The sequence below is a fragment of the Coregonus clupeaformis genome, unplaced genomic scaffold, assembly GCF_020615455.1.
Source record: "Coregonus clupeaformis isolate EN_2021a unplaced genomic scaffold, ASM2061545v1 scaf0248, whole genome shotgun sequence".
NCBI classification, from domain to species: Eukaryota; Metazoa; Chordata; class Actinopteri; order Salmoniformes; family Salmonidae; genus Coregonus; species Coregonus clupeaformis.
The window spans coordinates 111492-172439 of NW_025533703.1; the positions used below are offsets into that span (position 1 = coordinate 111492).

General features: G+C 45.5%; 1 long non-coding RNA gene across 1 annotated transcript; it reads right to left on the minus strand.

Moving 5' to 3' along the window:
- Window positions 1–51785: 51785 nt before the first annotated feature.
- On the minus strand, window positions 51786–52828 carry LOC123484259. Its single transcript, XR_006658462.1, has 3 exons — window positions 52750–52828; window positions 52027–52492; window positions 51786–51866 (listed from the first exon to the last, which is right to left on the minus strand). It is a non-coding gene; the product is annotated as an uncharacterized LOC123484259 (long non-coding RNA).
- Window positions 52829–60948: the final 8120 nt, after the last annotated feature.

Sequence of the window (60948 nt, forward strand, 5' to 3'; positions counted from 1 at the left end):
GCCTGGTGAGTCAGCTGAAATTGTAAGAGACATTGAAGTACTAAATAAAAAAGCAGGACAGCCATGTTAAGTACTTGTGGTGTAAGCAAACAAACAATGAAGTCTTACCTAGGGCTACCACACAGTCTTTGGTTCGCAGATGGTCAATGATCACCACGGTCAGACACACACATGCTCCCTCACCTTTTCTCCATCCACACAGTATTGAGTCCACACAGCAGGAGTCTTTAATGTTGAAAAAAGTGCCACTGGAAACCATCCCCATGTTCATGAATTTGAAAAGGAGGCACATTTTTGAGTAATTATTCCCAGATAGCAAAATGTTGTGGCCAACATAAAGTCACCTGCCAATATCCCATGCTTCACTGTGGCCTGAGACTTCCATTTCCAGACGCAGTGACCTTTGGGGCAGATCTGTAAGATAAAGACATATTTTGTTACGTAACAGCCCGCTTGGAGTTTACCAAAAGGCACCTAAAGACTGTCAGACCATGAAAAACAAGATTCTCTGGTCTGATGAAAACAAGATTTTACTCTTTGGCCTGAATGCCAAGCGTCACGTCTGGAGGAAACCTGGCACCATCCCTACGGTGAAGCATGGTGGTGGCAGCATCATGCTGTGGGGATGTTTTTCAGCGGAAGGGACTGGAAGACTAGTCAGGATCGAGGGAAAGATGATCGGAGCAAAGTACAGAGAGATCCTTGATGAAAACCTGTTCCAGAGCGCTCAGGACCTCAGACTGGGGCAAAGGTTGACCTTCCACCAGGACAATGACATTTACATTACATTTACATTTACGTCATTTAGCAGACGCTCTTATCCAGAGCGACTTACAAATAGGTGCATTCACCTTATAACAAGTGGGATAACCTGTGACGATCCCGGCTGTCTGAGTCGGGTCCTGTCTGGTGACTAGTGTTCCTGCTCGTAATCTCCAGTTTCCCGAGGGTTCGGGAACGCTCCGGGGAGCGCTCTGGTTTTCCGCACCTGCATCCCATCAGCAATCTGCACACCTGGTCCTGATCATCACCCTTCTTAGGCTCTGGCCCAACATCCAGTTCCTGCCGGATCGTTAGCCATGAACAGTATGTTTGTCAGCGTATCAGTCTCTGAGCCAGTAGTGTTAGTTTTGTTGTTTTGCACCTTTTGACTTGCTGTGTACTGACCTCCGTTTTGTTCTGTCTGCAGTCTCTCACCCGGAACCTTCACCCAACCTCTGCCTGATGGTCGGCGGCTGCCGAGCCAGTACCGGACCAACCACTGCACCCTCAACAACCCATCCACGCCACCCGCTCTGTTCCCTGGATTATTCAGCCTCACTCGGAATCTATTAATAAACACTCACCTTTGTCTCAACGTACCTTGTCCTGGTCTGCTTCTGGGTTCTGGCTTAGTTAACCGTGACAGAACGATCCGGCCAGTAATGAACCCAGCGGACCTGGACTCTGTTCGCCATGCTATTACCCAGCAGGAGAAGATGTTGGGCCATCATAGCACGGTACTACAGGAGATCGCGTTGTCAGTTCGAACCTTTCTACCGGTCTGACGGAGGTCCAGAACCAACGCAAGTGTCCGGTGGAGGATCCACTACCGTTTTCACCCATCTCGCCTGCCGCTTCTGAAGCTGTGTCCATCCGTGAGCCCAAGGTTCCGACGCCGGATAAGTATGAGGGAGAGCTGGGAAGATGCCGTTCCTTCCTTATGCAGTGTGGACTAGTGTTCGATCTACAGCCCTACTCTTATGCCACAGACAAGGCTAGGATAGCCTTTGTGATTGAGTTGCTGCGTGGTCGAGCGCTGGAGTGGGCTTCAGCCGTTTGGGAACGACAGGATCCCTGCATGGCTTCATACCAGGGGTTCACGGCCGAGATGAGGAAGCTCTTCGACCATTCCGTCCGAGGGAGGGACGCAGCTAGGCGCCTGTTTTCGCTTCGCCAAGGAACTCGCAGCGTGGCCGACTTCGTGATCGAGTTCAAGACGTTGGCTGTGGAGAGTGGGTGGAACGAGGAGTCTCTGCAAGCGGCCTTTTACCAGGGTCTGTCGGAGCAGCTCAAGGATGAGTTGATCTCCTATCCGGAGCCTAGTGACCTGGACAGCTTGGTAGCTTTGTCTATTCGGGTGGATAATCGAGTCCGAGAGCGAAGGAGGGAGAAGCAATGGGGTCCGTCCAATCGATCAGCTTCTCAGTTCCCAGTCGGGTCGGGTGGTGGACCAGAACACGTCGATCATTCTCCACCACAATGGATTAGTGGAGAGGTCCTCTCTCCCGATTCTGAACCCATGCAAGTGGGGGCGGCACGGGTTAACCAAGGAGGAGCGTCAACATAGACGTAAGACCAACTGCTGCCTCTACTGTGGTAGCTCGGGACATTACATCTCCACTTGTTCCCGGCGGTCGTCAAACTGCCCGGCTCGCTAAAGTTGGGAGGACTTTTAGCGAGCCAGTTTCAACCTCTCAGTACCTCTGTCAGACCCCGTTTCCGGCTACCCTTGTGAACAGGAATCAGAGCTTAGCGCTTAACGCTTTATCGATTCAGGTGCCGGTGGAAGCTTTCTTGATGCCGAGTTGGTGGAACAGCTGGGGCTTTCCAAGGAGCAATTGCCGGAAGCCATTGAAGGCGACCACTCTGAACGGCAGTAGTCTGGCACGTATCACGATGAGGACTGAACCGGTTAAGATGCGGTTGTCGGGGAATCATTCTGAGATGATTTCATTCTTCATTCTGCCGTCTTCCCATGTTCCTCTGGTCCTTGGATACCCCTGGCTGAAGGGAACACAATCCCACGTTCGATTGGGTGACGGGCAAGGTAACGAGTTGGAGCCTTGATTGTCATGCTAACTGTCTCAAGACTGCCTGCCCCCATTCGGTTCCCAGTCAGGTGATTGAGGCTAAACCCCCAGATTTGTCCCTGGTTCCCGAGACATATCACGATTTGGGGGAAGTTTTCAGTAAGCAGAAGGCTCTGTCACTCCCTCCCCACCGACCATATGATTGTGCCATCAACCTGGTCCCTGGAGCTGTCTACCCCAAGGGAAGGTTATACAGTATCTCCCGACCTGAACGTGAGGCGTTGGAGACCTACATCAAGGAGTCCCTAGCTGCTGGTCTCGTTCGTCCTCGTCATCACCCCTGGGGGCAGGATTCTTCTTTGTGGGTAAGAAGGATGGCCTCTTCGACCGTGTATTGATTATCGGGGGTTGAATGACATCACGGTCAAGAACAAGTATCCCCTGCCCTTGATGAGTTCTGCCTTCGACTCCTTACAGGGTGCTACGGTGTTCACCAAGCTAGACCTACGCAATGCGTATCACCTGGTCCGGATCAGAGAGGGGGACGAGTGGTTGACGGGTTTCAATACACCGATGGGTCACTTCGAGTATCAGGTGATGCCGTTTGGACTGACCAATGCTCCAGCGGTATTCCAGAGTATGGTGAACGACGTCCTGAGAGATATGATCGGTCTCTTTGTGTTTGTTTACCTGGATGACATTCTGATCTTCTCGAAGGAACCTTCCGACCACGTCCAGCATGTCCGGCAGGTTCTGCAGCGATTGTTGGAGAATCGCCTGTTTGTGAAGGGGCCGAGAAGTGCGAGTTTCACGCCCACACGACATCCTTTCTCGGGTACATAATCTCCAGGGGAGAGATTAGGATGGACCAGGAGAAGGTTAGAGCGGTTCTGGAATGGGCCCAGCCCGGTACGAGATTGCAGCTCCAGAGATTTTTGGGGTTTGCGAATTTCTACCGCAGATTCATCCGGGATTACAGCCGTGTGGCCGCTCCGTTAACTGCCTTGACTTCCAGCATCAGGACCTTCAAGTGGAATCCGGAGGCGGATCGAGCGTTTCTGGATTTGAAGAGGCGATTCACCAACGCACCGATTCTCTCTCAACCGGACACGGCCCGTCAGTTCGTCGTTGAAGTGGGACGCGTCTGATGTGGGAGTTGGCGCCATCCTGTCGCAGCGATGCTCCACGGACAGTAAACTCCATCCCTGCGCCTACTACTCTCGTCGCCTTTCGCCTGCGGAGAGGAATTACGATGTGGGTAACCGGGAGCTTCTCGCGGTGAAACTTGCCTTGGAGGAGTGGCGCCACTGGTTGGAGGGGGCGGAGCAACCGTTTATTGTCTGGACTGACCACAAGAATCTTGCTTACGTGCAATCGGCTAAACGTCTCAACTCCCGTCAGGCCAGGTGGGCGTTGTTTTTCGGACGATTCAAGTTTGCCCTGACGTTCCGACCTGGATCTAAGAACGGCAAGGCGGACGCCTTGTCCCGGATGTTCTCCAAGACGGAGGAGAGTGGGTCCAAGACCGAGACAATCCTTCCCCGGAACTGCGTCGTGGGAGCAGTTATGTGGAAGATTGAGGAGGAGGTGCTGGCGGCCCTTCGGACTCAGCCCGGTCCCGGTAACGGTCCACCCGGTCGGTTGTTTGTGCCTGAGTCGGTTCGTCCTGCTGTCCTCAAATGGTCCCACGCCAGCAAGATGGCTTGTCACCCTGGCGTGGCTCGGACAATGGCGTTTCTTCGCAGACGTTTTGGTGGCCTGCCGTGGCCGAGGATACTCGGGGTTTTGTTGCTGCCTGTCCAGTGTGTGCGCAGAATAAGAGTACCAATCGGCCCAGCTCTGGACTACTTCACCCCTTCCTATTCCCCGGCGACCATGGTCGCATCTGGCCCTGGACTTCGTCACGGGGTTGCCCGCTTCTGAGGGGAACACGGTCGTTCTGACTATCGTGGACAGATTCAGCAAGTTCGCCCACTTTGTGCCAATTGCCAAGCTTCCCTCTGCCTCGGAGACGTCCGAGATCCTGGTTAGGAGGTTTTCAGGGTCCACGGTTTGCCCAGTGATATCGTTTCCGACCGTGGCCCTCAGTTTACCTCTGCTGTCTGGAAGTCCTTCTGTTTGGCCATTGGAGCTACTGTCAGTCTCACATCTGGTTTTCACCCCCAATCCAATGGTCAGGCGGAGAGAGCCAACCAGAAGATGGAATCAACGCTACGCTGTCTGGTCTCTTCCAACCCCACCTCCTGGGTCTCTCAGTTGCCTTGGGTTGAGTATGCCCACAATACTCTTCCTACATCTGCCACTGGGATGTCTCCCTTCCAGTGCCTGTATGGCTACCAACCTCCCCTGTTTCCTTCTCAGGAGAAGGAGCTCTCAGTGCCTTCTGTTCAGGCCCATATTCGGCGTTGCCACCGGACCTGGCATCGGGCCAGAAAGGCACTCCCTAGAGTTTCGGACCGGTATCAGCTCCAGGCGAATCGTCGCCGGATTCCCGCTCCCACCTATACCATCGGAGATAGGGTTTGGTTGGCCACACGGGATCTTCCGTTACGGACTGAGTCTAGCAAGTTGTTACCGAAGTTCATTGGTCCGTTTGTGGTGGAGAAGGTGATCAATCCAGTGGCAGTTCGACTCAAACTACCGAGGACGCTCAGAGTCCATCCCACCTTTCATGTCTCCTGCCTCAAGCCTGTCTTCCTCAGTCCTCTGTTGCCTCCTCCGCCTCCTCCTCCTCCTCCTCGGATGATCGGAGGTGGTCCTGCCCTACACGGTGCGTCGCATCATGGATTCCAGACGGCGGGGCCGGGGTTTCCAGTATCTCGTGGACTGGGAGGGGTATGGCCCTGAAGAGAGGAGTTGGATTCCGCGGCGACAGGTCCTAGATGCAGACCTCATCAGTGACTTCTACCGCCTCCATCCTGGCGCTCCGGGGAGTCCGCCCGGTGGCGTTCGTCGGAGGGGGGGTACTGTGACGATCCCGGCTGTCTGAGTCGGGTCCTGTCTGGTGACTAGTGTTCCTGCTCGTAATCTCCAGTTTCCCGAGGGTTCGGGAACGCTCCGGGGAGCGCTCTGGTTTTCCGCACCTGCATCCCATCAGCAATCTGCACACCTGGTCCTGATCATCACCCTTCTTAGGCTCTGGCCCAACATCCAGTTCCTGCCGGATCGTTAGCCATGAACAGTATGTTTGTCAGCGTATCAGTCTCTGAGCCAGTAGTGTTAGTTTTGTTGTTTTGCACCTTTTTGACTTGCTGTGTACTGACCTCCGTTTTGTTCTGTCTGCAGTCTCTCACCCGAACCTTCACCCAACCTCTGCCTGATGGTCGGCGGCTGCCGAGCCAGTACCGGACCAACCACTGCACCCTCAACAACCCATCCACGCCACCCGCTCTGTTCCCTGGATTATTCAGCCTCACTCGGAATCTATTAATAAACACTCACCTTTGTCTCAACGTACCTTGTCCTGGTCTGCTTCTGGGTTCTGGCTTAGTTAACCGTGACATAACCACTTTACAATATATATATATATTTTTATATATATATATATATATACTTTTTTTTTTTAAGGGGGGTAGAAGGACCCTAAGCACATAGCCAAGACAACGCAGGAGTGGCTTCGGGACAAGTCTCTGAATTTCCTTGAGTTGCCCAACCAGAGCCCGAATTTAAACCTGGTCAATCACTGCCAAAGGTGCATCAACAAAGTACTGAGTAAAGGGTCTGAATACTTATGTAAATGTGATATTTCGGGTAAATTTGCAAACATTTCTAAAAATCTGTTTTTGCTTTGTCATTATGGGGTATTGTGTGTAGATTGCTGAGTAAAAGAAAAAAATAATTCAATGAATTTTAGAATAAGGCAGTAATGTAACAAAATGTGGAAAAAGTCAAGGGGTCTGAATACTTTCCGAATTCACTGTAGATAATATAATATACACCCTCTCTTGGTCTTGAACCAGGTCTCTCTTGGTCTTGAACCAGGTCTCTCTTGGTCTTGAACCAGGTCTCTCTTGGAAGAGAGATTTTATCTCAATGAGACACAACCTGGATTAAAAAAAACAAATACTATTACCAAGTTACAGCTTTTCTTGCACAAATATATTTGCGCAAGCGTGCTTACTTGGGTGGATGCCAACCAATATCTAAATAGCATAGGAAGTTCAAAGTCTGTGACATCCTTCATTGCATGCATGTAGAGAAGTACAACAAACCCATTTTAGAATTGTATTAACTCAACCATTCAATGATGCTTGCTGTGCCTCTCGAACTGATGTGGACCTCAAAGGGTGAAAGGACACGGCATTCCTCACCTGTTCCCTGCTTGGGGAACGGCCACTGATCCACAGGTAGCACAAAAAAGTTTGTTAAGATGTATTAAACTGTCTTCATAAGTGATGGATGCATGCTTGCCAATTATGTCATCCTCGCAAATCACTTGATGTGGATGGAGGCGTGTCTGTGGATGGAGGCGTGTTGTCGTATCGAGTAAATGCTGGCAATTATTGCTGATAAACAAAGGAGTCCGCTCATACTGAACCTTTGATCATAAGTTTTATTCATATCACAAGCTTTCAGCATGAGTTACAGGAGTCAAGATCCCCCGGAGAGCAGTGTCCTCGAATTGTAATGGCTGCTCTGCTTTCCTGTGCCTCCAGCATATACTTATAAACAATGTAAAAATATGGGTTGCTCCCTCTGCGGTCCAATCACCTGTCTCCCTGGGGCGTCACCCTACAACTGGCTACTTTTGACCTAACATAAACAACATTCCATTTCTTCATGAAAAACATTAACAAAGACATAATCCTAATACACTACATTCCCCCCTTCGAGACGAACTAAAAGTCTCGAAACCAAACAGAATAGGATTATGACAAGTAACAATTTATCTTATTGAGTATCTTTAACATTAAACCAAAAAACATTATTCTCTAGAGTGTATATACCTTTCTATGAAATATGAATAACTGTTTATGAAGTGTGAATACATTACTATGACATATGAACAAATCTTTATGGAGTGTGAGAGCGAAAAACTGTCTGGCAACCTTCGTTCCAAATCCATCCATCAATCAAGACAGTAAAATTCTCTCACGGTCCCTCTGCCCCAGGCAACCACCTAGGTACTCCCGATGAATCCATAAATCTTTATAAATGCATTTGAAACTATGATGCAATTAAATACACATGAAAGCCCCAGCAAACAAAATACTATCCAAAAAATGTCCACACCAAGGCTGGTCAACCCATCGGACCCTATAGTGGACCTCTCCCTGCCTAGACTCCCTGTCCCTAAGCATTCACGAAATAAACAAAAACATCTAAGTTCCCCACATGTTTTCAATAACATCAAATATCATTCTACAAAAATTAATACCTAAGAATATGACACAAATTATGTATTACACATGCAAATATGTCTATATTTCATTGCAGACACTGGAATGTAGTCCACTACACTTCATCTCCTCCGTAGTCTCCTCTTCCAATGTATTGTTGATGATGGAATCGGAATCTTTCCACACCCTCCTTGCTCCATCTCCTCCAGTCATTGTCCTTTCATATCGTCCCTTCATATTGTCCTTGTTTGAGTATTTCAATCTCCACATATTCCCCCAAATGCTTCTGGAAGAAAAGAAAAGACCAAACAGTATATTTTGCAAAACAACACTTTCAAATTAAACATCAATATCAACTAAGAATATAAAAATTATATATAAATGATGTATGAATCAATATAAATGATAGAATAATGAAATAGGATAATGTGATTCATTCATACACTTCCCCCCTTTGATTCATAAAATCATACTAAAATCACCCTAATATTGATAGAATTTTTTTTTGGAAAAATGATCAAATATTCAAAAAGGATATTTATCATCCAGTTCCACTTGTCCATCTTCATCCAGATCAGGAACAGTCAACAACGGCATCTGAGTGTTGTCTCCAGGCATCACTACTCCAACCTATCTCAATATCATAGCTTTCTCAAAGGTCAGTAACACATTACAAACATCACACACAGTGCTACCAAAGCTGCCATTAAAATTCATCACTGCTCCTACTGGGCCTAACTGATCTTGCAACCAAGTCTTCGCTGACCATCCAGCTCCTTCAGATCTACCAAACGCATCCCTTATATTCTTCAACGCATAGTGATACTATCTGAACTATCTGGAATCAAAGTATAGCTAATATTATCAATATGATCTGCCAAAAATGTTACACCATACCATGGAAAAAGTCCCCCCTTCTCTCTTAGAATTATCCTCCAATGATAGGCTTCCCAGACTATGAAATGTCGCCATGTCCCTTTTCACCCTATTTCCAAACCTAGATTCAGATTTATCTGTGTCTGGTGCTACCCCTCTTTTAATGGTAAAAAGTTGTTGTCGGTGTCGGTGTCATACTTCCTACATTTGTTATTGCCGTCGCATCATTAATCCCTTCCAAAGTTACCATTAAAGTAGTTGATTTAGTTGATGTATTAACACCCTTAACTACTTCTAGTGGGAAAGTTCCCGATATCCTCTGTGTATTATCTACTGTTGGAGTGGCTACTATAATATACTCCTCCTGAACTCCTTCGGTGACTGTGGAAGCTTCAACAGACTTCAAATCTTCCATTATAAGCGTCACTTTACGAATTACATAGCCTTTTAACCAATAATTCTTAACCGGAACAAATTTTAATGCTTGCACTAGATAAGTACACATATATTCTCCCTGATCTTTCTCTGTAACATTAAGCAAAATAAATGAACAATCACTCATAACCCTCTTCCACTTCATATTGTTGTACAAAATATACTTCCTTTGACTAGGTTCAACAGCTTCTACTTCTGGTCCTGATAACAATACTTCTTCTCCATAATTATCTCTCCATGTGGGAGGAACGTCCCCATCCTAACCCTAATAACAGTATTTTTCCCCCTAAAATTGGTGCTGGAGCTATTGGTTCCCTATTGGTTCCCTCAAATGCGATATATTTATGGCTTTAATAACTATCAATGTTGAAAGAGTTAAATTGCTTCTCACTGTTGTTTTAATAGACTGACGTGTTAATGTCCTTATTGTTACTTCATCTAGTTTCCCCAAAGCTTTGAACTCTTTGCTTGTACTTCCATCTATCACCACTAGTGTCAAATGACGTAAATGTAACTTACATTCACTCTCTCTTCCTACTCTAAACCCTCACTTTCAAACTTTTGATTATAAAAAATACACCCACAATTACCTTGATCTTCCTGCTGGGAATTGTAAATATAGATACTCAATCACCCTCAATCTTCTCTTATCATTCAGCAACGCATACTTTCTCAATGCATCTGCTCCTAACAGATCTAAACTCCTACCATATCTATCTTCCCACTAAACTCTAAAATGTCCTTCACCACTGTTCTCTCTCTCTTACTACTAACTTTGAAACTTAGCTTACTGTCTTAGAGTTCCTTCAACCCTAGTTCTCCTAACTTTTTTTAATCTAATCTTTTCTCCTAACTTTTAAAACCCCTTTTCCACTGATTTATTCACAAAATCCCTTTACCACCAAATTTTTAGAATATGTGATTGGGAAGTCCCCACCTGCTTCTGACTTCTTCACACACAGACTTGGCAAACGACTAAACACCTTTTAGCCTAGTTTGAAATCTCTTGGTGTAGGAATGTAACCCAGAATAACAGTCACCCCTTTTAACTTTATTTTCCAGACAGATTGTCTAATAGGCAGTCTAATAGATTATTATCCTTCCTATGATATTATCTTTTTAAGCAAATATGATTCCCAAAAACCCTATTCTTTTTTTAAAAAATCCTCTACCAGACAGTCGTCTAGTGTACATCTTATTGTACAGTTCAATTTACACCATGCATCTCTTTCCCACAATGCAATAGGTATATGTTTTAATATTAGTATGTCTATTTTAATTTCTCTTTGATTTTTATAGCAGAGCTCAATTGGTTCCTTAAGAGTAATTAGCTGTTTTACTACCTCAAATCCCTATCCTAATTAGTTAATTTTACATAGTGAGATGTTTAACCTCTTTAGGCTCAACACAGATAAAAGTTTTTCCACTATTCACTATCACTTCTCATAGTCCTCTGTTTTTACTTCAATTGTTAGCTATTTTCTCTTCTTCTCTAATCGATGCTACCAGCTGACACCCCCCTTCGTATCTTCTAGACACCTCTAGAATCCTTGCTCCGGCCCCCTGTAGGGGTTCACCGGTCCTCCAGATGATCTTGACTGGCTTCTGTATCTTCCTCTGATGTTTCCCTCTGATGTTTCCTCCTGACTTATTGCACTCACAGGTAAAGTAACCAATCTGTCCACAATTATAACACTCTTCTGAAAGTTGCTGGAAGTGTAGCTGAAATCTTCCTCCTCCTTCTAAGCCTTCTCGTCCTCTTCCTCTCCAATTCTGTGTCTGTCCCGAAACTGGCTGTGGATATGAAACACCTGGTACCGCCCTTGGTGGCTGGTACAATTGCGGTTGGCCTTGTTCAGTTGAAGCTGTAGCAGTGATTGTTGATTTGGTTCACTCTGATTCTTCCTAACCAAAGCTTCTCTTCTCCACCAGTTGTATGATTGAGTTTTCTGAGAGTTTCTTGATCCTGTTCTTTCTTGCTGTTGACATATCAGGATTCTTCAAAAGCTTATATTCTAAGTTCTGTCCTCGAAATATCATCTTCCATCATCTTCTTACTATTGGCCTTTCCTTGACCTCAATGTATTCTTCTCCTCCAATTCTTGGGATTCTTTTCTCAGCAGGTTTTCTTCTGTATCTTCCCTTCTTGAGTTGTTCATCCAGTTGTGTTACTTCTTCTAAACTATTCGCTTTATCCAGGCATGATAAGCATCGGTCTATATCTCCTTCTATTTCTTCTGTGCCAGTCCTTGTAGGATAAACTCCTTTTGAATACACAGCACCTTTAGTCTCCTCTTTATCGCTGTCTTCATCTGAACTCGAATCTCTTGTATCCTTCTTCCTTCAACTTCCATCAGAGATCAAATCTCTAGTATCCTTCTTTCCTCTCTTGCCAACTTCCTTCTGATCACAGAGTCATATCCACCCATGATCTCTTCTCAATCACTCTGATCTTCATCTTCATCATCTTCTTCAAGTTCCATCTTCCTTAACCTCACTCTTCTCTTCCAGACATCTCATTTTCTTCCTTCTGGAGGTTTGAATTCACCTTTATCGTCGTTTCTGCTTGTCCTCTCTCTATTATTCGTTCATCTTCATCTCTGATGCAATAATCACCCTGCTGGAGGATCACTGGAAGCTGAGGATAAACATCCCTAAGCTCTACTTCCTTCTCGTAAGGTGGGTGTCTTTTTGCTGAATCCATATGTGAGAAAGGTGTACTAACTTCTGCCATTAGTTTTTCTGTCGCCTTTTCTTCCTTTAGCATTTTCCTCTATACCTTTGTTTATCTTATCGCTGGAATCTTTTATCAGTTTTTGTTTGAGAATGAAGGGCAACTTTTGTTTCATTTGCCGGATAACCTAGCAATACTTTAGTTAAAGGATTACTATTTTCTTTCTCCCCATTGTAACTACTCTTTTATATTCCTTTATTGTGACTTATTTTATTTTAGACTATATAGCCTATGGCTTCCCCCCTTTAATTATTAATATAAACCTTTTTATTTTTTTTTATTAATCAACAAAAATATGAAAATTAAAAAAATTAAATTAAATTTTTTATTCAAAAAATATGTTTGATTAAAATAAAAAAATCAATTAAAAAATCAATTAAAAATTATGAATAATTAAAACCAATTTTTATTTCTATATCCTATCTTACCAATTTATCAATTAGTGGCTATCTTACCAATCCTAAAAACAAAGCCCTCTACCCCTACAATCACTACAATTCCCATAAACCCCCTTGCTCTATAAGCACCTAATTATCTTAATTTTACAGAATAATGTCAGTACTTAATTTCCAACACAACTGAAATCAAACCCAAGTGATGCCAGAGACTCTAAAATGCAAATTTTATTCAAATGATCAGTCTGTTGCCAAGCCTCTGTGAAATTGTCATAACATCAAATATCCTGTAGGGGAAGATTTTGCAAACAGACCAGTACCAAAACCTTTTTGACTCGATCCTCCCCCTGTCACGTGATGTCACGTCAGCACCTCTCTTTCTTTCTCTCTCTCTCTCCTCTCGTCTCGTCCTATCGTTCCTCTCATATGACAAAAGAGCATAGAAACAGAAAAAGAATTTAGCAGTCATGCAATCACTGAGTTATCCACATTCAATATTCCCCCACTCATATTCGCTCTAAGACTTAACTCAGGACTAAATAGCTCAATAACATTTGTATTTATTTTAATCCGTCATTTAATTTAATTTATTATAATCCGTCAACATATATCTAATTTATAAATTCACTACATCTCAACAAATAGTTTCATTTTCAAACAACAGCCGCTTTAAAACTAGAAGATTCGTGTTAAAATCTCTCCTCTTTGTTCCCTCGTCTGTGTCTCTGTCTCCCCCTGCAGCCCAGTCTAACAGAAATATGACCCATTTACCCACAATCCCGTGTTGTAGTTTTAGCAACCAACGTGTTGTATTCTAGTAAAATCCCACGCATGTGCGATACATTCAAAAATACTTTCTCAAACAATAGAACGCCAGCATTCTACCACAGCCTCTCTTTTTTACACTTATAGTCAAACAATAACACTTAACAGAGCTCACAATTGCATAGAACTCTGAATTCTACACACAAACATAATTTAAGAGGCTTATTCAATCGCAATGGCCCCCCTAAGGTCACCCGTTAGCATGTAGCACGCAACACAATTAGCATTTAGCATTTAGCCTTTATGTACAATGTGGCATGAAACACAACCAGCATTTAGCATCAGCATTAGCATTAGCCTTTAGCTAACCTGTGGCTTGCACCACGCAACAGGTACCTTTCACTGCCCTTTTCTTTGTCTATTCTCTACCGTTTGCGATGCCGTGGGTTCAATGACCATCCACTGAGAGATTACCCCCAAGCAGACACCCCGTCGGATGAACGATGAGCAATAATCACAATCAGATAAATCTCATCAACCCGAGTTTTTTAGAACAAACCGAATGCACATTCTATCGCGCAAACGGATTTTCGGCCCATCATTAGATGGCCCACCCCAGGGTCTTAAATGGTGCAGTGCCCTAATGTATAAGTATCTCTGCCTTGTACATCTGCCAATATCTGCCTTAATCCCTACCATCGATTGCTCTAAAATTCCAAGCCTACTCTCCCCCCTTTTGCCCTGTCTACCAGTGCAACAATTGATAATGATTAGCCAGACCCCCAGTTCTCAGCAATAACGCCACACGAGGCACATTTCGGTCGTAATGGTACATTTCTCCAGTGCACACTCACATAGCATCCAAACTAACAACCTCCAAAGCGGTAAGAAAAACTCACCCTTGTCTGGCCATGACTTCAGAACGAGTTAGCTTGGCGGCAACGAATGAAACAAAGAAGATTTGCAGACCAGCCCCACGTTGGTCACCATTTGTCGTATCGAGTAAATGCTGGCAATTATTGCTGATAAACAAAGGAGTCCGCTCATACTGAACCTTTGATCATAAGTTTTATTCATATCACAAGCTTTCAGCATGAGTTACAGGAGTCAAGATCCCCCGGAGAGCAGTGTCCTCGAATTGTAATGGCTGCTCTGCTTTCCTGTGCCTCCAGCATATACTTATAAACAATGTAAAAATATGGGTTGCTCCCTCTGCGGTCCAATCACCTGTCTCCCCTGGGGCGTCACCCTACAACTGGCTACTTTTGACCTAACATAAACAACATTCCATTTCTTCATGAAAAACATTAACAAAGACATAATCCTAATACACTACAGTGTCTGTGGATGGAGGCATGTCTGTGGATGGAGGCGTGTCTGTAGATGGAGGCGTGTCTGTGGATGGAGGCGTGTCTGTAGATGACAATAGGTTATGTCTCATTAATAATAACATAATGGTAAATTGTAAATAAAAACATAAAAAGTAAGCACACTAGCACATCACAAATACTAAGAACAATCTTCCACACTATTCATTAGGTCATTGACCTCATCTTCATTTACTTCATTGTAGACGCTTATACTCATCAGGCTAAATAGAACTGATAGAACGTAACAAAAAAACTACATTTACTGAATAAGATATGTACAACATCGACAATACACATATAGGGGGATAATGTCTGAGAATTGTCAACGGGAAAAAAACGGTTTGTGTAGCCTGTTTTGGCCTTCTGTTGCCTCCATGGTGCTCCCACCTAGCTCAACCACTCCAGGCTCCTCCATGGTGCTCCCACCTAGCTCAACCACTCCAGGCTCCTCCATGGTGCTCCCACCTAGCTCAACCACTCCAGGCTCCTCCATGGTGCTCCCACCTAGCTCAACCACTCCAGGCTCCTTCAGAAACTCATCGCGCCTTTCAAAAAAGACAGTTGGTTATACTTCAAGCATATAGTGTCTACATTACAGGGAAACATTTTGAATACTAGAGAGGGAGACATGACAGTACCAGAGAGATACACCCCCACATCTGTAGCTCAGCTGGTAGAGCACGGCGCTTGTAACGCCAAGGTAGTGGGTTCGAACCCCGGGACCACCCATACACAAAAAAATGTATGCACGCACGACTGTAAGTCGCTTTGGATAAAAGCGTCTGCTAAATGGCATATTATTACTATTATTATTACTCAAAGAAGCACAAAGAAAGGTACACAAAAACACAGAAACCAAACATAGATGATGCACACACAAGAAAGATCACACCACCCAATAGCCATCATTGAATGGAATAGGAGAAAGTTATCTAGCTATTCTCCTATTGAAATCAAGCATGTGTTCTCACCTATATGACAGCGTGTTGATGGATGCCACTCCAATGCTTGATAAAGCAACTTTCCTTGGAGTGGATTGTCCCATTATTATATCAGATTATATCTAGCTAGCTAGCTTGCTAATGTATGTCACGAAACCTAGCTAGTGAACTTGATTGTCAACTCTCTCTCAAGCTATATAATGTTAGCTAGCTAGCTAGCTTGCTAATGTATGTCACGAAACCTAGCTAGTGAACTTGCTTGTCAACTCTCTCTCAAGCTACATAATGTTAGCTAGCTAGCTAGCTTGCTAATGTATGTCACGAAACCTAGCTAGTGAACTTGCTTGTCAACTCTCTCTCAAGCTACATAATGTTAGCTAGCTAGCTAACATTGTTTCAGTAATGTTCTGTAATAACGTTGGTCACTTGGAAGTCTCAAAAAGGCAAGGCAACTATACTGCCGAGCACCATTACAGCTGCTAACGTTACAGCCGAGCGCCGTTCTGTCACTCTCAAACAGAGAAATGCACATGAAACGTTAGCTAGCCACCAATGCAGAAATTAATGTAAGTAGGTTCTAAATGATCATGACTCTCAAAAACACACATGCTTATGTCAATATCCTGACTGGTTTAGATCGTAAATACCATGTACACCTTAGTTATTTATCAGGACAGCCATATAATTTAGATAGCATAAAGCTAACCCTGATTCTCCATTCACAAACATCACAGCTAACATTAGCTAGCTAGCTACTGTAGCTGGTGCATTGTCTTGGTAACGTTACCTGTCAAGCAGAAAACAGGCCATCTCTACATCAGACTTTAGCACCTTTTATGGACATAACTTCTCTCCAGCGATTAAAATTGTTACCTATATTTACTCACTTTTTTCCCAGAGCCTTATCATTTATCCACAACCAATGGGGTTGGACGCTTGCATAAGAAATCTGCCATTGTTGATTGCGCTCGGAAGAAAATGACCACGCCGCAGAGGGATGCTAGTCAAAGAGGGAGGGTGCAACCCTCCAATTAGAAAACAAGAGACACACTGGCTTTTGTTGACCAATAGGAAAACAGAAATTCTGAAGGCAATTTTGTAAGGGCCTAAAGCATAAAAAAACCCACAAAAAAAACATTGTGAAACACTATCATTCCACCATTACTGCAGATATATTATGGACATTTTATGACATTATAATTCAACATATTCTACATAATGCTCCTTAAATGAGTGTTGAGGTCACAGAGAAAAACAACCAGTCCACCTGTCTTCTCAAAACTGTCCAGCAGATAGAGACAAAGGCTCCCTATGTCTCCATGCCTTTCTCAAAATACCTCTTATTACAGACCAGTGGGAACAATTGTACTACATTTGCTAATCTAAAAATGCTCCTTAGTCTGTCTCTGTGTTAGCGACCACCCTAAATTGGATTACAACCCTGCTATTCTGTGTTATTGTATGAGTTCTAAAATGTGTGTAGTGTGGTTCTGCTATACTCGTTCCTTGTATGATACAGGTATTAGGTTGTGCCAGACTCTTCCCTGTATGATACAGGTGTTGGGTTGTGCCAGACTCCTTCCCTGTATGATACAGGTGTTGGGTTGTGCCAGACTCTTTCCCTGTATGATACAGGTGTTGGGTTGTGCCAGACTCTTTCCAAGGAGTTCCTGGTTTCTCCAATATAGTGTGCCACATTATAGGCATTCAATAGAATATACAATGTTGGTACTCTTCAGTTGAAAAGTCTTCCATACTGGATCCCCTGAATCTGACAATTTGTTCTGAATAGACTTAGCCTAGCGGTTAAGTGCATTGGGCCAGTAACTGAAAGGGCGCTGTTTTGAATCCCTGAGCTGACTAGGTGAAAAAAATCTGTTGATGTGCCCTTGAGCAAGGCACTTAACTCTAATTGTTCTGGGTAAGATTGTCTGCTAAAATGTGACCCACTCTGTACTGGCTTATCCTTGAATCCAGACTGTACAGGATATCTTTTAAGTTTTTGTTTAGCTGATATTACTCTGAATTGTTGGAGAACCACCTCATCATCCTCTGTTTGCTGTTAATCACCCTTCACTGCAGAGTTAAACTGTATAGAACCCGGAAATTACCCTTCACTTTAGAGTTAGACTTTATAGAAGCTGGAAATGACCCTTCACTATAGAGTTAAACTGTATAGAACCTGGAAAAGACCCTTCACTACAGAGTTAAACTGTATAGAACCTGGAAATGACCCTTCACTTCAGAGTTAAACTTTATAGAAGACTGAGTAATGGTGACTAAAGGGATGATATTTGCATCATTAGTGGTCCCCTCAGGCAAAGGTTCTGTTCCAAACATAGTGTCTACCTCTGCACTCATGGTACGGCAGAAATGTTTGGAAAAGCCTCTGGGCCAAACAGCTTTCAAAATAAATCCTGTAGCCTCCTTCACATGATTTTCCTGTGTACACATCCTGTGAAATACGATAAGCTGTGATTATTCTCTGTTTGCGTTTTGGATGAAAGCTAGATTTGATAGGGCATGATGAGTGTCCGTAGTTTTATGGATTTTAGGTAGTAAATACAATTGTCTAGGGCATGGGGTGTCTGGCACGTATAAGTAAAACATTTGTTTGTCAGTAATGTAGTTGTTTCTCAGGAAGTTCCATATGATCTGTCTCATCTTTCTCTGGGTCTCCTGCTGCAGTGAGTCAGGGGTCTACAATGTTTTTGAATTACTCAGTTGGTCTTTGAGGTACTGAGTTTTATCCAATATAAAAAAATGTTTGATCCTCTGTGCTGGTTTTATAACTATGTTGAATTCTTACTTAATGACTTTAAAGCTGTACGCTCCTGTTTTCTCTGATTATACATTTACATTTACATTTTAGTCATTTAGCAGACGCTCTTATCCAGAGCGACTTACAGGAGCAATTAGGGTTAAGTGCCTTGCTCAAGGGCACATTTACGTCATTTAGCAGACGCTCTTATCCAGAGCGACTTACAAATTGGTGCATTCACCCTATAGCCAGTGGGATAACCACTTTACAATTATTATTTTTATTTTTATTTAAAAAAAAAAAATTGGGGGGGGGAGGGTAGAAGGATGACTTTATCCTATCCCAGGTGTTCCTTAAAGAGGTGGGGTTTCAAATGTCTCCGGAAGGTGGTGAGTGACTCCGCTGTCCTGGCGTCGTGAGGGAGCTTGTTCCACCATTGGGGTGCCAGAAGAGCGAACAGTTTTGACTGGGCTGAGCGGGAACTATGCTTCCGCAGAGGAAGGGGAGCCAGCAGGCCAGAGGTGGATGAACGCAATGCCCTCGTTTGGGTGTAGGGACTGATCAGAGCCTGAAGGTACGGAGGTGCCGTTCCCCTCACTGCTCCATAGGCAAGCACCATGGTCTTGTAACGGATGCGAGCTTCAACTGGAAGCCAGTGGAGTGTGCGGAGGAGGGGGGGTGACGTGAGAGAACTTGGGAAGGTTGAACACCAGACGGGCTGCGGCATTCTGGATGAGTTGTAGGGGTTTAATGGCACAGGCAGGGAGCCCAGCCAACAGCGAGTTGCAGTAATCCAGACGGGGAGATGACAAGTGCCTGGATTAGGACCTGTGCCGCTTCCTGTGTAAGGCAGGGTCGTACTCTCCGAATGTTGTAGAGCATGAACCTGCAGGATCGGGTCACCGCCTTGATGTTAGCGGAGAACGACAGGGTGTTGTCCAGGGTCACGCCAAGGCTCTTCGCACTCTGGGAGGAGGACACAACGGAGTTGTCAACCGTGATGACGAGATCATGGAACGGGCAGTCCTTCCCCGGGAGGAAGAGCAGCTCCGTCTTGCCAGGGTTCAGCTTGAGGTGGTGATCCGTCATCCATACTGATATGTCGGCCAGACATGCAGAGATGCGATTCGCCACCTGGTTATCAGAAGGGGGAAAGGAGAAGATTAGTTGTGTATCGTCAGCGTAGCAATGATAGGAGAGGCCATGTGAGGATATGACAGAGCCAAGTGACTTGGTGTATAGGGAGAAAAGGAGAGGGCCTAGAACTGAGCCCTGGGGACACCAGTGGTGAGAGCACGTGGTGCGGAGACAGCTTCTCGCCACGCCACTTGGTAGGAGCGACCGGTCAGGTAGGACGCAATCCAGGAGTGAGCCGCGCCGGGAGATGCCCAGCTCGGAGAGGGTGGAGAGGAGGATCTGATGGTTCACAGTATCAAAGGCAGCAGACAGGTCTAGAAGGACAAGAGCAGAGGAGAGAGAGTTAGCTTTAGCAGTGCGGAGAGCCTCCGTGATACAGAGAAGAGCAGTCTCAGTTGAATGACCAGTCCTGAAACCTGACTGGTTTGGATCAAGAAGGTCATTCTGAGAGAGATAGCAAGAGAGTTGGCTAAAGACGGCACGCTCAATAGTTTTGGAAAGAAAAGAAAGAAGGGATACTGGTCTGTAGTTGTTGACATCAGTGGGATCGAGTGTTGGTTTTTTGAGAAGGGGTGCAACTCTCGCTCTCTTGAAGACGGAAGGGACATGGCCAGCGGTCAAGGATGAGTTGATCAGCGAGGTGAGGTAGGGGAGAAGGTCACCGGAGATGGTCTGGAGAAGAGAGGAGGGGATGGGGTCAAGCGGGCAGGTTGTTGGGCGGCCTGCAGTCACTAGTCGCAAGATTTTAGTGACTGCAGAGAGAGGGGAGAGAGAGGGGAGAAAGAAGTCAAAGCATAGGGTAGGGCAGTGTGAGCAGGACCAGCAGTGACATTAGACTTAACAAACGAGGATCGGATGTCGTCAACCTTCTTTTCAAAGTGGTTGCGAAGTCATCCACAGAGAGGGAGGAGGGGGGGAGGATTCAGCAGTGAGGAGAATATGGCAAAGAGCTTCCTAGTGTTAGAGGCAGATGCTTGGAATTTAGAGTGGTAGAAAGTGGCCTTAGCAGCAGAAACAGATGAAGAAAATGTAGAGAGGAGGGAGTGAAAAGATGCCAGGTCGGCAGGGAGTTTAGTTTTCTTCCATTTCCGCTCAGCTGCCCGGAGCTCTGTTCTGTGAGCTCGCAATGAGTCATCAAGCCACGGAGCTGGAGGGGAGGACCGAGGCCGGCCGGGAGGATAGGGGGACACAGGGAGTCAAAGGATGCAGAAAGGGAGGAGAGGAGGGTTGAGGAGGCAGAATCAGGAGATTGGAGGGAGAAGGATTGAGCAGAGGGAAGAGATGATAGGATGGAAGAGGAGAGAGTAGTGGGAGAGAGAGAGTGAAGGTTGCGGCGGCGCGTTACCATCTGTGTAGGGGCAGAGTGAGTAGTGTTGGAGGAGAGCGATAGAGAAAAGGATACAAAGTAGTGGTCGGAAACATGGAGGGGAGTTGCAGTGAGATAAGTAGAAGAGCAAGATCTAGTAAAGATGAAGTCAAGCGTATTGCCTGCCTTGTGAGTAGGGGGGGACGGTGAGAGGGTGAGGTCAAAAGAGGAGAGGAGTGGAAAGAAGGAGGCAGAGAGAAATGAGTCAAATGTAGACGTAGGGAGGTTGAAATCCCCCAAAACTGTGAAGGGTGAGCCATCCTCAGAAAAGGAACTTATCAAGGCGTCAAGCTCATTGATGAACTCTCCAAGGGAACCTGGAGGGCGATAGATGACAAGGATATTAAGCTTAAATGGGCTAGTGACTGTGACAGCGTGGAATTCAAATGAGGAGATAGACAGATGGGTTAGGGTGTCACGAGTTACAAAGCCAGAACCCAGAAGCAGACCAGGACAAGGTAAGTTGAAACGAAGGTGAGTGTTTATTACAAAGTCAAGAGTGATGCTGAATAATCCAGGGAACAGAGCGGGCGGCGTTGATTAGTTGTTGGGGGTGCAGTGGTTGATCCAATCATGGCTCGGCAGCCGCCGACCACCAGGCAGAGGTTGGATGAAGGTTCCGGACGAGTGACTGCAGATGGAACAAAACGGAGGTAAGTAAACAACGAACCAACAAGGTGCAAAACAACAAAACTAACGCTAGAAGCTCTAAGACTGATACTCTGGTAAACCTACTGTTCATGGCTAACGATCCGGCAGGGAATGGATGTTAGGCCAGAGCCTAAGAAGGGTGATGATCAGGACCAGGTGTGCAGATTGCTGATGGGATGCAGGTGCGGAAATCAAGAGAGCTCCCCGGAGCGTTCCAGAACCCTCGGGAAACTGGAGATCACGAGCAGAAAAACTAGTCCACAGACAGGACCCGACTCAGACTGCCGGGATCGTTACATAGGGGAAAAATTGAGAATGACCACTTGGGAGAGATGAGGATTCCTGTGCCACCACCCCTCTGACCAGATGCTCTCGGGGTATGCGAGAACACATGGTCAGACGAGGAGAGAGCAGTAGGAGTAGCAGTGTTTTCAGTGGTAATCCATGTTTCCGTCAGCGCCAGGAAGTCGAGGGACTGGAGGGTAGCATAGGCTGGGATGAAGTCAGCCTTGTTGGCGGCAGAACGGCAGTTCCAGAGGCTGCCTGAGACCTGGAACTCCAGGTGTGTGGTGCGTGCAGGGACCACCAGGTTAGAGAGGCAGCAGCCACGCGGTGTGAGGCGTTTGTGTAGCCTGTGCGGAGAGGAGAGAACAGGGATAGGCAGAGGCATAGTTGACAGGCTGCAGCGGATGGCTACAATAATGCAGAGGAGATCGGAATGAAATGAACTAAACATCTGGGAAAGGAGAGAGCAGGCCTCCCTCACCAAAAAAATATATATATATATATATATATATATATATATATATATAACTCTCCCAACTTCCACCTCAGAAACTATAATTGTTTCGCTGAACCACCCGAATAAAACTCTCCCAACTTCCACTTTAGAAATTAGAATTGTTGTAAACTACAGCAGACTGTTATCAGTAGCTGTAATTAAGTACAGCAGCTACCAACCACCTAACGTTAATGCCTCGGATAATGAGGTTAGAAAAACAGCTGAATGGTGCGGGTAGCTGGCTCAATCACAGGTACTCTTAAGCATGAAATAACATTGGAAACAACTAACCACAGTTGCTAAAAGTTACCAGTAGCTACCCGCTAGCTAGCTAGCTAGCTTTGTTGGTCCAAGTAGTGGGTAAGCTAGCCTCGTGCTTCGCCGGGGTCCGCCGAATACAGTCCTTACCTACAATAATTACCTACAGTAACCTACAATAACTACCTGAGTAAGCTACCTATAATACCAAACTACAATACCTACCTACAATCTAAATACATGGTTTAAGCTTTACTCAACACCATATAAGAAGCCAAGCTTACCTTTCATAACGCAGCAATGATTAAACGTTGGGTAGCTAGCACAAAGATATTGTATTTAGCTACTACAGTACAGCCAGCTGGTAGTGTTGGCTAGCTAGCAATGGCTGCTGTGTTGACTTTGTTTGAAAAACGGCGTCGCTGCGAACGAATGTAGCTGGCTAAAAGGATATTGTTTTTAGTTGCTACCGTTGCTAATAGCTACTCGCCAGCTAATCCAGGAGGTGAGTTAGCTAGCTAGCTTCGTGCTACACCCGGCACCGCCGAATACAAAAGTAACCTACAATAACTACACAACAACTACCCACAACAGCCCACGATGCCTACCTATAATACCTAACTACAATCTAAATACATAGTTTAAGCCTTACTCGACAAAGCCCAAGCTATGTATAAAGCCAAACTGGCAGACTGCAATCAGTAGCCGTAATTAAGTACAGCAGCTACCAACCACCTAACGTTAATGATAATGAGGTTAGAAAAACAGCTGAATGGTGCGGGTAGCTGGCTCAATCACAGGTACTCTTAAGCGTGAAATAACATTGGAAACAACTAACCACAGTTGCTAAAAGTTACCAGTAGCTACCCGCTAGCTAGCTAGCTAGCTTTGTTGGTCCAAGTAGTGGGTAAGCTAGCCTCGTGCTTCGCCGGGGTCCGCCGAATACAGTCCTTACCTACAATAATTACCTACAATAACCTACAATAACTACCTGAGTAAACTACCTATAATACCTAACTACAATACCTTGACGTTTGTTTGTTGATTTCCGTTGGTACTTGCAAAATGTAACCTAAATATTTTGCCACACGAAACCTAAATGTAGTAAAGGAAATGGAGTCCTTTTGAGTTGACGTCTGCATCGTATGAGACTGACTGCTGCTTGGGTTCCCAACAGGATGAACTAATAAATGGTCATCTTTGATTATCGGTATTGTAGTTAAAATGATTAAGTCGTTTTCATTCCCTGTGATAAGTATGTTGTAGACTATTTGACTTGAGCCCGTTTTTAGTAGCATAACGAGTTTATAATTGCATAATTCGCTTATTAGTAGTAATAGCTTGTTATTGGTTAGGATGTTGGCGCTGGAGAGTTATTGCAGCAGCAACAACGGGAAGTCCAGAACGTGTCTATGTCCAGATATGTTACTGCTGTATATTCATATTTCAAAAGGAAGCAGGTAAAGAGCCACGGTCGAGTCTCAGTTCCTGGTAAGGTCAGGCTAGTTACTGTGGAACTACGCAGGGAGGGACATGGAGTTCAACACTGAGATGAGGACACCAGTTGAAGAGAGACAAAACCTCTGGGAGAGGGGGGCTAGAAGGGCATATCCCAACAACACTCTAACTGTTGTCTTATCTTACACACACGTCCCTGCCCAAACGAAGGTTCTGGACTCAGGCTGGGCCACGATGACAGGAACATGAGGATCAGACTCAGTTCCTGCCCAGAAACAGAGACTGATTGTTCATCCTAGACATAGAAGGAGGTGACTCCTAGTCGGAAGGCATACATCTATTCTGTGTGACCTGAATGTGTTTCCGTGGAGCTGTATCATCCAGTTTGGGTGTAATACATTTAGTCTGAGCTTCCTTTTGGTGTACAACTGGATTTGTACCAGAACATAGAATCTAACAAGTATGAAGATCACTCCTGAGCTCCAGAACATAGAATCTAACAAGTATGAAGATCACTCCTGAGCTCCAGAACCTAACATAGAACCTAACAAGTATGAAAATCACTCCTGAGCTCCATAACATAGAATCTAACAAGTATGAAGATCCCTCCTGAGCTCCAGAACCTAGAACCTAACAAGTATGAAGACCACTCCTGAGCTCCATAACATAGAATCTAACAAGTATGAAGATCACTCCTGAGCTCCAGAACATAGAATCTAACAAGTATGAAGATCACTCCTGAGCTCCAGAACATAGAACCTAACAAGTATGAAAATCACTCCTGAGCTCCATAACATAGAATCTAACAAGTATGAAGATCCCTCCTGAGCTCCAGAACCTAGAACCTAACAAGTATGAAGATCCCTCCTGAGCTCCAGAACCTAGAACCTAACAAGTATGAAGATCACTCCTGAGCTCCATGCAATTTATCTTAGTGGGTGTAGGTATGAACATGAGGCCCTTCTCCAGAAGTTGCTGTTCTGCCGCTGTAAGCCTAAAAGTAACTGATCGGTTAAGGACATTGGAGTGTTGGGGAGCGACACTAGTACACTCTTCCCCTCTTAATAGATTAATTTGTCTAGCCAGTAGTTCAAAATCTTTACAGCTGTATCGGGTCTCCAATGCACTGGATCGTCCTGTACTGTGTGGATCGTTCTGTACTGTGTGGATCGTCCTGCGTTGTGTGGATCGTTCTGCACTGTGTGGATCGTTCTGTACTGTGTGGATCGTCCTGCACTGTGTGGATCGTTCTGTACTGTGTGGATCGTTCTGCACTGTGTGGATCGTTCTGTACTGTGTGGATCGTTCTGTACTGTGTGGATCGTTCTGTACTGTGTGGATCGTTCTGTACTGTGTGGATCGTTCTGTACTGTGTCGATCGTTCTGCGTTGTGTGGATCGTTCTGTACTGTGTGGATCGTTCTGTACTGTGTGGATCGTTCTGTACTGTGTGGATCGTTCTGCACTGTGTGGATCGTTCTGTACTGTGTGGATCGTTCTGCACTGTGTGGATCGTTCTGTACTGTGTGGATCGTCCTGCACTGTGTGGATCGTCCTGTACTGTGTGGATCGTTCTGTACTGTGTGGATCGTCCTGCGTTGTGTGGATCGTTCTGCACTGTGTGGATCGTTCTGTACTGTGTGGATCGTCCTGCACTGTGTGGATCGTTCTGTACTGTGTGGATCGTTCTGCACTGTGTGGATCGTTCTGTACTGTGTGGATCGTTCTGTACTGTGTGGATCGTTCTGTACTGTGTGGATCGTTCTGTACTGTGTCGATCGTTCTGTACTGTGTCGATCGTTCTGCGTTGTGTGGATCGTTCTGTACTGTGTGGATCGTTCTGTACTGTGTGGATCGTTCTGTACTGTGTGGATCGTTCTGCACTGTGTGGATCGTTCTGTACTGTGTGGATCGTTCTGCACTGTGTGGATCGTTCTGTACTGTGTGGATCGTCCTGCACTGTGTGGATCGTCCTGTACTGTGTGGATTGTTCTGTACTGTGTGGATCGTCCTGCGTCGTGTGGATCGTTCTGCACTGTGTGGATCGTTCAGTACTGTGTGGATCATCCTGCACTGTGTGGATCGTTCTGCACTGTGTGGATCGTTCTGCACTGTGTGGATCGTTCTGTACTGTGTGGATCGTCCTGCACTGTGTGGATCGTCCTGTACTGTGTGGATTGTTCTGTACTGTGTGGATCGTCCTGCGTCGTGTGGATTGTTCTGCACTGTGTGGATCGTTCAGTACTGTGTGGATCATCCTGCACTGTGTGGATCGTTCTGCACTGTGTGGATCGTTCTGCACTGTGTGGATCATCCTGTACTGTGTGGATCGTTTTGTACTGTGTGGATCGTCCTGCACTGTGTGGATCGTTCTGTACTGTGTGGATCGTTCTGTACTGTGTGGATCGTTCTGCGTTGTGTGGATCGTTCTGCGTTGTGTGGATCGTTCTGTACTGTGTAGATCGTTCTGTACTGTGTGGATCGTTCTGCGTTGTGTGGATCGTCCTGCGCTGTGTGGATCGTTCTGCACTGTGTGGATCGTTCTGCACTGTGTGGATCGTTCTGCACTGTGTGGATCGTTCTGTACTGTGTGGATCGTCCTGTACTGTGTGGTTCGTTCTGTACTGTGTGGATCGTTCTGCGTTGTGTGGATCGTTCTGCACTGTGTGGATCGTTCTGCACTGTGTGGATCGTCCTGCACTGTGTGGATCGTCCTGCACTGTGTGTATCGTCCTGTACTGTGTGGATCGTTCTGTACTGTGTGGATCGTTCTGCGTTGTGTGGATCGTTCTGCACTGTGTGGATTGTTCTGCAATGTGTGTATCGTCCTGCGTTGTGTGGATCGTTCTGCGTTGTGTGGATTGTTCTGTACTGTGTAGATCATTCTGTACTGTGTAGATCGTTTTGCGTTGTGTGGATCGTCTTGCGCTGTGTGGATCGTTCTGCACTGTGTGGATCGTTCTGCACTGTGTGGATCGTTCTGTACTGTGTGGATCGTTCTGTACTGTGTGGATCGTTCTGTACTGTGTGGATCGTTCTGCATTGTGTGGATCGTTCTGCACTGTGTGAATCGTTCTGCACTGTGTGGATCGTCCTGCACTGTGTGGATCGTTCTGTACTGTGTGGATCGTCCTGCACTGTGTGTATCGTCCTGTACTGTGTGGATCGTTCTGTACTGTGTGGATCATTCTGTGTTGTGTGGATCATTCTGCACTGTGTGGATCGTTCTGAAATCTGTGTATCGTCCTGCGTTGTGTGGATTGTTCTGTACTGAGTGGATCGTTTTGTACTGTGTGGATTGTCCTGCACTGTGTGGATCGTTCTGCACTGTGTGGATCGTTCTGTACTGTGTGGATCGTCCTGCACTGTGTGGATCGTTCTGCACTGTGTGGATCGTTCTGTACTGTGTGGATCGTTCTGTACTGTGTGGATCGTCCTGCACTGTGTGTATCGTTCTGCACTGTTTGGATCGTTCTGCGTTGTGTGAATCGTTCTGCACTGTGTGGATCGTTCTGTACTGTGTGGATCGTTCTGTACTGTGTGGATCGTTCTGCGTTGTGTGGATCGTTCTGCACTGTGTGGATCATTCTGTACTGTGTGGATCGTCCTGCGTTGTGTGGATCGTTCTGCACTGTGTGGATCGTTCTGTACTGTGTGGATCGTTCTGCGTTGTGTGGATCGTTCTGTACTGTGTGGATTGTTCTGCGTTGTGTGGATCGTCCTGCGTTGTGTGGATCGTTCTGTACTGTGTGGATCGTTCTGTGTTGTGTGGATCGTTCTGCACTGTATGGATCGTTCTGCGTTGTCTGGATCGTCCTGCACTGTGTGGATCGTTCTGTACTGTGTGGATCGTCCTGCACTGTGTGGATCGTCCTGCACTGTGTGGATTGTTCTGTACTGTGTGGATTATCCTGCTTTGTGTGGATCGTCCTGTACTGTGTGGATCGTTCTGCACTGTGTGGATCGTTCTGTACTGTGTGGATCGTTCTATACTGTGTGGATCGTTCTCTACTTTGTGGATCGTTCTGCACTGTGTGGATCGTCCTGCAATGTGTGGATCGTTCTGCACTGTGTGGATCGTTCTGTACTGTGTGGATCGTTCTGTACTGTGTGGATCGTTCTGTACTGTCTGGATCGTTCTGTACTGTGTGGATCGTCCTGCACTGTGTGGATCGCTCTGCGTTGTGTGAATCGTTCTGCACTGTGTGGATCGTTCTGTACTGCATGGATCGTTCTGTACTGTGTGGATCATTCTGCACTGTGTGGATCGTCCTGCACTGTGTGGATCGTTCTGCACTGTGTGGATCGTTCTGTGTTGTGTGGATCGTTCTGCGTTGTGTGGATCGTTCTGTACTGTGTGGATCGTCCTGTACTGTGTGGATCGTCCTGCACTGTGTGGATTGTTCTGCACTGTGTGGATCTTTCTGTACTGTGTGGATCGTTCTGTACTGTGTGGATCGTTCTGTACTGTGTGGATCGTTCTGTACTGTGTGGATCGTCCTGTACTGTATGGATCGTCCTGCACTGTGTGGATCGTTCTGCACTGTTTGGATCTTTCTGTACTGTGTGGATCGTTCTGTACTGTGTGGATTGTTCTGCACTGTGTGGATTGTTCTGTACTGTTTGGATCGTTCTGCACTGTGTGGATCGTTCTGCGTTGTGTGAATCGTTCTGCACTGTATGGATCGTTCTGTACTGTGTGGATCATTCTGCACTGTGTGGATCGTCCTGCACTGTGTGGATCGTTCTGCACTGTGTGGATCGTTCTGCGTTGTGTGGATCGTTCTGCGTTGTGTGGATCGTTCTGTACTGTGTGGATCGTCCTGTACTGTGTGGATCGTCCTGCACTGTGTGGATCGTTCTGCACTGTGTGGATCTTTCTGTACTGTGTGGATCGTCCTGTACTGTGTGGATCGTCCTGCACTGTGTGGATCGTTCTGCACTGTGTGGATCTTTCTGTACTGTGTGGATCGTTCTGTACTGTGTGGATCGTTCTGTACTGTGTGGATCGTTCTGCACTGTGCGGATCGTTCTGCACTGTGTGTATCGTCCTGTACTGTGTGGATTGTTCTGTACTGTGTGGATCGTCCTGCACTGTGTGGATCGTTCTGTACTGTGTGGATCGTTCTGCATTGTGTGGATCGTTCTGCGTTGTGTGGATCGTTCTGTACTGTGTGGATCGTTCTGTACTGTGTGGATCATAAAGAGTTTAATTTAAGTGATTAAATATTCACTTAGGCACTGACTTGGTGAAGGCTACATGACTGAAAACCATTGAATGCAACAACCATGAAGGATGCTATGTGTGTTGTGTGTAGGAACAGAGGTTGAGGATGAAGGCTGTTATGTGTGGTGTGTGTAGGAAGAGAGGTTGAGGATGAAGGATGTTATGTGTGGTGTGTGTTAGGTTTAGGGTTAGGGTCTGTGTGGACCACAGTGTTGTTCCTACACTGCAATTACCTGAGGGACAGGTATATCCTCAGAGACCTGGGAAAACCACTATATACACAAACATACACACACACACCGACACACACACATGCACACACACAGACATGCACGCACGCACTCACACACACAGGACCGGCCACATCTGTTCTTTGCTTTGTTCCCATGTTCCGATCCCACCGACCAGAACAGACGTGTATTCAGCTCCCAGAACGCAGGAACTGGACAGGACTGTCCCTGTAACAAAAACAGCATTTAATGATGCCTCCGCTCTGAAATGACCAACACAAAGACTATACCCCGTGGGTTTGACTATACGGTCTATAGACTATACCACGTGGGTTTGACTATACGGTCTATAGACTATACCCCGTGGGTTTGACTATACGGTCTATAGACTATACCTTGTGGGTTTGACTATACGGTCTATAGACTATACCCCGTGGGTTTGACTATACGGTCTATAGACTATACCCCGTGGGTTTGACTATACAGTCTATAGACTATACCCAGTGGGTTTGACTATACGGTCTATAGACTATACCCCGTGGGTTTGACTATACGGTCTATAGACTATACCGTGTGGGTTTGACTATACGGTCTATAGACTATACCCGTGGGTTTGACTATAAAGTCTATAGACTATACCCCGTGGGTTTGACTATAAAGTCTATAGACTATACAGTGTGGGTTTGACTATACGGTCTATAGACTATACCCCGTGGGTTTGACTATACGGTCTATAGACTATACCCCGTGGGTTTGACTATACGGTCTATAGACTATACCCCGTGGGTTTGACTATACGGTCTATAGACTATACCCCGTGGGTTTGACTATACGGTCTATAGACTATACCCCGTGGGTTTGACTATACGGTCTATAGACTATACCCCGTGGGTTTGACTATACGGTCTATAGACTATACCCCGTGGGTTTGACTATACGGTCTATAGACTATACCCCGTGGGTTTGACTATACGGTCTATAGCCTATACCCCGTGGGTTTGACTATACGGTCTATAGACTATACCCCGTGGTTTGACTATACGGTCTATAGACTATACCCCATGGGTTTGACTATACAGTCTATAGACTATACCCTGTGGGTTTGACTATACGGTCTATAGACTATACCCCGTGGGTTTGACTATACGGTCTATAGACTATACAGTGTGGGTTTGACTATACGGTCTATAGACTATACCCCGTGGGTTTGACTATACGGTCTATAGACTATACCCCATGGGTTTGACTATACGGTCTATAGACTATACCGTGTGGGTTTGACTATACGGTCTATAGACTGTAACCCGTGGGTTTGACTATACGGTCTATAGACTATACCCCGTGGGTTTGACTATACGGTCTATAGACTATACCGTGTGGGTTTGACTATAAAGTATATAGACTATACCACGTGGGTTTGACTATAAAGTCTATAGACTATACCACGTGGGTTTGACTATACAGTCTATAGACTATACCCCGTGGGTTTGACTATACGGTCTATAGACTATTCCGTGTGGGTTTGACTATACAGTCTATAGACTATACCCCGTGGGTTTGACTATACGGTCTATAGACTATACCGTGTGGGTTTGACTATACGGTCTATAGACTATACCGTGTGGGTTTGACTATACGGTCTATAGACTATACCCCGTGGGTTTGACTATACGGTCTATAGACTATACCCTGTGGGTTTGACTATACGGTCTATAGACTATACCGTGTGGGTTTGACTATACAGTCTATAGACTATACCGTGTGGGTTTGACTATACGGTCTATAGACTATACCGTGTGGGTTTGACTATAATGTCTATAGACTATACCACGTGGGTTTGACTATACAGTCTATAGACTATACCCCGTGGGTTTGACTATACGGTCTATAGACTATACCACGTGGGTTTGACTATACGGTCTATAGACTATACCATGTGGGTTTGACTATACGGTCTATAGACTATACCGTGTGGGTTTGACTATACGGTCTATAGACTATACCCCGTGGGTTTGACTATACGGTCTATAGACTATACGATGTGGGTTTGACTATACGGTCTATAGACTATACCCCGTGGGTTTGACTATACGGTCTATAGCCTATACCCCGTGGGTTTGACTATACGGTCTATAGACTATACCCAGTGGGTTTGACTATACAGTCTATAGACTATACCGTGTGGGTTTGACTATACGGTCTATAGACTATACCCCGTGGGTTTGACTATACGGTCTATAGACTATACCGTGTGGGTTTGACTATACGGTCTATAGACTATACCCCGTGGGTTTGACTATACTGTCTATAGACTATTCCCCGTGGGTTTGACTATACGGTCTATAGACTATACCCCGTGGGTTTGACTATACGGTCTATAGACTATATCGTGTGGGTTTGACTATACAGTCTATAGACTATACCGTGTGGGTTTGACTATACGGTCGATAGACTATACCCCGTGGGTTTGACTATACGGTCTATAGACTATACCCCGTGGGTTTGACTATACGGTCTATAGACTATACCGTGTGGGTTTGACTATACGGTCTATAGACTATACCGTGTGGGTTTGACTATACGGTCTATAGACTATACCCCGTGGGTTTGACTATACGGTCTATAGACTATACCGTGTGGGTTTGACTATACGGTCTATAGACTATACCCCGTGGGTTTGACTATATGGTCTATAGACTATACCCCGTGGGTTTGACTATACGGTCTATAGACTATACCCCGTGGGTTTGACTATACGGTCTATAGACTATACCCCTTGGGTTTGACTATACGGTCTATAGACTATACCGTGTGGGTTTGACTATAAAGTCTATAGACTATACCACGTGGGTTTGACTATACAGTCTATAGACTATACCACGTGGGTTTGACTATACAGTCTATAGACTATACCACGATGGTTTGACTATACAGTGTATAGACTATACCGTGTGGGTTTGACTATACAGTCTATAGACTATACCGTCTAGGTTTGACTATACGGTCTATAGACTATACCACGTGGGTTTGACTATACGGTCTATAGACTATACCACGTGGGTTTGACTATACGGTCTATAGACTATACCCCGTGGGTTTGACTATACGGTCTATAGACTATACCGTGTGGGTTTGACTATACGGTCTATAGACTATACCCCGTGGGTTTGACTATACAGTCTATAGACTATACCCCGTGGGTTTGACTATACGGTCTATAGACTATACCCCGTGGGTTTGACTATACGGTCTATAGACTATACCCCGTGGGTTTGACTATACGGTCTATAGACTATACCCCGTGGGTTTGACTATATGGTCTATAGACTATACCCCGTGGGTTTGACTATACGGTCTATAGACTATACCCCGTGGGTTTGACTATACGGTCTATAGACTATACCCCATGGGTTTGACTATACAGTCTATAGACTATTCCGTGTGGGTTTGACTATACGGTCTATAGACTATACCCCGTGGGTTTGACTATACGGTCTATAGACTATACCCCGTGGGTTTGACTATACGGTCTATAGACTATACCGTGTGGGTTTGACTATACGGTCTATAGACTATACTCCGTGGGTTTGACTATACAGTTTATAGACTATACCGTCTAGGTTTGACTATACGGTCTATAGACTATACCCCGTGAGTTTGACTATACGGTCTATAGACTATACCCCGTGGGTTTGACTATACAGTCTATAGACTATACCCCGTGGGTTTGACTATACCGTCTATAGACTATACCGTCTAGGTTTGACTATACAGTCTATAGACTATACCCCGTGGGTTTGACTATACGGTCTATAGACTATACCGTGTTGGTTTGACTATTCGGTCTATAGACTATACCCCATGGGTTTGACTATACGGTCTATAGACTATACCACGTGGGTTTGACTATACAGTCTATAGACTATACCCCGTGGGTTTGACTATAAGGTCTATAGCCTATACCCCGTGGGTTTGACTATACGGTCTATAGACTATACCCCGTGGGTTTGACTATACGGTCTATAGACTATACCACGTGGGTTTGACTATACGGTCTATAGACTATACCCCGTGGGTTTGACTATACGGTCTATAGCCTATACCCCGTGGGTTTGACTATACGGTCTATAGACTATACCGTGTTGGTTTGACTATACGGTCTATAGACTATACCCCGTGGGTTTGACTATACAGTCTATAGACTATACCCCATGGGTTAGACTATACGGTCTATAGACTATACCCCGTGGGTTTGACTATACGGTCTATAGACTATACCCCGTGGGTTTGACTATACAGTCTATAGACTATACCCCGTGGGTTTGACTATACGGTCTATAGACTATACCCCGTGGGTTTGACTATACGGTCTATAGACTATACCCCGTGGGTTTGACTATACAGTCTATAGACTACATCACCATTGACTTGACTGGGATCAGGTTGAGTGGATGGACAGAGCAGCAACACGTCCACCGCTTGTTTGTTAGCTGATTAATTTCAGTACAGCTGTGGCAGTCAACTGGCAATAACAAGCTATAGGAGATGAGTAAATAAATGGGGAAATTAAGTTTGAAATGGATCTATGCTTCATATGAAATCTATTATTCATGTCCATGCTGCTCATTGTTTATCATTGCTCCATTGTGTCATACCCCTCTTTGTTGCCCAGCAACATTGCTCTGCATTATTGTAAGACTTTACATTGTATTATAAGACTATAGGATAGGATAAAGTCATCCTTCTACCCCCCCGCCCCCCCCACCCCACAAAAAAAATAAAAATAAAAAAATAAATAATGTAAAGTGGTTATCCCACTGGCTATAGGGTGAATGCACCAATTTGTAAGTCGCTCTGGATAAGAGCGTCTGCTAAAAGACGTAAATGTAATGTAAATATAAGACTATATTGTGTGGGTTTACAGAAAGTGCCATGTTGGCCAACGTTTACCGTCTGCTGGAGAAACTCGCTTGTTGCGTCCCAAATGGCACCCTATTCCCTATATAGTGCACACTTATCGGGAATAGGGTGCTAATTGGGATGCAAGGAGTGTCTGGACAGATTTAAAAGACACACAGCTGTTACTGTGTCTCTCCCCATAGCTCACAGGGCAGATAACATTGGATCTAGTTTTGTCTCTGTCTGTTTTTAAGAAAACTGAAAGGTTATTATGAGGTGACGGTAAATAGGGTAAATTGTGTTTCTGTTGTAAGGGGCCTGTGTTTTAAGGAAGGTCCTGCGTGATGTCGCTCGGGAGGTTGAGGCTTTCTGAGTTGTAAAAAATACCTTTGTGTGTGTGCTGTCTGTCTGTCTGTCTGTCTGTCTGTCTGTCTGTCTGTCTGTCTGTCTGTGATTCATTAACCTTTCACGGATTTCAAAGGAAATGACTGGTAAAATAAATATGGTGGAAACTCCTCCTAGCCTCCACCAATCCAACGCTTTTAGATTTGTGACAAGTAGTGAAGGAGTGCAGATGTTATTGGGACGTCCCCACATCTTACTGTATAGTCTGATGTATGTGACTTCCATGTGGTGTCGGCATGCCAGAGATGGCTCTAGTTACTGAGACACAGCTGGATTAAATAATGACTGTTATGGGCGATTTCTTTAACACTAGTTGCAGCTGGTTATATTATATATCATCTGAAAGGTGACCTTTCATGACCTTTCATAACCACTCGTCAAACAAAGTTTAAAATGTATCAGGTTTTGTTAACGGAATTTATACAGATCATTCTAAAAATGTGCCCTAGAGGTCAAAGTTCAAGGTTCTGTTGACCTGAACATTCTGAAAATGTGTCTGACGTATAGCTGTGAATCTAAGCTTTCCAATGATATAGGAGTATATGTTAGCAATAACTTGCTGTATAACGACATTGTTTATCATTAGTATAAAATGAATCAGATGGAAGGGTGAAAGAAAGTACTGCTATCACACATGTTCCATGAAGTCAATTCAGGATATGATTTGAATTTAAAATACAGAAAATTGAAAAGAAAAACGAAATTGTTTCTTCTTTTCAGTTTATTGAGATACATCATTGAAAATAGAGGCCTTCTTTCAAACTATTAAATTGAAGTTCCAGTTTACTTTCCTTAATTGACTGAATTGAAATGGAATTGTTTTGCATGCATCCCAAATGCCACCCTATTCCCTATACAGTGCACTACTTTTTACAAGAGTCCTATGGTTCCTGGTCAAAAGTAGTGCACTGTAGAGAATAGGGTGGAATTTTTCACTCATCCTATGTTCTGTGTATGTGTGTTTTATTTATCAGGAAGACTGTGTGAACACTGTGGCGTAGACAAACACACACACACACACACACACACACACACACACACACACACACACACACACACACACACACACACACACACACACACACACACACACACACACACACACACACACACACACACACACACACACACACACACACACACACACACACACACACACACACACAAAAGTAAACGAGAAGAGAGGAGCCTGGTCTCTGTGATAATGACTAGCGTGTTGCTGGAACAGTCCTCAACAGCTGGAATCCGACCAGACCAGACAGACCGTCTACCCTCCCTCCCTCCCTCCCTCCCTCCCTCCCTCCCTCCCTCCCTCCCTCCCTCCCTCCATTCCCTCCCTCCTTCTCCATTCCCCCTCTTTCCTCCCTCCCTCCCTCCTTCTCCTTTCCCCCTCTTTCCTCCCTCCCTCCCTCCTTCTCCTTTCCCCCTCTTTCCTCCCTCCCTCCCTCCCCTCCCTCCCTCCCTCCATTCCCTCCCTCCTTCTCCTTTCCCCCTCCCTCCCTCCCTCCCTCCCTCCCTCCCTCCCTCTCTCCCTCTGTTCCAGGCAGGGCAGAGGCACCCCACCCACTGGGGAGTCAGGCCCACCCAGTCAGATTGAGCAAAAAATAACTAAATATTGTTTATTTATATGGTCTACTTGTCAGTGTTCCAAACGGGACACTGTTTGTCTTTTTATACTGTAAAACATTTCCTGTAAAATGTACAGTAATTTACTGGCAGAAATTGGCCAGTAAGTTACTGTAATTCATTTTACAGTACAGCTACTGTAATCAATTTTACGGTAATCAATTTTACGGTACCAACATTTTTACTGTAATTGTATTTATATTACCGGAATTACCCATGCAGCGACATACACTATATATACAAAAGCATGTGGTCACCCTTTCAAATTAGTGGATTTGGCTATTTCAGCCACACTCGTTGCTGACTGGTGTATAAAAAGAGCACACAGCCATGCCATCTCCATAGACAAACATTGGCAGTAGAATGGCCTCACTGAATGCCACCTTTCCAACAAGTCAGTTTGTCAAATTTCTGCCCTTCTGGAGCTGCCCCGGTCAACTGTAAGTGCTGTTATTGTCAAGTGGAAACGTCTAGGAGCAACAACGGCTCAGCCGCTAAGTGGTAGGCCACAAAAGCTCACAGAACGAACTTCCGAGTGCTGAAGCGGGTAGCACGTAAAAATCGTCTGCCCTCGGTTACAACACTCACTACAAAGTTCTAAACTGCCTCTGGAAGCAACGTCAGCACAATAACTGTTCGTCGGGAGCTTCATGAAATGGGTTTCCATGGCCGAGCAGCCGCACACAAGCCTAAGATTACCGTGCGCATTGCCAAGTGTCGGCTGGAGTGGTGTAAAGTTTAAAAACAGACTCAGTGGGGCTGTCAGCGGGGTAAAAGGTACCTCTCCATGGGATCACACCTAGGTCCTCTCTCTCCCCAAAGAGAGACACCTACCTGGGAAGGTCAGTCAACAGTAATGGTTTCAAGAGCCACGCCATGTTAGAGACATAGCACTCATTCTATATTACATCACATTCTCACTAAACTACTAGTTGGACAAAATGGTGGACTGTTATTCTTCTAATGACAAAGGGCTTTAAATCAAGCAATAATCGCACTGCTTGGTATGAAATTGTTAACTGTGAGATGCTTTATTATCAATCATCGAACACTCCCGAGTGGGGCAGTGGTCTAAGGCACTGCATTGCAGTGCTAGCTGTGCCACTAGAGATCCTGGTTCGAATCCAGGCTCTGTCGTAGCCGGCCGTGACCGGGAGACCCATAGGGTGGTGCACAATTGGCCCAGTGTCATCCAGGGTAGGGGAGGGAATGGCCGGCAGGGATGTAGCTCAGTTGTTAGAGCATGGCGTTTGCAACGCCAGGGTTGTGGGTTCGATTCCCATGAGGGGCCAGTATGAAAAAATAATGTATGCACTCACTAACTGTAAGTCGCTCTGGATAAGAGCGTCTGCTAAATGACTAAAATGTAAATGTATTTCTGTAATGTTCCATCTCTCAGTGTTCTGGAATGGAATGCCCTCGCTGACAGAACTACCTTCAACACTCCAAACATCCATGTGATTCCATATTGTGTCTGCATGATGTGTGTTTTAAAAATGACAATACATAATATTTAATGTAACTGGTTGTGTGTCTAGGTGCTGGACATTGCTCCTTCTGAAAGTGTTTGTATATATTTTATACAGACATAATGATGATGATGATGATGATGATGATGATGATGATGAAGGTGAATAAACCACTATTGCTATGCAAACCAAAGTAAATGTATTATTTGTAGTTACTGTACAGTACAAGAGGTGTGATTTTGAAAGCTTTCCATTTTCTCTCCACTGAAGATACTGTTATAACAAGATAAAAAGAATGACAATGACGTTTATTCTTAAAAGTTTTTTTTTTTTAATGTCACACTTCACACATTAGCTTACAAAACATTTTTTGGGGGATAAAAGCGATAAGAAACGTTGCGTCAAGCAGAACTCTTTCCTGGACGTTAAGGCAAAATTGTGCCATAACTTTGTTATTAGAAATTAGAAAAAATATATGCAAAAAAATCAAGCAACCTACTATATTTACATTTTAGTCATTTAGCAGACGCTCTTATCCAGAGCGACTTACAGTTAGTGAGTGCATACATTTTTTTTTTACTGGCCCCCCGTGGGAATTGAACCCACAACCCTGGCATTGCAAACACCATGCTCTGCCAACTGAGCTACATCCCTGCCGGCCCATTCCCTCCCCTACCCTGGACGACGCTGGGCCAATTGTGCGCCGCCCCATGGGTCTCCCGGTCGCGGACGACAGAGCCTTGATAATAGTACCATATGAAGTAATACAATATAATAGAAACACAATAACTATGGTTGTTAGCCGTTATATATAGTCTCACAAGTCTGATGATTGTTTCAGAAATGTAACATAAAAATATATATAGTTATATACAATTTAACTGGACCTCGAGGCTGCCTACTTCCTAAATGCATTTTTGGAAACGTTATTGTAATCAGAAATATTTACAATTTTACTTAAAATATATTAAACTTAAAAAAATGTCAACTTAAAAAATATAAAAAAATGTTAAGGTCCCTTTCATATTCATCATATTTTAGCCTCTACGGGATCGGTGTCCCGTATACGTGACAGTTGATCTAACGTGTGCTAATGTGATTAGCATGACTGTTGTAAGTAACAGCAAACTTTCCAGGACATAGACATGTCTTACATGGGCAGAAAGCTTAAATTCTTGTTAATCAAACTGCACTGTCCAATTTACAGTAGCTATTACAGTGACAAAATACCATGCTATTGTTTGAGGACAGTGCACAAGAACAAAAAACTTATCACAGCAACTGGTTTGTTACATTCACCTCTGAAGGTAAATGATGTACTTACATTCAGTAATCTTGCTCTGATTTGTCATCCTAAGGGTCCCAGATATAAAATGTAGCATCGTTTTGTTTGATCAAATCAATTTTTATATTCAAATGTAGGAACTGGGTTCTACAGATTGAACCCCTGCTGTCTCTTGTTCCACCCCTTCCCCACCCGGCCATCTAGATGTGTGAAAGCTAATGATTTATATTATTATCCATGACATTCCTGGGAGTGTGTAAACTTATATTTTGTATTACCATATCCTTTTTGTATGTTCTCTATAGTTACAGTGAGGGAAAAAAGTATTTGATCCCCTGCTGATTTTGTACGTTTGCCCACTGACAAAGAAATGATCAGTCAATAATTTTAATGGTAGGTTTATTTGAACAGTGAGAGACAGAATAACAACAACAAAAATCCAGAAAAACGCATGTCAAAAATGTTATAAATTGATTTGCATTTTAATTAGGGAAATAAGTATTTGACCCCTCTGCAAAACATGACTTAGTACTTGGTGGCAAAACCCTTGTTGGCAATCACAGAGGTCAGACGTTTCTTGTAGTTGGCCACCAGGTTTGCACACATCTCAGGAGGGATTTTGTCCCACTCCTCTTTGCAGATCTTCTCCAAGTCATTAAGGTTTCGAGGCTGACGTTTGGCAACTCGAACCTTCAGCTCCCTCCACAGATTTCCTATGGGATTAAGGTCTGGAGACTGACTAGGCCACTCCAGGACCTTCATGTGCTTCTTCTTGAGCCACTCCTTTGTTGCCTTGGCCGTGTGTTTTGGGTCATTGTCATGCTGGAATACCCATCCACGACCCATTTTCAATGCCCTGGCTGAGGGAAGGAGGTTCTCACCCAAGATCTGACGGTACATGGCCCCATCCATCGTCCCTTTGATGCGGTGAAGTTGTCCTGTCCCCTTAGCAGAAAAACACCCCCAAAGCATAATGTTTCCATCTCCATGTTTGACGGTGGGGATGGTGTTCTTGGGGTCATAGGCAACATTCCTCCTCCTCCAAACACGGCGAGTTGAGTTGATGCCAAAGAGCTCCATTTTGTTCTCATCTGACCACAACACTTTCACCCAGTTCTCCTCTGAATCATTCAGATGTTCATTGGCAAACTTCAGACGAACATGTGCATATGTGCTTTCTTGAGCATGGGGACCTTGCGGCCGCTGCAGGATTTCAGTCCTTCACGGCGTAGTGTGTTACCAATTGTTTTCTTGGTGACTATGGTCCCAGCTGCCTTGGGATCATTGACAAGATCCTCCCGTGTAGTTCTGAGCTGATTCCTCACCGTTCTCATGATCATTGCAACTCCACGAGGTGAGATCTTGCATGGAGCCCCAGGCCTAGGGAGATTGACATTTCGTTTGTGTTTCTTCCATTTGCGAATAATCGCAGCAACTGTTGTCACCTTCTCACCAAGCTGCTTGGCGATGGTCTTGTAGCCCATTCCAGCCTTGTGTAGGTCTACAATCTTGTCCCTGACATCCTTGGAGAGCTCTTTGGTCTTGGCCATGGTGGAGAGTTTGAAATCTGATTGATTGATTGCTTCTGTGGACAGGTGTCTTTTATACAGGTAACAAACTGAGATTAGGAGCACTCCCTTTATGAGTGTGCTCTAATCTAAGCTTGTTACCTGTATAAAAGACACCTGGGAGACAGACATCTTTCTGATTGAGAGGGGGTCAAATACTTATTTTCCTCATTAAAATGCAAATCAATTTATAACATTTTTGACATGCGTTTTTCTGGATGTTTTTGTTGTTATTCTGTCTCTAACTGTTCAAATTAACCTACCATTAAAATTATAGACTGATCATTTCTTTGTCAGTGGGAAAACGTACAAAATCAGCAGGGGATCAAATCCTTTTTTCCCTCACTGTATGTACTTGAAAATGTATCAATTGACCAATTCGGCACATTTGAGCAGACTTGATTCAAAATAGTCCAGTATTGCAATGCTTCACTGGATCAATCTGAAAATTTGCACACACACTGCTGCCATCTAGTGGCCAAAATCTAAATTGTGTCTAAACTGCAATATTATATTGTGGCCTTTCTCTTGCATTTCAAATATGATGGAAAAAAAAAAAGAAAAAAGGAAACTTATGTTTTTTTGTTTGTATGATCTGTAACCAGATCTAATGTGTTATATTCTCCTACATTAATTTGACATTTCCACAAACTTCAAAGTGTTTCCTTTCAAATGGTATCAATAATATGCATATCCTTGCTTTAGGTCCTGAGCTACAGGCAGTTAGATTTGAGTATGTCATTTTAGGCGAAAATTGAAAAAAAGGGTCAGATCCTTAAGAGGTTAAAAGTCAAAACTGACCCTAGATCAGAACTCCTACTCTAAGTTTGAATAGAGTAGTCCTGTGTGGCTCAATTTCTACAGCATGGCGCATGGGTTAGATTCCTGCTGGGACTACCAATATGAAAGACATATGCACTCATGACTGTAATGATTGTGTGAATGACTTTGGATAAAAGTTTCTGCTAGATGGCATATATTATTTTACCCTTAGCCGTGGTATAATTAAGCAATAAGGTCAGAGGGGTGTGGTATGTGGCCAATATACCACGGCTAAGGGCTGTTCTTACGCACAACGCAACGTGGAGTGCTTGGAAACAGCCCTTTGTCGTGGTATATTGGTAACATTCCAAAAACCCCAGAGGTGCCTTATTGCTTAATTATACCATGGCTAAGGGCTGTTTTTGACACAAAGCGGATATGCCGTGGTATATTGGCCATAGACTACAAACCCCTGAGGTGCCTTATTGCTATTATAAACTGGTTACCAACATAAATAGAAAAGTAAACAAGTATTTTTGCGTCACACCCGTGGTATATTGTCTGATATACAGGACACACGGCTGAAATGCTGTTTCAGCCTATCAGCATTCAGGACCCAAACTACCCTGTAGGTGCCTTATTGCTATTATAAACTGGTTACCAACGTAATTAGAACAGTAAATAGTACTTTTCTGTCATACCCGTGGTATACGGTTATATATACCACGCCTTTTGTTGTGTTCAGGTCTTCCTGGTTCTGTGTTTGTTGTGTTCAGGTCTTCCTGGTTCTGTGTTTGTTGTGTTCAGGTCTTTCTGGTTCTGTGTTTGTTGTGTTCAGGTCTTCCTGGTTCTGTGTTTGTTGTGTTCAGGTCTTCCTGGTTCTGTGTTTGTTGTGTTCAGGTCTTCCTGGTTCTGGGTTTGTTGTGTTCAGGTCTTCTTGGTTCTGTGTTTGTTGTGTTCAGGTCTTCCTGGTTCTGGGTTTGTTGTGTTCAGGTCTTCCTGGTTCTGGGTATGTTGTGTTCAGGTCTTCCTGGTTCTGTGTTTGTTGTGTTCAGGTCTTCCTGGTTCTGGGTTTGTTGTGTTCAGGTCTTCTTGGTTCTGTGTTTGTTGTGTTCAGGTCTTCCTGGTTCTGGGTTTGTTGTGTTCAGGTCTTCTTGGTTCTGTGTTTGTTGTGTTCAGGTCTTCCTGGTTCTGGGTTTGTTTTGTTCAGGTCTTCCTGGTTCTGGGTTTGTTGTGTTCAGGTCTTTTTGGTTCTGGGTTTGTTGTGTTCAGGTCTTCCTGGTTCTGGGTATGTTGTGTTCAGGTCTTCCTGGTTCTGTGTTTGTTGTGTTCAGGTCTTCCTGGTTCTGGGTTTGTTGTGTTCAGGTCTTCTTGGTTCTGTGTTTGTTGTGTTCAGGTCTTCCTGGTTCTGGGTTTGTTGTGTTCAGGTCTTCTTGGTTCTGTGTTTGTTGTGTTCAGGTCTTCCTGGTTCTGGGTTTGTTTTGTTCAGGTCTTCCTGGTTCTGGGTTTGTTGTGTTCAGGTCTTTTTGGTTCTGGGTTTGTTGTGTTCAGGTCTTCCTGGTTCTGTGTTTGTTGTGTTCAGGTCTTTCTGGTTCTGTGTTTGTTGTGTTCAGGTCTTCCTGGTTCTGGGTATGTTGTGTTCAGGTCTTCCTGGTTCTGTGTTTGTTGTGTTCAGGTCTTCCTGGTTCTGGGTTTGTTGTGTTCAGGTCTTCTTGGTTCTGTGTTTGTTGTGTTCAGGTCTTCCTGGTTCTGGGTTTGTTGTGTTCAGGTCTTCTTGGTTCTGTGTTTGTTGTGTTCAGGTCTTCCTGGTTCTGGGTTTGTTTTGTTCAGGTCTTCCTGGTTCTGGGTTTGTTGTGTTCAGGTCTTTTTGGTTCTGGGTTTGTTGTGTTCAGGTCTTCCTGGTTCTGTGTTTGTTGTGTTCAGGTCTTCCTGGTTCTGGGTTTGTTGTGTTCAGGTCTTCCTGGTTCTGTGTTTGTTGTGTTCAGGTCTTCCTGGTTCTGGGTTTGTTGTGTTCAGGTCTTCCTGGTTCTGGGTTTGTTGACTGTACTGTAGACTGCTTGTGCCACCGCAGGCCTGGAGAAAGAAACAGAAATGAAACTGAATGTGTGTCCCTAATGGCACCCTACTCCCTTATAGTGAGGTACTTGTGACCAGTAGTGCACTAAATAGGGAATAGGGTGCCATTTGGAACGTAGACAGAACAGTTCCTTGAAACCCTCATCACATCACATCACTCCTTCATTATAGACATGTCATAGTAAATGTCATTTGACCTGAAGAATGCTCCTTCAACCCTTCAGATGTTAATGGAGGTAGTTCTCAGGGAACAATGGCTGGTCACTAGGGGTCAACTGTTTTACATATTGATGACATCATTGTCTACATCTTCAATAAGCAGCAACATATGATTGACCTTGATGCTGTCTGTGTGGTCACAATGTTCTAGTATTGACTCTATGTTGTTGTAAAGGCAGAATATGCTCACTTGGTGAATTTCACAGCAGTGTACAGGACATCCTCGTCCTGTTTCTGGGGTTGAGGCAGTTGGACAGGGGAGTACAGAGGCACTTCCTGGTTTTTGGAGTGAGAAAAGTGGACGCTGGTGTAGTGAACAACATCCTGGTCTACGTTGGCTGCTGTCTGTGTTGCAGTAGGGGTCATGGCCATGCCTGAGATGTTGTCATACACTGGACTAGAGTCTCCCTGATGGAGAGAGAGAACAGAGAATGTAAATAGACCTGGGGACAGACAGTATGTGTCATGGGCCTCTCACTCCACCGGGTTACCACCTTAATTTTCTTCCACTCTGCTCACCACTCTCTCTACTCAGCCTAACTAGCTCCACCTGTCCCTGCTCTGCTCTGCTCTAATTACTCTGCCAGCTGCGCTGCATTACCCACTACCTCTCCCAGTATTTAAGGCCCTGTCTTTCAGCTCTCCGGTGTCAGATCGTCTGCAAAGCTCACACCCGGAACCTGTTTGCTCGCCTCTGGCTCACCCTGGTTTTGTGACCCCGGACCTGCCTGTTTTTTGGATACTCTTCTGCCTCAGGAGATCCAGACCTGCTTCTGCCATTACGACTCCTGACTACTCTTCAATCCCGGTAACTCTGACCAGCCTTCTGCCTTGCTACTACGTATTTTGGTTTTCCCTTGAACTGTACTGCTGCCTGGTTTCATTCCGCCCTGTTGTGTCTGTGTCTCCCCCCAGGACTTCTGGACCACCCACCACCGGCTTCATAGGGACGCATCGCTGCCACTGGGGGGCACAGACCCAGCGCATTGGACGGGATCCCTGTTACCCCTGGAGCCTTCATTCACTCCCTACTTCCCTTTTCCCTTAAGTTTAATAAACTTTCTGGTGTGACGCAATTGTGGTCCTCTGGTCGTCTGTCTGAATCGTGACAGTACGATCTGACCATTATGGACTCAGCGCACACTTTCCCGACATGGAAACCGATGAGCATGAGCAGCAGTTCCAGCAGCAGCAACAACAACTCGCCATGATCATTCAACTCCTCACCAACCTTACCCCAGCCAGTCTGCCCACCAGCCCAGCCCCCGAGTTACCTGCCCCGGTCATTGCAGCCGCTGCTCCGGAACCCAAGATTGGAAACCCCGAGCGGTTCAACGGCGATTCAACCCAGGTCCGGCCATTCCTGACTAGCTGCCGACTTCAGTTCTCCTTGCAGCCAAGGACCTTCGCCACGGAGGGGGCTAAAGTTGGGTATGCCATCACTCACCTGACGGGCCGAGCTCGACTCTGGGGAACAGCAGAGTTCGAACGTCAAACCCCCGCATGTGCAACCTTCGACCTGTTTGCTGAGGAGATGCTGAAGGTGTTTGACCTGGATTCACCCACCGCAGAGGCGTCTCGTGAACTGTTCAGTATTCGACAAGGCAGACGTACAGTCGCAGACCATTCCATCGACTTCCGAACCCTGGCTAGACGAAGTTCTTGGAACACACCATCGTTGGTGGGACGCGTTCTTCCATAGTTTGGCTGACTATATCAAGGACGAGTTGGTCTCCCATGAACTGCCTTCCACTCTTGATGAAGCCATCACACTGACTGTCAGGATCGACAGAAGGATACAGACCCGTCGTCGTGAGAGGGGGCGCCAAGGTCCACCTACTACCGGCATTCGGAGAGATCCGACTGGGCTCCTGTCATCTACTGCCACTCACCCAGGTCAGCTTGATCAGTCTGAGCCTATGGAGATTGGGCGAGCCTCCCTCACTCCTGCAGAGCGCCAGCGCCGCTTCACCTCAAACCTCTGCCTCTATTGTGGAGGTGATGGACATCGTGTGGTAACCTGCCCTTTAAAGGGCCGAAGCTCACCGGGCGTAGGGGGGAGTCCGGTTGAGTTCAATGACCATCCAGTCCTCCGACCGCAAACCCCTGCTGCAAGTTCACCTCCGCCTCTCTGACTCAACTCACACCCTGGCTGCTCTGGTGGATTCTGGCGCCGAAGCCAACATAATGGACATCAAGCTGGCACGCCAACTGGGACTGGAGAACCTCCGTTTGACACCTCCTATTCCTGCCCGGGCACTGGACGGACACTTACTCGGATCGGTCACTCATGTCACGGCCCCGGTCTCGATGGGTCTGTCCGGAAACCATCAAGAAACTATCCAGTTTCACCTGCTCCCCTCTCCAGGCCAACCCCTCATCCTGGGTTACCCATGGCTCCGCCGGCACAACCCTCAGCTCGACTGGGTGACCGGGGTGATCAGGGAGTGGGGAGAGGACTGCCACCGTACCTGCCTGCTTGCTGCCGCACTACCCCCTCGGCCAGTACCTACTAACTCCGCTCCTGACCTCTCCAATGTCCCAGAATGCTACCATGGTCTCAGAGAGGTGTTTAACAAAGCAAGAGCCACATCTCTGCCCCCTCACCGACCGTACGACTGTGCCATCGACCTCCTCCCTGGAACAGCTCCTCCAAGGGGTCGTCTTTATTCGTTGTCTGCTCCTGAAAGAAAGTCCATGGAGGACTACATCAATGGCTCTCTGTCCGCAGGATTAATCCGTTCATCTTCATCTCCTGCTGGTGCTGGCTTCTTCTTTGTGGGGGAAGAAGGACGGATCTCTTCGCCCCCTGCATCGACTACAGGGGACTCAACGACATCACAGTGAAAAACCGTTACCCTCTGCCTCTGCTCACCTCTGCTTTTGAGTTGCTCCAGGGAGCCACTGTTTTTACCAAGTTGGATCTCAGAAACGCTTACCACCTAGTGCGGATCCGGGAGGGAGATGAATGGAAAACCGCATTCAATACACCAACAGGCCACTACGAGTATCTGGTTATGCCTTTTGGCCTCACCAATGCTCCTGCTGTGTTCCAGGCTCTAGTGAATGATGTACTGCGGGACATGTTAAACAAGTTTGTCTTCGTTTACCTGGATGACATCTTAATTTACTCCAGAAACCTGTCTGAACACACCCGCCATGTCCAGCAAGTCCTTCATCGTCTTCTGGAGAATTCCCTCTACGCCAAGGCAGAGAAATGTGAGTTTCACGTCAAGACAGTGGCCTTCCTGGGGTACATAGTGGCAGAGGGAAGTATCCAAATGGATCCTGCCAAAGTATCAGCAGTCACTTCATGGCCAGTTCCGGAGAACAGAAAGAAGCTGCAACAGTTTCTGGGGTTTGCTAACTTCTATAGGAAGTTTATCCGAACTACAGTACCGTTGCTGCCCCTCTCACTGCTCTAACCAGCACCAAGCAACCCTTCACCTGGACCCCAGCAGCCGACAAAGCCTTCAGTACCCTCAAGGTGAGGTTCACCTCCGCTCCCATCCTCCAGATGCCTGATGTGGACCGGCAATTCATTGTGGAGGTGGACGCCTCGGATGTGGGAGTTGGTGCTGTGATTTCTCAGTGGGCTGCGGAGGATAGGAAGCTCCATCCCTGTGCCTTTTTCTCACGTCGGTTGTCCCCCTCTGAGTGCAATTACGACATAGGGAACCGTGAGCTGCTGGCTGTGAAGCTTGCCTTGGAGGAGTGGCGTCACTGGCTGGAGGGGTCCACCATTCCATTTCTCGTTTGGACCGATCATAAGAACTTGGAGTACATCCGCACGGCCAAACGGTTGAACTCCAGGCAGTCCCGCTGGGCCCTGTTCTTCACCAGGTTTAATTTCACTCTGTCATACCGGCCTGGATCACGCAACACCAAGCCAGACGCCCTCTCCCGTCAATTCCAGAAGGATGACACCCCCTCCAAGGACCCTGTGTCGATTCTGCCAAGTCCCTGCATCGTTGCAGCTCTGACCTGGGCTGTTGAGGAACAGGTGCTGGAGGCTCTCCGTAACCAGCCAGGTCCCAGCACTTGCCCAGCTGACCGCCTTTTGTCCCCGAAGACCTGAGGTCCCAGGTCATTCAGTGGGGACATGACTCCCGCCTAGCTTGTCACCCTGGCTCCACCCGCACTTACAACCTGCTCGCCCAGAGGTTCTGGTGGCCCTCTCTGAGGAAGGATGTACGGGAATTCGTCCAAGCCTGCCCCATCTGCAACCAACACAAGTCGTCCTGCCAGCCCCCAGCCGGATTGCTGCAGCCCCTGCCTGTGCCCAGACGTCCCTGGTCTCACATCGCCCTTGACTTTGTCACGGGGCTGCCCCCTTCAAGTGGCATGACCGTCATTCTCACCATCGTTGACCGTTTCAGCAAGATGGCACACTTCATTCCCCTCCCCAAGCTCCCAACCGCCAAGGAGACCGCCCAGGTGGTCCTGGAACACGTCTTCCGGATCCACGGACTGCCAAAGGATGTTGTTTCTGACCGTGGTCCACAATTCTCCTCCGCTTTTTGGAAGGAGTTCTGTCACCTGCTGGGAGCCACAGTCAGTCTGACTTCCGGATTCCATCCCCAATCCAATGGGCAGTCAGAGCGGGCTAATCAGGAGCTCGAGAAGGCACTGCGATGCATGACTTCACGCAACCCCCACTCCTGGTCGCAGCAATTGACATGGGTGGAGTACGCACACAATTCTCTGACCTGCTCTGCCATCGGTATGTCCCCTTTCCAATGTGTTTATGGATACCAGCCTCCTCTATTTGCCAGCCAGGAGGAGGAGGTTACTTGCCCATCTGCACTTGCTTTTGCCCGTCGATGTCGCCGCACCTGGTCACAAGCCCGAGCCACACTCCTCAGGTCCGTTGCCAGCTACACTACCGGGGCCAACCGTCGGAGAATTCCTGCTCCCACCTACCATGTTGGTCAAAGGGTGTGGTTGTCATCGAAGAACCTGCCACTCAGGGTGGAGTCGCAGAAGCTGGCACCTCGGTTCATTGGCCCATTCCCTATCATAAGAGTGATTAGCCCAACTGCTGTCCGGCTCCAACTGCCTAATTCCCTGAGGGTGCACCCCACTTTCCATGTGTCTAAGATTAAGCCCATCCATGAGAGTCCGCTGGTCCCTGCTGCGCCTGGTCCTCCTCCTCCACGGCTCGTCGATGGTGGTCTGGTTTACACCGTCCGCCGCCTGCTTCGGTCCAGACGGAAGGGGTAGGGGTCTCAGTACCTCATTGACTGGGAGGGCTATGGACCTGAGGAAAGGACCTGGGTGCCAGCTAGTCGGATTGTGGATAGGACTCTCATCACCGCTTTCCACCAACGGCATCCTGATCAACCTGCAATCCGTAGGGGCCGCCCCAGAGGGGTCCCTAACCGTCCGGCCCGCTCGGCTTCCTGTCCTGTGCCTGATCCTGTCTCGGGACCTGTCCCATCTCCCGACCACGGCCCTCCGGCTTCCTCCGAGGATGAGGACGTTCACTCGGACCGTTCGGAGGAGTTCTAGCCCTCCTCCGGCTCCCCTCCTCCCGCCCGGCGTGGTGTTGCTCTTGGGACTTCTGGGGCCGTCCCTTGGGGGGTTCTGTCATGGGCCTCTCACTCCACCGGGTTACCACCTTAATTTTCTTCCACTCTGCTCACCACTCTCTCTACTCAGCCTAACTAGCTCCACCTGTCCCTGCTCTGCTCTGCTCTAATTACTCTGCCAGCTGCGCTGCATTACCCACTACCTCTCCCAGTATTTAAGGCCCTGTCTTTCAGCTCTCCGGTGTCAGATCGTCTGCAAAGCTCACACCGGAACCTGTTTGCTCGCGCTTCTGGCTCACCCTGGTTTTGTGACCCCGGACCTGCCTGTTTTTGGATACTCTTCTGCCTCAGGAGATCCAGACCTGCTTCTGCCATTACGACTCCTGACTACTCTTCAATCCCGGTAACTCTGACCAGCCTTCTGCCTTGCTACTACGTATTTTGGTTTTCCCTTGAACTGTACTGCTGCCTGGTTTCATTCCGCCCTGTTGTGTCTGTGTCTCCCCCCCCCCCAGGACTTCTGGACCACCCACCACCGGCTTCATAGGACGCATCGCTGCCACTGGGGGGGGCACAGACCCAGCGCATTGGACGGGATCCCTGTTACCCCTGGAGCCTTCATTCACTCCCTACTTCCCTTTTCCCTTAAGTTTAATAAACTTTCTGGTGTGACGCAATTGTGGTCCTCTGGTCGTCTGTCTGAATCGTGACAGTATGAAGAGTAGAAATGTCCCACAAAGCAATAAGACTCACCTGTCCCATGTCTGCTGTGTGTCTTGTGTCAGAGGTGGTTTTGAATGCTTTCTTCCTGTTTTGTGAATGAATGAATATATGAATGAGTTAATGAAGTTAATAAAGTGAAATAATCTTTAAAATATGCATTTTCACTCACCTTAACCACATGAAGCCAAATCAATCAATCAATCAATTTTATTTTATATAGCCCTTCTTACATCAGCTAATATCTCGAAGTGCTGTACAGAAACCCAGCCTAAAACCCCAAACAGCTAGTAATGCAGGTGTAGAAGCACGGTGGCTAGGAAAAACTCCCTAGAAAGGCAAAACCTAGGAAGAAACCTAGAGAGGAACCAGGCTATGAGGGGTGGCCAGTCCTCTTCTGGCTGTGCCGGGTGGAGGTTATAACAGAACCATGCCAAGATGTTCAAAAATGTTCATAAGTGACAAGCATGGTCAAATAATAATCAGGAATAAATCTCAGTTGGCTTTTCATAGCCGATCATTAGAGTTTAAAACAGCAGGTCTGGGACAGGTAGGGGTTCCATAACCGCAGGCAGAACAGTTTAAACTGGAATAGCAGCAAGGCCAGGCGGACTGGGGACAGCAAGGAGTCACCACGGCCGGTAGTCCCGACGTATGGTCCTAGGGCTCAGGTCTCTCAGTTGGCTTTTCATAGCCGATCATTTAGAGTTGAAAACAGCAGGTCTGGGACAGGTAGGGGTTTCGTAGCCGCAGGCAGAACAGTTGAAACTGGAATAGCAGCAAGGCCAGGCGGACTGGAGACATGAAGCCAAAGAGACATGAAGCCAGTATGAGAACCAGAACAATCACTGTGATTCCTACAGCTGGAGTCATAACTGAGGTTTGTTTTCCCTAAAAGATGATATAGATGATATGAGTCCATGTTATTATAAACTGAAAATGAATATACGGCAATACAGGACAATAATGCAATACTTGTATATATAAGCCTATGTATAGTTATAAACCAAAGTGTAATAAGGCAAACTAGAAGAAGATTACCTTGAAACATCATTTCTTATTGAACATAATATTGTATTGAAATATTGAAGATGGAACTTTACCTGCTACAGTGATCATCTGAGCTGCAGAGTTCATAGATCCTCTTCCATTCTGGGCCTCACAGTAGTATTCTCCTCTGTCCTTATAGCTGAAGTTGAGGATGTTGTAAGTCTGTCCTGATGCTTTTGGTGAGGTTACGTTCTTCTTGTACCAGGTGTATTTGTCCACAGGTGGGTTGGCATCACTGCTGCAGGTCAGAGTCACTGAACTGCCCTCCACTATTTCACCAGAGGGACTGACTGACACTGATGTGTTCCTTGGTCCATCTGATGTAAAAAAATATTATATAAACTTTCCATAATTGTACTTTTCCACACAATTACATTTAGATTCACCCTCTTATTGAAGATGATCAATTCAAGTAGCAAGTGGAGCTAATATCTGTCACTACAATGTTAACATAGCAAACTAAAGATTTAAACCCCATGTACTTACATCTGACATTGAGAGTGTCTTCAGGAGAGGGGAGATCCTCATGGCCTTCCACAGCACAGGAGTATCTTCCTGCATCCTCACTGCTGACTGGGAATAGGCTATAGACAGGAGAGTAGGTGTTGCTGTTTGGTATAGGCTGTCCATTCTTATACCAACTGTAGGCTGTGATGGGATCCAGTGTACATTTGGTTCTACATGTCAGTGTGACTCTCGCCCCCTCTGACACAGATGTAGGATCCATCTCCAACACAACATCTAGAGAAAAATGGAAACACATCATTATTCTCCTCCTATATATGTCCTCTTATATGATATACTAGATTTGTTTTTTTCTGTCACATACCACTACTGTGTCTGTATGACTGCCCTTAATAAGGTCATTACAGTAATAGATGTGAGATGAGTGACAGATTACCTGTGACAGTCAGGGAGACAGGTGAGCCAGCAAACTTTCCTCAATAATTATAATTAAACATCACATAGAAATGTATGTATAAACATGATCATTTGTTCAGTGTAACCTGTGACAGTCAGAGTTGTTCCAGTCAAGCTGTATCCCCATCTTGATGTATGTGTGTTGAATATGAACTTGTACTCAGCTGAGTCCTCTTCTCTCAGATCTGTGATTCTCAGGGTGGAGTGACCTCTCTCCTTCTCTCCACCATACTCCACACGACCTGCATACCCTGGGTCTGTGGTTATGTCCTCAGGGATCAACTTATCACTCCACCTAGCACTCTGTTTAGGACTAAACCAGAGTGATGATGTGACGGTATCATTACCACTGCCATAAGTACATGATATGTCCACTGATGACCCCTTCAAGACACAGATTCTCCTCTTGGTGTAAGTCACTCTGTTGCAGTCCTGACCCTGGACACCTGAAATATAATGGAATCAGATAAGTACATTATACTGTATTTCCTGACTCTGAATGCCTGAAACATAAAGATTTTTGTTATTTCATTTATTTTATTTTCTAAATGTTTCTTGCCAAGGATATATTAATAGCAAGTTCCACTTTGGAAATATTGTAGTTTACTTCAACAGTAAATGTAAATGGAAGTTTCTGAGCATTTAATAAGTCATCACCAACTTTTCAGTTTACAGGCTTTGTCAGGGTTTAATCCACACTCACAGACTGCAGGAGACCGGAGATCCTCATGGCCTTTCACAGCACAGGAGTAGCTGTCTTTATAGTTACTGGAGACTGAGTATTTGTACTGGGGGGAGGTGCTCTCATATAGATGTTGTCCGTTCCTGTACCAGATGAAGGTGGGGTTGGGGTTACCAATCAGGGTACAGGTGGTGCTGCAGTTCAGTGTCTTCCAATACTCCCCTCTTGTCCACATTCCCACAGTCACCTTTAGATCTGAAGTTATGAAACAACAATGGAGAACATCTGTCTGTCAGCACCATTCCAAGGTTCTCACTGAAAATGTAATAAATCATTTGAAGTGGTAACTATACTCTTTATGTCAGATTACAGTACCTGTGACAGAGAGAGTAACATCTGAGCCATATGTCGATGAGCCTGCTGTAAATGAGAAGTAATATGATGCTGAATCCTCCTCTCTCAGGTCTGTGATTCTCAGGGTGCAGTCATTCTCCTTGTTCCCACGGTACTCTATACGATCCTCATATTTATTTTGGATTTCAGTCCAGATCGAATTCTTCCATTTATACCATTTGGTTGTCGTGACTGTATAACCTCTGGGATATGTGTAGGAGCAGGACAGCTCCACTGTTGACCCCTTCAAGGTACAGATACTATTCTTGGTGCAGCTCACACTCCAGCCATTCTGACCCAGTACCACTGAAACACAGTCACACAATACAATGGTATCATAATTAAGTCAAGGTCTTTTGGCTCACACTAACAGTAGGGTTTGTCCACAATTTGTTGCCGTAGTTGTTGAGTTGAGTGTGAATGGAAACCACAGATAAGCATCACTCAGTGAGGTGTGAAAGATAACTATTTAAAGTGAAGTGGAGACGCCTAACAGAACACACCAGAATAATATTATGATTCTTATCCTTTTAGAAATGTCTGTAGATTGTTAAACAGAGCAACTAAAAGACAAGAATGAGACCATACCTGCTACAGACCAGAGAAAGACCACCAACACACTTCCTGCTGTTCTCAAGGCCATTGTTGCATCTCCCACCCTGCAGTCTTAGAAACATAAACAACTACTCACTCTATAGCTGGTGAATAACTACACCTGATACATTGGAGTATAAACTGGAAATGGGGTACAGGGCCTCATTACTGAAAATGAACCAGGCTCACACACACATGTACACACACACACACACACACACACACACACACACAACCACACACAACCACACACACAACCACACAACCACACACACACACACACACACACACACACAAACACACACACACACACACACAACCACATACAACCACACACACACCCACCCACAGGGAAGACCAATAAGGCCCATGGAGTCTGTATCAGATTCTAGAGAAACACACATCCTACACAGTATAGATGTCAACCCTACTCCCTATCAGTCTGGTCCTAAAGGGCCCTCAGCAATACTGAACACAAATATAAACGCAACATGTAAAGTGTTGGTCCCATGTTTAATGATCTGAAAGAAAAGATTCCAGAAATGTTCTATAGGCACAAAAAGCTTATTTCGCTCAAATGTTGGGCACAAATTTGTTTACATTCCTGTTAGTGAGTATTTCTCCATTGCCAAGATAATATTCCACCTGACAGGTGTGGTATATCAAGAAGCTGATTAAACAGCATGATCATTACGCAGGTGCACCTTGTGCTGGGGACAATGAAAGTCCACTCTAAAATGTGCAGTTTTGTCACACAACACAATGCCACAGATGTCTCAAGTTTTGAGGGAGAGTGCAATTGGCATGCTGACTGCAGGTCTGTCCACCAGAGCTGTTGCCAGATAATTGAATGTTCATTTTTTTATAATTTACGAGAATTTGGCAGCACGTCCAACCGGCCTCACAACCGCAGACAATGTGTATGGCGTCGTGTGGGCGAGCAGTTTGCTGAGGCCCATTGTAGTGCCATTCATCACAAGGATCTGTACATAATTCCTGGAAAGTGAAAATGTCCCAGTTCATCCACGGCCTGCATACTCACCAGACATGTCACCCATTGAGCCTGTTTGCAATGCTCTGGATTGACGTGTACGACGGCGTGTTCCAGTTCTTGCCAATATCCAGCAACTTCACACAGCCATTGAAGAGGAGTGCGACAACATTCCACAGGCCACAACCAACAGCCTGACCAACTCTATGTGAAGGAGATGTGTCGCGCAACATTAGGCAAATAGTGGTCAAACCAGATACTGACTGGTTTTCTGATCCACACCCCTACTTTTTTTTTAAAGGTATCTGTGACTAACAGATGCATATCTGTATTCCCAGTCATTTGAAATCCATGGATTAGGGCGTAATTAATTTATTTCAATTGACAAATGTCCTTATATGAACTGTAACTCAGTAAAATGTGGTCCTCTGTAGCTCAGCTGGTAGAGCACGGCGCTTATAACGCCAAGGTAGTGGGTTCGATCCCCGGGACCACCCATACACAAAAAATGTATGCACGCATGACTGTAAGTCGCTTTGGATAAAAGCGTCTGCTAAATGGCATATTATTTATTTATTTATTTAAATCTTTGAAATTATTGCATGCTGTGTTTATATTATTGTTGAGTATAAATCCACTGTGTCTCACACACACACACACTGAGCAGGGATTCAAATGTATGTTTGCATGTCTTTTTTACCCTGGTTAATAATCTCATCCCTATGTAGATCAACACTCCTACACTGAGACACGTTATGAATACTGGCCCTGATGGAACAACCAAAACACAGCTCAAATAGTAACAAGAAGTAAAATGATACATTACCCTCAAGTATATGACTTACGACTAAAAACAAATAACTAAAAACTATTTTTCAAGATATTGTCAAGAGTACTTACAGCTAGAAGTGAAGGGGAGAGGTCTTGTACAGTGAGTCAACTGACTGGCAGTGCGGGAACTGCTGGTAAGTGTCAGTTCTGTGGTTGATACATATTTAAAGTAGTCAGAACACAAGTAGCTGATACAGAACTGTCTTTCCTTCCTCTTTAAGACATTAACATGCATGATGACCAGAACAGCATGTGAGAGAAGGGAGGTTACTGTATTAGAGTGGGCCCTACATTTCTAAAATGGACAAAATGTCCCCCATTTCCACTTTTCTTTAATACAGAACCATGTTAACCCCCTAAGGTTGATGTAGCATAATCCAAAAATCGCCATACAAATCTGTCAGTTTAAGGTCTGTTTTTTGTCTCAATCCACCGTGTTCACCTATGTTGCACTTCTGCATCTGTGGTGAAAGGTGACAGAGCTAGACCATGTTTGTCAGACCATGAGACGTCCCGAAAATCGGTCTTCTCATAAAATGTTGCTCTACGAACCCCTCAAGCGTCTTGGGACTCGTCTGAAGTCGGTACAGTCGATCTGTAGCATCCAAACATTTTGGGCTACACACTAATGTGTGGAAAGATGAGACTCTCACGAACATGTCTGTTGTTTTTCTCTAGGACACCCAAAGGCCACACAAGACAAAATTATGGAAGTATATACTGTTCAGTGCCAAAAATAAGGGGTTAAATCCATGTTAAAAAATATATATATATTACGATCTTACTTATATCTCTCAGGTATAGGACAGACTGTTAAGCTATGGTTAAACCCAGCACTCAGAGAAACAAAACACGACTAAGGGAGTGGAAGAAACAAAAATTATTTTAATAAAAGTTCAATTTGTCTTAGTCCAAAAACAACTGAAGAAAAGGAACAGAGTGGGCTAGTCGGCTCCGGAGGAAGGAGAGGCTGAGGCAGGCAGGCAGGCAGGCAGGCAGGCAGGGAGGTATGTCTGAACTGAAGACAAAACAAACGACAGGTTAAGGAGAGTAAAGAGCCAGGCTGAAGACAAAGACAATTTAACTCTACTGGTGAGCCAAGTTACCGCTCTAGTAAGAACAACGATCTGGCGCCGGTGGAGATCCATGCCCAGGAATTAGTAGTGCAGGTTGATGAGAGAATAGGATGCAGCTGCGTGAGGCAGGAATCACTGGAAACAACCCGCAGCTGCACAGGAGAGGCAGATCCTGAGCACGCCCCCCGATCCACTCCAGACACACACCGGCAGACGCACCAACATAATGGGGACAAACACACATACAACAGACAAAGAGGGGACAAAACAAGGAGGAAGGGAAACAGAAAAGGGAGAGACAAGCTGCCCACATAACACAGACACTTCAGAATAAACTTCCTTTAGATTTTTTTGGGGGGACTATATTTTATTCCATGTAGTGAATCTGCTATTCAATGCGTTTGTATGGGCTAATAGCAGTAAGGCCAACAATATTTTTTAATCAAATAATCGTTGTATCTATTTTTTGGATAGTTAAGTTTCCTTAACATTCTAAATCAAATAGCTAAATTATCCTTGGTATGACCTTCTTAAAAATAATCAATATAGGAGGCACTCTTTCCTCTGGTCTAAAAAATAATATCCTCCAGATGAAACACTTATCACCATTGACAAACAAGGACCAACAAGGACAAACAACAGGCACAGTCCAAATACATACAATGGAACCAATAACATAGTCCCAAAAGTACAATGGGACTAACAGCACTGTCCCAAAAAATACAATGGAACCAATAACAACGTTTTTTCCTTTGCCACCAGAAAGGAGTTGAATTGTTGTACTTTACTCTCTGTGTTGGACAATGGTGATAATTTTTGATACAGGTCTTGACCCTGTGTATTATGCAGAGACATCTAACTCACCATTGTGATCTCTACAGTGCTGTCAGGTGGACATCATTAGCAACACGCAAGCTCAAACACTGGTACATTGTTATTCAGAAGGCCATTGAAGGAAAACTGCAATTTTATCTATCCTCTATTCTAGCACGAAATGAGAACACATTCAAGCTCAGATCTCAATCTTGTTTTATGCTAACAGTCCTGAAATGTAAAACCAAGCATGGAAAAAGGTCCTTTCATTATTCAGCCCCCTGATCTTGGAATTCCCTCCAAGCCAACATAAAACTTCACGACCTGGTGTCCCTAGAGGAGTTCAGGACAAATAGATGAATAGGTTGTTGAGACATGTATCTGTTTCTAGTTGTCACCCCATGTCACTAGTTTGCATTGCCTTATTTAAGGAAGCCTGTTGTTTTACACTACACACATGCCTGCACACACACACACACACACACACACACACACACACACACACTGCTTGTTTGCTGTTGTATTTGTGCTTTTTTTTTAACTTAGAATGACGCACCGGTGCGGGTATAAATAAATGTGTTCCTAAAAGTACAATGGAACCAACAGCATAGTCACAAAAGTACAACGGAACCAAAATTATAGTCACAAAAGTACAATGGAACCAATAGAATAGTCACAAAAGTACAATGGAACCAATAGCATAGTCCCAAAAGTACTTGGAACCAAAATTATAGTCCCAAAAGTACAATGGAACCAATAGAATAGTCACAACAGTACAAACTAAATAATTGAAAGCACATCTCACATAGTTGAAGGCATTTTGACAGCATTATGTTTCATCCCACCACTCACCTGGAGCCTCTCCAAGGCGAGAGCGGCCATGTTGGCATTCTTTAAGTTGATGAAGGCACAGAATCTCTCATGAAGAACACTGATACTCTCTATCTCCCCACATCTGCAGTACAGGACATAGAATTAGAATGTAGAACTCTGATACTCTCTATCTCCCTACACCAACAGAACAGAACATAGAATTAGAATGTAGAACTCTGATACTCTCTATTTCCTCACACCTACAGTACACAACATAGAAATATAATGTAGAACTCTGATACTCTCTATTTCCTCACACCTACAGTACAGAACATATAATTAGAATGTAAAAGATTGATGATTCCCTTTCCATAAATGTCATTGGATTAGAATGGTGGACCGGCGGCCATTTTGTGCTAACCATTTCAAGTGTTAATTTTATGTTACTTGATGATTATCACACCACATCATGTAAGAAACCAAGAAAGTCACAGCAAGAGAAGCCTAAGCAGTGGACATGGAGATATATATATATATAGAAATAGAGATGTAGATACAGAACTAAAACAGATAGAAATGGGGCATGGTGGTCGTACGTTTTGAAGAGGTCCCATGTGTGTCTCAGTGACGTTCCCCGGAGAGAGGGACAGGTTGGACCTGAGGACGAGAGGAATGGAGGGAGGGGACCATCGTCAGAACACATCCATTAAGATGTTAAAATGACATCAATTGCACTGGTGTTATCCAGACCTGGGTTCAAATAGTATTTGAAATCATTCAAATATTTTGAGCGTTTGCTTGTACCTACTTGTGGTGTCAGATTTATGTTTTTGCACTTTTGGGACTATTCTGTTGGTTCCATTGCATCAAACAAGCTCAATCTTTAAGTACAGCTAGTTTGAGTATAGGAAATACACTATTTTCACCCAGGTGTGGTTCCCACCCCTTCTAAATTGGTAATGCTACCTGGGTAATGCTCTGAGGCTTACCCAGTGTTCCCAGGATGTTGCGTAAATAGTGTGTCAGGGGGGTTGACAGTAATAATACTCATTTATGTTGTACTGATAAATAAAGAGCTATTCGAAGGGACTTTTATTTGGAAAATTCCTTAGGGATGATGTTGAATAATGTGCTATGACAGTTGTAGTGAATGATACTGCAACACTAATGAAGGGGTTATGACTGGTTACATAAAGGTGTAATGTCTACCCCCTTCATATGATGTGGTCCTGAGGGAATATGGGACATTATTTTATCACATTATCATCATGGCTGACCATTATTATGTTTGATTGCTGCATGCTATTTAGACAAGTCATTTATGTCAATCACCAGTAATACATAAAATATGCCTATGGTACACATTTCAGACTGATTAACTGAATAAGGAAAATGAAACATGTGTTTGACAGTTTGACGTCTCAGTGTGTTACTCATGTGATGAGTGTGATAGAAGGAGTCAGGCGCAGGAGGGTAAATCACTGAATACAGAGTTTATTCCGTCGTACACAATTGCGCTAAATAGCGACACACGAAAAACAGACACAGGGGAAATATCTACCCTGGCAATAACAACGTGCGAGTAGCTCCACCAAGCTACACTACTCTCACAATAAACAATCACCCACAAGGACAAGGGGGACAGAGGGAACACTTATACACAGACTAATGAGGGGATAAGAACCAGGTGTGCGTAATTGACAAGACAAGACAAATGGAATGATAATATATTGAGCGGCAGTGGCTAGTAAGCCGGTGACGACGAACGCTGAAGCCTGCCTGAACAAGGAGGGGAGGCAGCCTCGGCGGAAGTCGTGATAGTACACCCCCCTTGACGCGCAGCTCCAGTAGCGTGCCGATCCTGTTCTCGGGGACGGCCAGGAGGATGCGGAGCAGGGCGAGCCGGATGGCGACGGTGGAAATCCCGCACCGGGACCCAGCACCGTTCCTCCGGACCGTACCCCTCCGACTCCACGAGGTACTGAAGGCCCCCAACCCGACGCCTCGAATCCAAGATGGAACGGATAGAGTACGCCGGGGCCCCCTCGATGTCCAGAGGAGGTGGAGGAATCTCCCGCACCTCAGACTCCTGGAGCGGACCAACCACCCCCGGCCTGAGGAGAGACACATGAAACGAGGGGTTAATATGGTAATCAGGGGGAAGTAATAACCTATAAGTGACCACGTTGATTCTCCTCAGGACTTTGAACGGCCCCACAAACCGCGGGCTCAGCTTCCGGCAGGGCAGGCGGAGGGGCAGATTCCGGGTTGAGAGCCAGACCCGATCCCCCGATACGAAGACCGGGGCCTCACTGCGGTGGCGGTCAGCATTGGCCTTCTGACGACGCACGGTGCGCTGGAGGTGAACTTGGGCAGTGTCCCACGCCTCCTCCCCGCACTGAAACCAGTCATCCACCGCAGGAGCCTCGGTCTGGCTCTGGTGCCACGGTGCCAGAACCGGTTGGTAACCTAAAACACATTGTATTGGCGTTAGGTTAGTAGAGGAGTGGCGGAGAGAGTTCTGGGCATATTCTGCCCATGGCAAGAACACCGACCACTCCCCCAGCCGGTCCTGGCAGTAGGACCGCAGAATCCTACCCACATCCTGATTTACCCGTTCCACCTGCCCATTTGACTCAGGGTGGAACCCAGAGGTCAGGCTGACCGAGACCCCCAGACGTTCCATGAACGCCTTCCAGACATTGGACG